This window comes from Brienomyrus brachyistius, chromosome 12, assembly GCF_023856365.1.
Source record: "Brienomyrus brachyistius isolate T26 chromosome 12, BBRACH_0.4, whole genome shotgun sequence".
Classification (NCBI taxonomy): Eukaryota; Metazoa; Chordata; class Actinopteri; order Osteoglossiformes; family Mormyridae; genus Brienomyrus; species Brienomyrus brachyistius.
The window spans coordinates 23,398,949-23,471,037 of NC_064544.1; the positions used below are offsets into that span (position 1 = coordinate 23,398,949).

Consider the following 72,089-nt stretch of genomic DNA (forward strand, 5'->3'; position numbering starts at 1 on the left):
TCTGTTTTATGTAAGGTTCTAAGTTATAGGTAATGCATAAAAAGGAGTAAAAGAAATAAATCCTACACAGATAATGAGATTACGAGTGTTATAAAGCATTGTAATACCTCCCTGACAGTGTATTTGACACCCCAGGCTATTTCCAGCCTGCCTGCTGTGATCAGACCCATTTTCTGCTTCTTCATCTCCCCGTTTGTATCAGTTTCTCTGTGTGGCGTTTCACCGGTGCTGAGATGTCTGCACAGTCTGTCAGCTCAGAAAGCTTATCTATATTTCTGCATTAGGTTGGCCTACAATGTGATCTGATCTTGGTTCATGTCCCAATAATAGATAAACACTCTATCCACACAAACAGCTATGCCTCTGTTGAACAACCGACTGTCAGGGTCAGCTCTTGTTCTCCAACTCTGTGTCCCTTCCCCGTTTGGCCAGCAGGTGTTGCTGGTCATCCCGTCCCTTGTGTTGTTAGTCTTTGTGTTTTCCCTTGCTCCCTGTCAGCCGCATGGCTCAGCTCATTGAGCATGGGGTTGTCTGTGAACCCCTCCATTGCGTGTTCGAATACTGCCCCCTCTGTTTTTGTATCTTGTTCCCTAGTGTTTCATTTATATGAGTTTTTCTAGTTCCTGTGTCTTGTGCTTGTGTTTCTACCTGTCTGTTATTCCCCAGTGTTAGATTCTGTTTTCTCTATTTCTTGGTTAGTTCTTAGTTTTAGTTCCTTGAGTTTATTATTAGTTTCACCTGTCACTTGTTTTCCCAGCCTTGTTGATAATCTCACCTGCCCCTTGTTAGTTTTGTTACCCGTCTGTATTTAAGTCCCTACCCCTTTTAGTTCATGAATGGTTCATTGTGATTGTTGAAGTTTGATATGTTGGACCCGCTTACCTGCCCCATTTTGTAATTTGTCTTTGTTTATCCCCATTTACTTTTGACCCCTTGTGGTCCTTTGTTTTGTCAGTGTTTCTTGTGTTTTTTAGTTCGGTTAATAAACCCTGTTTTGTCCTGTGAACCATAAGTGGGTCATCCACCTTTCTACCTGCCTTCACTATGCCACGCTTACGCACTAAGTATGCCAGGGTCCATAACACCGATACTGACACTGATTAGCTGTCTTCTGCAGAACAAGCATGAACCTGGGGGTTAATTCGTTTCAGTATAAGGGGGTAATTGGAGTCACATGTTCAAAGTAACGATGATAATTAGTCGTGTGTTTGAACGGTTGTTACAATCACAGTCTCTTCATGTGCCATGGCGGAAAAGAGATTTCTGGGGGAAAATTAGTTGCTAATGTCCTTCAAGCTGGAGAGAGACACAAAACCACTTAAAAAGCTTTTGGCTTCCACCGTCCATTGTCAGGCAGATAATGTAAAAACTGAGAGTAGTTCGACACCATAGGCCCTGATTCCACTAAAATAAATCTCAGAGGAGCATGTGTAATACTTCAGGACATCACATGAAACCCCAGAATCGTGAGCTCCCACAGTGTTAGACAGTGGTTAGTCCAAAATGGAATGAGAGTGGTGAACTTGGGAGAATAGCGAGTGTGAAATACTCCAGAAAGAGCACTGACCCCAAGATCAAGTTAGCCAAAGGGCACCTGGATTGATAGCCTGCAGCTGTGGAGGATGTATCACTTAATAAATACCTTCTGCGTTGAACCAGCACATCGAACATAATGCACCTGAGTGTGAGCAGAAGCTTTGGAATTCAAAATATCCAAATGTATCTGCCACAGAAGATATATAGTAGTATTGATATCTGGTTTTTGAAAGGGTGAGAACCTCAAAGTACATTCTTGTGTCATCATGGAAACACAACCATGGTGATTTATATGTAGTAACTTGTGCTGCCCCTGTGCGTTTCAGGTTACAGATACCTGTTTAAGATCACAGCCATTTCCTCTAGGGTCTGTCGCTGCCACATTTAAATTCGACGAACGAATCTATAGGACGTGTTAATAATTAATGGACCAATTATGTAGACAACATTAAAAGCTACAAGGAGAATAAGCAGAGATGAACAGTGGGGCAGCCATGGAGGGAAAAACAGAGATGATTTTTTAAGGAAACATAAGGTTAAGTAGATTCAAGGAAACACTCACACCGACTCTCCAGGGATTCCCTCTGCAAGCTTCACATGACAGTCACAGCTCCTTAACAGACAGAATGCCCAGTAGAAGGGAGAAAACCATGGAAATTTCACCTGCATTATTGATGGGAATATCCCCTTCAGGCCTGTGTTCTCCTTGTCACACACCTGAATACATGCTGGAATTATTATGCAGGTAAAGCAAAGGACACCATTGACTGAAGGCAATGCTGATTGAACTTGTCCAAAATGTTTTACAGGCAATTGAAACTCATTTCCTAAAACAATTTACTTTGCATCTATGGGGAACAAGCAGAAAAAATATTGAATTTGACTCGCTTGGAAAAGCCATATAGGGTTTCTCAGATTCTCTGAACATCCTGTGTATCATAAATATTATAAACATTATAATCTCTGCATAATGGCTTTGTATGACTATTTGCCATCTACTTTTAAATCTGTTCAATCAAAGACCAAATAATGTAGTTGCATCTCAGTATTACAACCAGCTATGAAACATAGTAGCTACGGAGCTGATTATCTGTATAAGGATTATCTGTTAAATGAGGGCGGCACCTAAGCTCCACAGGGTGGCAGACTTTTGGGAGCCGGAGTGAGCAGCCCTGATCTAAAGCTGTTTGGTTTGTTTGAAGTAATTCATGTGTATAATTAGGCATCTGGAACTGTAGAGTAATCATAGTAAACAAAACTATGGAAATAACAAAATGCCGGTATAATCCAATATGTGACCATTACCAAAACTGTAACCAAAACACACTACATGAAACAAAAAAACATGGAAACCATTAAAAAAGAAAAAGATTCACCTGCTTCCTGTTCAGATTATGTTACCAGGAAACGGTCCAGTACCAGGTTTTACACACACACTCAGAGATACTGGTTATCAAAGCTGTCATGTTACAGCCTCGTGTTATTGCTCAAGCCCGAAAAGACCTCCACAGGTCACTTTACAACAGGGGTGTGCCTAGCAGTGCTGAAACCAAACTGCTTTCTAAAGTCACTTTCTAACCTTGTCAAATAACGATGTCATACACCATTTATCATCATGCAGACACTAGCAAAAACCTGGTAAAGAACGATATAGTTGTGGTATACAGAACACCTAAGGACAATTTCAGGATAAATCTTCTGGACTAAACAGTATGCCCTGAAAGGATTTTTTGCAAGAGGAACTCCATTTCCATGGAAACACCAGTGTGCAGGACGTGTCCTTGTGATCTGCACAAGGAGTGTACAGGGCGTAAGCAGTACAGTAATCAGAGTCAAAAACATTTAGCTTGGACAACCAGGTCAACCATCAGTGAGAACAGAAGGTTCATTTGTAGTCCTCCTGGGAAGGAGGTCTTTTGGAATGGTAATAGAGATCATAAGGCATTTTTTTGTTGTAGTGACAAAAAATGCACAAGAGAGTTTTACAGTTCTGGGAATCACGGGGCATGTTTGTCTAACATCAGCTAGGGTCATGCGGAGTAAAAGCGAAGTGGAAATTTCTGACTAGTTGGTTATGAGTTCAGGTCCCATGCTACATCTGGATGATATATATATATATATATATATATATATATATATATATATATATATATATATATATATATATATATATATATATATATAGAATACAGTCAAACCTTGGATTGCGAGCAATTTGGTTTGCAAGTGCTTTGCAAGACGAGTAAAATTTTTTAATAAATTTTAACTTGATAAACGATCTAGGACTTGCAATATGAGTATTACATATACCCTTTGTCTGCCTAGCGTCACGTGATCACAACTGATTGATGGTTCTTCTCTCTCTCTGACTAGGTAATCCTCTCCCATGCTTGGTCTCGGTCTGTGTGCCTCACTCATATAGTCAAAATTTTGTAGAAAAGCTCAACCTGAATAAGGGTGTAGCAGTGCGACTGATGAATCTGTTTAACGACAATGCAGTGCCCACATTTCCGCGAAATCAAAAAAGAGGCAAGAGCAGCTGTCATTGGATAGGTTCCTTGTTAATGTCACGCGAAAAGAAAAAGATTCTAGTGAGCCAAAAGATAGCAGTGATGCCATTAGTTACAGTGAAAGTCGTCCTATAAAATAACCCTCCTGTTCTCCTCTCTCTCGTCTCCCTCACACCATCCATGATTCTTTTCAAAGGTAAAATGCAGGTTAATTTGTTTTATGTATTTTTACTTTATGTTTTGTATTAATCATTTTTATATAAATTTTTTTGGGTTGTGGGAAGAATCATGTGAGTTTCCATTATTTCTAATGGGAAAATTCGGTTTAACATACAAGTGCTTTGGATTACGAGCATGTTTGTGGAACAAATTATTATTGTTTTACTGTATATGCACAATACACCGTATGTATGGAATAAATTACAGACATCCTTAATCAAACGGCCTCAGTCACCACTGTCATCATGAGTTTTTTGTTAAATTTGTTCCTGAGAAAGAACCTAAGAAATTCCTAAGAAAAGTCTACGTCAGATTCAGGAGTTTTTAAACCACAGAACTGATCGGACTTGTGTTCTTATAATGATGAATCCCATTGTCCGTATAAATTGAAAGCGCGGGTCAGTTTTTCCTAAATAGCATAGGTAAACACACCAGCAATCCCCATAAAATGGCATGAGACTGCAGGGCGGTGTGCACAGCCAGAAATCCATCCATCTTCTGTACTGGCTTGTTCTAATCAGCGTCACAGGGGGTCTGCTAGCCCATTTCAGAGGCTAACCATGGAAAAACCCAGGTCGGGTTGCCAACCCATCACAGGGCTCACTCACACACCATTCACTCACACACCATTCACTCACACACCATTCACTCACACATCTATGGGCAATTTGGGAACTTCAATTAACCTCAGCATGTTTTTGGATTGCGGGGGGGGAACCGGAGTACCTTGGGAGAACTTGCAAACTCCACCCACACAAACACACACACACACACACACATACACACACATACAGACTAGAACTCCGGTCACAGAAGTATGAAGCAACAGTGCTAACCACAGCACCACCATGCCGCCTGCACACAGTAATCACAAACATAAATTAAGAAGAAAAGTTTATTATTAGTCAAGAATGATCCAAACAAAAATAAAGCATTGGACTCCAAAGCATAAGAAAAACGTCAGATGAACAGCAAACAAGCTGTCATATTTAGTAGCATCAGTAGAGGATATAAAATAACAAGGATTTTATGATGACAATTTGCATATAGTCCAGAATGTTATGAACATTGATCAGATGAATTGCAATTAATTGTAAAGTCCCTCTTTGTCATGAAAATCAACTTAATCCCAACATACCCATTTCCACTGCATTTCACCCCTGCCACGAAAGGACCTGCTGATATCATTTCAATGATTCTCTCAGTAACACGGGTGAGAGTGTTGACAAGGACAAGGCTGGAGATCACTCTGTCATGCTGACAATGAATGAATAGCAGACTGGATGCTTTAAAAGGAAGGTGGTGCTTGTAATCGTTGTTCTTCCTCTGTTACCCATGGTTACCTACAAGGAATCACGTGCAGTCATCATTGCTTTGCACAAAAGGGCTTCACAGGCAAAGATATTGCTGCTAGTAAAATTGCATGTAAATCAACCATTTTTCAGATCATCAAGAACTTCAAGGAGAGGTTCAATTATTGTGAAAAAGACTTCAGGGCACCCAAGAAGGTCCAGCAAGCACCAGGATCATCTCCGAAAGTTGATTCAGCTGTGGGATTGGAGCACCACCAGTGCAGAGCTCGCTCAGGAATGGCAGCAGGCAGGTGTGAGTGCATCTGCAGGCGCAGTGAAGCGAAGACTTTTGGATGATGGCCTGGTGTCAAGAAGGGCAGCAAAGCAGCCACTTCCATACAAGAAATCATCAGGGACAGACTGATATTCTGCAAAAGGTACAGAAGAAAAGGTGAGTGCTACCATTAGTCCTGTGTCATGCCAACAGTAAAACATCCTGAGACCATTCATGCGTGGGGTTGCTTCTCAGCCAAGGGAGTGGGCTCATTCACAATTTTGCCCAAGAACACAGCCTTGAATAAAGAATGATACCAAAACATCCTCCAAGCACAACTTCCAACCATCTAAGAACAGTTTGGTGACAATGCCTTTTCCAGCATGATGGAGGACATGCTATGAGGCAAAAGATCGACATTTTGGGTCCATGGTCAGGGACTTCAATTGCTTGTAATTATACTTCAGTATGCTATAGAAATATTTGACAAAAAGATCTACAAACACTGAAGCAGCAAACTTTATGAAAATCAATACATTCTCAAAACCTTTGGCCACGACTGAACATAGGAGACCATAAGAAGATTCTATTTTGTGGCTTCACAGCACTGAAGAAAACAATCAGAGTTTTGGGCCAATAAGGAAATGTAACAAGGCATTGGTTGATGAATGTATGCTGCTTAATTTGGAGTTTGCAACAGCCAGAGTAGCTGAGTGGGCAAACATAGTGATGGAAATTAATGAGCTTAGAGATCAATAATACATGTCTCTGCATGTGTGTATACAGTATGTATGTGGTGTGTGTGTGTAAGTGCATGTTTATACATTATGGATTACAACAATAATAAGAAGAATTATTATTATTATTGTTTTTTATTATTATTATGCACCCATCCCCACATCTGTGTTTTGTGTAATGTGCTGGGCAATTGATTACCATGGTTCTGATTTTTACTCTTGACAGTCAATGTTTTTGTCGTAATGTTCTGTTGGTTCAAAACTTAATAAAAAGTTAATCCCAAGAACAGTTGGTGAATGAGACCCAGTGATTTCAAGAGGTCATGCTTTCCACTTGAGCTCTCGGCCAGTCTTCTCCAGCACTGCTGGAATCGAGCGGCTCGGTGACCTGTGGAACTGGACAGCAGGTCTTATCAGATTATTCCTGATAGAGTATCTACCTGCCTTTCCATTGTTCTCAGGTGTAATGTTTAACTTTTAGCAAGGCCTGATTAATCATAACTGCTTTTAAATATCATCATTTTTTAATTTCAAATGAAGCCCCTAGAAATAATATTACTGTAAAAATCATTACAATGAAAAACTTTTATCTGTGTAGCTGGAACAAGGTCTGTCCTTCATATGAATTAATATGATAGCATTGCATCTGAGACCAAATCACTCTTAACAATCTGTGTATATGTATGTATATATTTGTGATTTGTGTGTGTGTGTGTGTGTGTGAGTGTGTCTTTTGTAAGGTCCTTTGCCATGAAAATGAACTTAATCCCAATAATATATATATATATATATATATATATATATATATATATATATATATAGTTGAAACCAGAAGTTTACATGCACTGCATAAAAAGACAGATAACTTGTATAGTTGTGTATAACTGTTTGCGCAGATGATCGTGGCACCTTCAGGCATCTGGAAATTGTACCCAAGGATGAGCCAGACTTGTGGAGGTCCACAATACTCTTCCTGATATCTTGGCTTCTTTCTTTTGGTTTTCCCATGATGGCACACAAGGAAGCAGTGTGTTTGAGGGGTGCCTTAAAATACATCCAGAGGTGTGCCTCCAATTAACTCAAGTGGTGTCAATTAACCTATCAGAAGCTTCCAAAGCCACGACATCATCATCTGGGCTTTCCCAAATTGGCATAGTAACATTAGTGTATGTAAACTTTTGACTTAAAAATGCTCTAAAACTAAAAAAGTAATAAATTCTCTAAAATTTTTCTCTCTCATTATTCTGATATTTAGCAAATATAAATTATTTTGGTAATCCTAACTGACCTAAAACAGGAAAAGTTTGCAGCGTTTGAAAAATAGTCAGAATGGCAAAGATTCAGCCAATCATCAAAGATGATCTAAAATCACCTACAAGTTCTGCTACAGTCAGGAGACGTTTGACCAAAACTAAGCTATCAGCAAGAAACCCCCATAAAGCATTACTCCTGAAAAAAACACATCTGCAGAATCAGTTAAATTTTGCCAAGGAACATGCTGATTGGCCCAAAGAGAAATGTTGTAACATTCCATGGAGCGCTGAGAGTAAAATTGTTCCTTTTGGGGCTACAGTGCATTGTAAATGTTGTGAAGCGTATAATGTGTGTGTGGTGGCACAAATATTATGAGGATGTTATTCATATTACGGTAGCCTATCCATCATGGATCAGTTTGAAAACATCAAAATACTTAAGGAGATCAAGTTGAAGAAATGGCCCTGAAATGTGTGTTTCAACAAGACAACGACCCCAAATACACGAGTAAGCGAGTAACATCTTGGTTCCAGACAAAAATGATGAGCTGTATCCCCTGACCTCAACCCCATTGAAAACTTGTGGGGTGTGATTAAAAATGTAGTTGCTGAAGCAAAACCCAAAAGCTCACAGGAACTGTGAAATATAAACAATATAAAGTACAACTGGGGCTGTAATACCTTTTCATAGGTGCCAGAAGTTGATTGACTCGATGAAACGCAGATGCGCAGCAGTTATCAAAAACAATGGTATGCAGCTAAACATTAATTCAGTCATTTAAAGTGAAGTTAAATCCTGAAGAATTTCTTCAAGTACTTGTCGCAGTTTGAAAAGAAAAATGTCAACACTGCAATTTTTTTAACAGATTAATTTTCTTTTTTTTGCTTCTGGTAAAAGAATAACACAGCCTTGATAAAAAATTGTTAAAGCTTTGATTTAGAAATTAATGTGTAATGTTTCCACTTCCGAAATATGGAAATAAAAGCTATTTAAAAAATTTGCGTTTCATTCACTTTTTAATGCACTTCTATTTTTTTTTAACTGTAGATCTTCATCCATATAATACTTTTGTGAAGCAATAATAAGATCCATCAAAATCTTTTTGTCTTTTCACATTCACAAGGTCAAACGTTCTCCACTTTCAGCCATCCCTTTGCTGCCTTTAAGTGATGTCGCTTCAATTTTTGGGTGACCCAAAATTAATTTCTTAAATAATCAGTTCCAGTTCTGCACCCATAAAGCCTTTGCAAAGTCTGAAAAAGATTGGTCAAATACCCTTTAAGTTATTGCCTTACCTACCAAAGCATCTGTCGCTAGAACCATATGTATTCTCCAAAGTCCAGGAAATACAATGAATGAACACCCTTTTGTTCCCTGCTCTAATACATATACATGCTGTTTTGTAAGTTGTAATTAGGAGCAACAGCAACTCAGCCAACAAAGTGGTAGGTCAGGTAAAATCACAGAGCGGGGACAACACATGCTGAGGGACACAGTGTGTAGAAGTCGGCAACTGTCTGCAGAGTCAATAGCTACAGACCTCAAAACTTTGTATGGCCTTCAGATTAGCTCAAGAACAGTGCATAGAGAACTTCATGGAATGGGTTTCCATGGCTGAGCAGCTGCATCCAAGCCTTACATCACCAAGTGCAATGCAAAGCGTCCGATGCAGTGGTGTAAAGCACGCCACCACTGGACTCTAGAGCAGTGGAGAAGTGTTCTCTGGAGTGACATATCACGCTTCTCTGTCTAGAAATCCGATGGACGTATCTGGGTTTGGTGGTTGTCAGGAGAACAGTACTTGCCTGACTGCATTGTGCCAAGTGTAAAGTTTGGTGGAGGGGGGAATATGGTGTGGGGTTGTTTTTCAGGGATTGGTCTTGGCCCCTTAATTCCAGTGAAAGGAACTCTTAATGCTGCAGCATTAGAAGCCATTTTGGACAATTTCATGCTCCCAAATTTGTGGGAACAGTGTGGGGACGACCCCTTCCTGTTCCAACATGACTACGCACCAGTGCACAAAGCAAGGTCCATAAGGACATGGATGAGCGAGTCTGGTGTGGAGGAACTTGACTGACCCTGATCTCATTCCAATAGAACACCTTTGGGATGCATTACGGTGGAGACTGCAAGCCAGCCTTCCCTTGCAACATCAGTGCCTGACCTCAGAAATGCTTTCTTGGAAGAATGGATAAAAATTCCCATAGACACACTTCTAAACCTTGTGGACAGCCTTCCCAGAAGAGTTGAAGCTGTTTTAGCTGCAAAGGCTGGGCCATCTCCTTATTAAAGCCTATGTATTACGAATGGGATGTCATTAAAGTTCATGTGTGTGTAAAGGCAGGGGTTCCAATACTTCTGGCAATATAGTGTGTGTGTGTGTGTGTGTGTGTGTATATTTATATATATACAGACGCTCCTCTATTTGCAAACATCATCAGTCACTCAACATCATTTTAAGGGTATACGCAAGTACAAAGAACTAGTATGCTGGGAGTACGCATGCTACGTTGCTGTCCCGCATCATTGAGGCCTAGGAGGACAGGCTGGAGCTGGAGGACGTGGAGCAACGGAGCTAACGAACTCATGGGGGCATCAGCGTGGAGGCTGAGGCAATGTCGTTGAGCAGGAGGACACCAAACAGTGCAATAGGGGAAGGAAGTACGGGTCTGGACTTTTTGAGTGACTGAGGGAAGGCACTGGGAGTAGCCAGGAGCACGCGGACACTGCCTGGGGGGACATAGGATGAGTACCATTTTTGGGGGCCACACAGGGTAGCTGTGGCTCAGAACTGTGATTTTTCTTAATTTCCTTTTTTTTTTTTAATTAAAAAATATTTATCCTTAGTGGGGCACAGGCTTATCTGATAATTCCTCCCTAAGGGGAAATACCTTTCCTGCTAGCGCCTTAAGGTCACCTAGTGTGCAGTGAGGTGTATACTAGTTGCTGTGGAGGAACTTGTTGCGGTAATGTGTACCTGTGTGGCAGTTGAAACTAAAGACACGTGTTTGTGCTTTTTCATGCCTGGTGGGTGAGAGGTTGTCTCCGGGAGGGAGGGGGGGGTGGCACCACATTAAACAAACAGTCTCAACACATCTGACTCACATCGTTCACTTTGCGAAACCACAGAGGAAGTACAGTACAGCACATTCCTATTCATCAGTAGTAAGACCTTAGTAAACTTACTAAAATGTTTTTATAGCAACTTACCTGCAAGAGGTTTGGAGCAAATTAAACTAGGACACAAATGACATTTGCCTGTACTTTTCCGTCTGCTCATGTCTGAGTGACAAGCGTGATGGTTAACATGAGAAGAGATCACAGGCAGTCATTTGTGGAGAAATAAGATGAGCTCAGGAAATGGCATGAGGGATGGGGGGGGGTGGTCCCAGGATCACAAACACCAGATTTATAAGCTACTCTGACATTCAAGCACATGTTTTTAATAAGACTTTACAGAGGAAAGAAAGAGGAATTTAATATGAGTTATTAAATAGATCTTACCATCCATTTGTTATTAAAATATTCAAAGGCATTCCCAGTTCATTTAACTGTGATTTTTCTGAGGGAGTCATTTCGAAACCTTGCCTAAAAGAACAAATATTAAAAGAAGTGTCTGAAAAGCCCTTTCTGTCTGCAGGTTACAAGCTACAGTGTTTTCATTCACAAACACAGGGTGGATTTCATTGTGAATTTTAGAGGTTTTTAAAATGCACATCAAGCTTCTTTACTTTGGTGTGAAATGATTCAAAATGAGAAACAGTAGTGAATGTTGCAGTCGCAGGTTTAATCGCTTGTCTCTGTAGCATGATACATATACAGGTACAGGAATTAGGAGAGAACAAATGTTTGTGTGCATCTAGCAATCCAGACCTAGGCTGCACACTGTCTCATTCTGCCCTTGGTTTCATAGCTCAGCGTTGTCACAGGTTACGGGCTGATCTGTGGCTCTGTGAGTTTGGATGCTCAGATCAGTTGAGTGCTGCCTAAAATCCCTTAGCCAGCAATCAAACATAGCACCTTTGGGCCCTTAAGTAAAGCCCTTAATCCTCAAACCTGCTCAAGGGGTGAAGGATTGGTGGCTGACTCTTACCTCTGTGTCGCATGGGAGAGAAAGATGGGACAGACAAAACAAAAGAACGTTTTGTATCTGTGCCTGTACCATGGTGAATAAAGTATTTTGTTAAAGATTCTCTTTCATCTTCTATATTTGTATATAGCAATATGAGTGAATTATCTCAAGTTGTGGCTGTTCAGGATCCAGTCCAGACTTGGAAGACTTCAGTCTGAAAATGCTCTATAATAATCTCTCAAATGGCTGAAGGGGACAATCTCTCTACTGCATGTGTTTATTCTCTGTTTTAACTGCAATGCTGCTATAACTACATCTAGGGTTTGTTCACCTTGGATGGAGATGAGGTGACTAGAACTGTTAATTCAGGGTTGCACCCTCCCTCCCCCCGGCTGGGGAGAGAGGGAGTGTTTATGATTACTGTTAATTAATTTAAAGGACTATTTGAAGTATAGGTGCAGGCAGAGTACGTTATGAAACAAACATGAACCCAGATGCATTTTTTAATATAGTATATTCTGCATTTTTAATACAGAATGAAAAAACATGCACACGAATGTGAAATTTTATACCACCCAGACTGAAATACATTGCAGCAATGCAGTTGCCCCCCTGGCCAAGAAATTCAAAACTCCTGTTTTCCAGGAATGGGCCAGAGCCTGATAGGATGCCATTGAAATCCTCTCCTCCAGTCCATCAGTGCTGCGAGGGTTTTATATGTGTCACACATGTCTTGGCCCCGTAGTTTAAGCCACAACCAACATGTTGCTTCAGGCTTAATATGTTTTTCAATCTTTTGAAGCCACTGCCTGTTGTTAGCTTGAGAACAACAGAAAAACAAGACAGGAAAGGAATTAATGAGCATAACTAAGCTGCTTTCCATTAAAAAGAAACATGGGAGAGTGAAGAGGTAAGATGCTTCTCTTTGTGAATACTGGCATTTACAAATGACCATTTGAAGAAATGGATTCTGGGTAAGCTGCAATGTGAAAAGGGACAACAAACTGCAAACAGGCCATGTCCACTAATCACTAGCAGCTCTCCAGTTCTCATCTTCTTACTCTCATCATCGCGCAGGAGGGGCTAGTCAGCCCTCATTTCCACAAAACGGCTCTGTCAATAATCAGGTCTTCACCATAATGGATTTTTGCAAAGTTCTCCTACCTGTGTGGTACATTTCTCTCAAAGGAAAATGACTGCTATGATCCTAGATCCATGCAAGATCTGCACCAATTTAATGGCAGAAAGACAGAGAAAGACTGCTTCTGCCAATCTGCTTCTTTTCTGAATGGTCATGAAACCTGGCAGGTTAATTACCAACAGCACAGACACTCATTTTCTTTTTGTAGCAGTGCCCATCTCTCCTCACAGCTGGCATGCCTTGCCAAGTCACGAGCCATTAATCTAACCTGCCCAGGATTGGAAGAGTGGTCATCCATCATTCGGCTCCTTCTCCCTAGTCACCGGTAGCGATAAACTCCTAATTGAACATGGTGACACCCAACCTCCAATATGATTTGGATGTTCCTGGAAATGAAAGGTGAGCTCAAAAGTGAGATCATTGCATCTCAGGGCTGTTCCAGATGACAGGGGGTCCCCGAAATAACTCAGTGATTAGGGTGGAGTACGTGTTATACACGTTAACATAGGTGCAGCAGGTTTACATATCATGTCACTCTCTTCTGCACCCTCTTCTTCCTTACCATCACTGATCTGTTGCAAACCACCTTTTTCCTCTCCTTTACTACCTTCTACTTGTTTGTCTCACTCATCCTAACTTGTCCTCCCTCATCATGCAATCCATTCTTCTGACACTCTGTGCTCTGTTCTGCTCAGTCTACAGCTGTCTCAAAATATTCAGCCTCCTGATGACTCCTGTCTGTAACTGAGATCTAAGCTGACAGCACACTCACTGAGAAAATCAGTCACCATACGCTTGCTATAGATAATTGTATTGAACACAAAAGTTACCCATATTTTTACATGACAATTCTCAACATTGTAGATCTTCCTACAAGTTTATCACTTCCTGTCATAGCAACTAGGTATGCACTAAGCCAGATTTACAACCATGGAAAATAAAAAAATACCACTCTATATTTTTAAACAAATCTGCATTTTTAAATCCTGGTTTAATCCTGGTTCTGCTGACAGAAGGCTGTGCTGAACAGCAGGTTGCTTCAAGGTTCAAAATTTCTAAGACAGCAGTGCAGAAGAATAAGGTGAAGTAGGAGATACAGGGAATGATCAGCCAGGTAAAGGGAGGAAGTGACACTCTAATGCCAGAGATGACTGTTAGTTTATGCAATAGTTTCTCACGAATCGTAGGATGATAACAAGTGACCTACGAAAGGAATGGAGAACATTAGTGGGAAACTGAAGTCCCATAAAGCAAGGTAGAAGCCCTTCATTAATGAGAAATGAGAACCCGGAAATTAGCAGGCTGCACTTTGCAAAATAAATTTATATATACACACACACACACACACACACACACACACACACACACACACACACACACACACACGGTAATCACATAACTGATTGGGACTGGGAAAAACATACCTAACGCAGACTTAAGTACATTCGACTAATGACAACAATCACAAACAGCTGGTAAACCACATGGGGTTAACGAGGGGGCGTGGCACACAGAAGGGGCAGAGGATTGGGGCTGTGTATATATGTATATATATATCCATCTATCCATCCATTTTCCAAACCGCTTATCCTATTGGGTCGCGGGGGGTCCGGAGCCTATCCCGGAAACAATGGGCACGAGGCAGGGAACAACCCAGGATGGGGGGCCAGCCCATCGCAGGGCACACTCACACACCATTCACTCACGCATGCACACCTACGGGCAATGTAGCGACTCCAATTAGCCTTAGCATGTTTTTGGACTGTGGGGGGAAACCGGAGTACCCGGAGGAAACCCCACGACGACATGGGGAGAACATGCAAACTCCACACACATGTGACCCAGGCGGAGACTCGAACCCGGGTCCCAGAGGTGTGAGGCAACAGTGCTAACCACTGCACCACCATGCCGCCCCTATATATATATATATATAAGAAAGAGAAAAAAAAGAAAAAAAAAAAAAAAAAAAAAAAAAAAAAAAAAAAAGAAAAAAAAATAATAAAAAAAAAAAAATATATATATATATATATATATATATATATATATATATATATATATATATTTTTTTTTTTTTTTTTTTTTTTTTTTTTTTTTCTTTTTTTTCCCACAAACAGAAACCCTAAAATTGAGAAATGAGTGAAACAAAAATTGTGCTGTGGTCTCTTAATTTTTTCCAGGGCTGTATACGCAGTAGAAAAGACTCCATGCATACTAATGACCATATTATTATTTGATAGTTTTTAAGCAAGTTTTAAAAATGAAAATATTCAGAGAGCTGGGAAACTGGCTGAATGATGATGACTGCTGGACAGTCCTGAGGAGAGAGAGCAGAGATGGTGCCATCCTCATAATCAGTAGAACACAGTTTCGTGTTCTTGTTTTTTATTTACAATTACCACAATGTGCTGGGTAGGGTAACATTGTCCATTTAATTCACAGGCCTCTACTGTGGCCAGTATTCTGTGTTTGTTAGGGAAATGTCTATCTGCCCCCCCCCCCCCCCCCCCCCCCCAATAAGGCCAGCACCGTTTCCAGATTTTGTTGAACATTCAGCTTTGAAGAAAATAAATGCTGGCAGAGAGAGCTCTTATCTCAGAGCAATGCAGCCTTATCTTGCTGGCTAAACCATGTTCCCTGGAAAGTCCTTGCAGCCGTATCCTTCTGGAGATCAGAGTGGTGAGAATAAGCAATGTCATGTTTAAGCTGTGTGCAAACAGCCTGACCTACCACCCGCCTGGAAGAAAATCACCAGCGGGCGAGGGGGGGGTCACAGTTAGAGATTTTGCTGGAACGATTTAAAAGTGACGTGATCATCTGATGGCATATTAATGTCGTTTTTTCCATCTTCAATACAGCACAGAATGTCACGCACAAATGAGGCCAGACAGATAAAGCACACAACATCCAGTAAGGCAGGTTTAACAGCGCTAAACTGAGACGATCACGCTTCACTGTCACCTGTCACCTTCATGCAGACTAGTCAACAGGAAGCTGAGCTCTGCAGTCGTCCAAATTCCAAGTATAATTAGGTCTCTGGTCAAAGAGCACTGTAGGGACACAAAACACTCAATTACATGAAGAATTATTTAGAATTCGAATTAGAATTCAAATTAGAATTAGAATTAGAATTGGATGATTCCTTAGCTATGCTTTGAGGTACATGAGCATATTAAGGGAAGAAAAATAAACTAGATTAAGTTAAATACGTTTTTTAAAAAAACAAGAATGTAAAGTATTATCAAATATGTAAATGGAAATGACAGTAAGAATGTAAGCAACGTAGTTCAAGCCCCTGAACTAAAGGTGCAAAATGTACAACTGAAAGAAGCGTATATCAATAGATAAATATATAGCATAAATACATAAATACATGCCGTAACCCTACTCGAATTAAGTGCGCTTTAGGATACTGCCATCTAGTGGTTATTTTAAATACTGCCGTGGGCTAATGGTAAAGTAATGTTATCGAATACTGCATTAGGTTAATATTACTGCGATGTCGTTTAAAGTACTGCAGTTGGTTAGTGTTATATTAAATGCTGCAGTTTCTGCTAGCAAAAAAAAAACCTAAGGAGACTAAATTAAATTAAAATAAATTTGCTAGTTAACATCAGTACAATAAGGACCTTCATAGCTTGAGCGTTTGGTCTCCTTGTTTTCGTGACCCTACACAAGGGGCTCACAGAACATAAGAAAACCCATCATCACTGTTAAAACCTGTCTGTGCACTGAGGACTGTCAAAGATAGAGGGCAACGTTTCCCTCTAGGGCTCAGCTTTCAAACTATAACAATCCAAACTGCCTGAGAGAATAAACATTTAAGGGTTCGAGAGTCAAGCTTTATTGTCGTTTGTAAACATCACCATAGCGCACAACATAAAGGAACAAATTGTGTTTCCTCAGGTCCCGGTGCACAGTACGAGAATATAAAAAAGACATAACAAGTAAGTTAGGAGAATGGAATTAAAAATAATAAGCATATGTAAAAAATACAGCAAATAGAAAATATAAATAAAATGTGGACTGGAAAGTGACAGTGTGGTCTGTACAGTACACTATAAACCCTAGAAACTTGAGTTTACTCAAAGTTATTGACTTCAAATTCACTGTAAAATATAGTAAGTTGACTTAGAAAAAGTGAGGAAACTGCCACAAAATTTCTAAGTAACTAGTTACTGTAAACTGATTAAAACTTGAAACTGTTACTACATTATACTTCCTGTTTGTTAGCATTAACTCAAAATTGCTGATTCACGGAACTCAGCTTTTCAAGTTCTTTGAACTTGAATGTTTTATTGAACACACTGAAAGATTTAAGTGGATTAGATTTAGCTTAAGTTGCTGTATTTTTTTTTTCAAGTGAAATAAACTACAGTATCCCTGAATGAACTTAATCATTTAAGCTTATTATACCGATTAATTTTAGTTCAGTTCAATCATACTTCCCAATGTCAGGAGCCAGTTAATACATGTAATTAATTTTGAAGTATTTCTCCAGTAATACGTAATATACATTTAATGTCCAGACAAAGCATTTCAATTTAAAATACTGCATCACATGTTTTGAATTTATGGTGCAGTCGCCTTACTACCTGGATCAGGTCTCCGCCTGGGTCACATGTGTGTGGAGTTTGCATGTTCTCCCCATGTTTAAATACACGAACTCGTGGCCATAGGTGGAAATTAGCGGGAGAACATTTCAAGCTGGATTTAAGGAAGCACTTCTTTACACAGCGTGTAGTCAGAGTATGGAATAGCCTTCCTGATAATGTAGTGCAAGCTGAATCCTTGGGTTCCTTTAAATCAGAGCTAGATAAGATTTTAACGACTCTGAGCTATTAGTTTAGTTCTCCCCAAGCGAGCTTGATGGGCCGAATGGCCTCCTCTCGTTTGTATAGTTCTTATGTTCTTATGTTCTTATGTCATGGGGGGTTTCCTCTGGGTACTCTAGTATCCCCCCACAGTCCAAAAACATGCTGAGGCTAATTGGAGTTGTCAAATTACCCATAGGTTTGCATGTGTGAGTGAATGGTGTGTGAGTTGGTGCTCCATCCTGGTTTGTTCTCTGCCTTGTGCCTGTAGTTACCTGGATAGGCTCCGGACCGCCCACGACAAGCAGCTTCAGAAAATGGATGGACGGGTGTTTTGAATTTACCTAAACACAACACAAAAAGCCTCAAAATTTTCACTTAGAGTAACAAGTTTAATTGTCCATCAATGTATGCACCATAAGCAACGAATGCATGGTGTTTATACTGATCTACACATATCAGTGCTAAATAGAGCACTTGTGATTTTACATTACAGAGAAGCAGAGAAACCTTGCAGAAAGACCTTTGTATTTTTATGTAGGGGTGTATTTGGTGATTTAAGGCCATTTGGATGACCAGTCCTGGCCTTGGATGAATGGTGAGATATGTGGTAACGTACTGGATGCATATTTGCACAGCATGACATGGTGTTACCTTGATTTAACAATGTTTTTTCACAGTCACTTTGGTACATTTCTTAGATCATAAATGAAATTCTCATAACTACTTGTACAAGCCCCACCTCATCAAGTCACTCATGCACATCATAAATGCAAAGTCTCATTCATTTGGTCAAATTGCAAATGCTTTGGCACAGTCATGCACATGATTACGTACAATCATCTGCTGATTCCTACATTATCAATCGGTTATGTCATGTTGGTCAAAATGTATGATACTGGTAACTCTCTTGAATATCTTACCCTCAAAACATCTAGGCATTAGTTCATTGTATAAGTCATTGCATGCAAACAATGCCATAAGGATGCATGAAATCGGGGCAGCAGTGCTCGCAGATCAGGGCATATTTAGGAGCATCAACAACCTGAGCCTGACCACCACTGACTACGTCCTAAGAAGCAACCATATGGCCATGAAGCAGCCCTACAGAGTCCATTTCAAAGGAACTCTGATGTCGTGAAGGAGGCCAGATGCCAATATGTGGAGGTAAGGAAACATTACTATACTGTAATGCCTGGTCATTTCATGCAGTTAGAGTCAATTTGAGTCACTTTTCATTGTAATTTTGCCTTTTTCTACTTAGAGAATAATGGAGCTTGAAGCTGAGGAGGCACATCATGTCCTCATTTATGTTGATGAAGCTGCTTCAATCTCTGTAAAGTGAGGAGACGTGGAGGGAACCTCACTGGGTACAGGGCCGCTTGCACAGTTCCAGGACAGAGGGGCGCCAACATAACCATGTGTGCTGCCATCTCCAATGATGGTATAATGTGGCGTTCCACCACTCTCGCCTTGTCAGTGGTTTGCAATGCACCCTCATATGATGTTGCAGTTCCTCCCAGCAAATTCCCCATTTTTGAATCCCATAGAGGAGTTCTTCAGTGCTTGGAGGTAGAAGGTGTATGATCACCATCCCTATGAGCAGATGCCCTTCCTGAATGTAATGACTGCTGCTGCCCAAGAAATAGGTGCAGAGGAATGTCAAGGTTAGATGAGACATGCAAGAAGATTTTTCCCTTGGTGCATTGCAAGAGAGAATATTGAATGTGATGTGGATGAAGCCATGTGGCCCCATCATCAAGACAGAAGAGTATCAATAGTGGTTATTTCTTATACTGTAATAGATTTTATTTTTATTTTCTTAATTTCTTATACTCTGATAGATGTTATTTTGATTTACATATATTTTCTGTAATATTTACAGTATTTCAGTTTTCAGCCACAGCATATCATGCAATCAATAAAATTTGCATCAAAGCATTTCTGATTTTGGATCCAATTCTTTGCAAGAAGCTAAATTTGACACAGCATGTAGAAAGATAACAGATGGCACTGGCATAAAAGCTGTGTAAAAGGCTACAATGCCCAGCAATGGTGCACTGATTCGCACTGAGTGCTGTATTTTGTATTTTGTTGTCCATTGTGTAATTATTGATTGGAAGAGCTCATACACTTGTTTGCAAGTTGTATTGTTTGAAGGTAAAATTTGCTTTTGTTTCATATTTTAAATGTTTTGGCATGGTTAGAGCCTTTTGCAAACAAAATGTGTCACTTTGACCACAAGTGCCACTGTTTAGACCTGTGTGTCACCTGTTTTGAAAATGTGGAGATTGAGTTGACTGCTGCATGAAAGCAATCAAGAAAAACTATAGTTTACATCGGAAAATACTGAGAGTACACTGTTCTATTGACAACATGGCTAAGCATTTTAACCATCTTGTTTGTGAAAACTTCACTGACATAAATATTTACTTTTGAGGGACAAACTAAGGATTTGAGAAAGTTCCAGGCTTTTGGAAGTAATCAGTCCATCATGTGGTGTTGTTTGTATGAATTGTTTTGAGAAATGCACTTACCGTTTTGCAAATGTTAAGGATGATTCAAGAAATTCACCAAAGCAACTGACGTTGAATGGGGCCAGAGTACAAAAACCTTAGATATAACTACATTTGCTGCTGACTTCATTCAGAGGAATGGATTTTTATGGGATCTGCTCTTGTGTGCTGAGCAGTAGCAGTCTTTGGCCTCCCTGTGGGGCGGCCTGCGTGGGGCCTTCTGAAGCTGCCTGGATGGGACAGTAGGGGCACACTCTTTGGATACAAAGGAAAGGAAAAAGGCAAGGATGGAGATACAGAGGCAGAGAGAGGCATGGGTGTCGACAGACCAAGGCGGGGCTGTGGATAAGGAGGCAGGGATGGAAGCAGGCCATAACTACAGGTGTTTCACTTCTGAAGAATAGTTTCTTTCTGTATATAATGAGGCAGCATGAGGTGGTAGAGCTGATCCAAGGCAGGTGGCACTGTACGTCAGCATGCTCATTTATCATCATAGCAATATAACAATCCTTCAGCATGAAGTAGGACTCTAGGATGAAGCTTTTAATTCAGATGATTTCTATATCAAGCCTTCATCATTGGCTCCCCAAACTCACGCCTCCTTTCACGCCCATTGCCAGTCAACTTTATCAAAACCCAATCAACAATGCAACTTGCAAGCACAGGTGGAAATACACAATGAGCATAAAGCTGTGAAGGAGCCAAGTACAAGCACTGATTGGCTGAGCTTGCAGTAAGTATCTAGGTAATAAGTACTAACTTCCTGTCAGTACAGATGCTCAGGTTCTGAGTGCCACACAACACGTGTACAAGTGCACAAGTGTCAAGATGCAGATTTCACTCAAGCATCACCGGCATCTGTTAAGCTTTAAAAAACAGTAGATAAAGTCAGACTTTCGTTACAGCTGGAAAGCATCCAGTGAGAAAAAAAAGAGTATGTCAGACATTTTTGACATCACAAAAGATTGAGTAGAAATACTGCAGTAGAGACAAGCCGGGTCTCGTAAGTGCTGAGCATGAAACACAGAGGGCCACCATGCCCAGCACTATCTCCGTTTGTTTATACCAGGCCACCATTGCCAGTCCATGATGTCACCATGCAATGAAGATTAGCAGCTCGCGTTACAGGGGAGCAGAGCTGAGCAGAGCTTTAAGGCCGCCTTCCCGGGAAGCAGCATGATGTGAGGTGGGGCTTAGATTTCACAACCGACACATGTAATCGCACTGGGGGGGGGCTCTGCGATGCCGCTCCCACACACACAGACACACAGAAACAGTAAGCGTGTTGTGTGTGTGTCTGTGTGGTAAGCAGGTGGGTGGCATTTGCCCCATGCTCAGTCCACAGTTCAGCAGCTATGACCTGACCCACAGAACAGCCCCTCCCCCCACTAGGCCAGTAATACAAGGGGCAGGTAGGTGTTACAAAGTATTTATAATGATGTTGCAGCATAATTAACATAGATATTTGACTTAGTAAAACGAAATCACCACTAGATGGCACTCTGCTCAAAACAATTTTATTGCGCAAGCCTGGCCCTGAAATCCATTTGATTATAGTGAAGATCAATGTAGCTATGTTTATGATTATCTACCTCTTTTAAATGATACAAGACCTGCACGGATCATTCTTCTGAAACAACTCTGGTGGCTTTAAGAGGTTCACCAAAAGTCTGACAGAGGTGAAAGGTCACAGGCTGCTGGAGGCCCAATGAATGAGCACTCCTGTTTGTGTGGCTGTGTGTATATGCCCTGTCTTTAGGCCCTTTAGGTCATGGTTCCATTCAGCCGCATTAAAGAAGCCATGGGGATCACTGACTGTCTCTGATTAGTCACTCATCTCCTCATATGAACTCAGCGGCTGTTTGCTGTCAGTATTCTCCGGGTCTGTAATCCTCATTAGCCTTTCACACATCTAACCAACCACAGATGGTCTTGCAGATATTACTACCAGGATTATCAATATAACCTTCATATGTGTTGTCCCCCATTACAGCCCAAATTTACTTATTGACTATTGTTAACAAATTTGAGCTCCCTGGCTCTATACTCTTACACTTTCCACATTTGATCTCTCCTCACGCCCCCTTCATTGTCTGCAGCCAATCAGGATTATCCATGTGTGAAGCCTTGACTCACCGCTTCGTGTGGGAGAGGGGAAGGTCTGTGAGGCTGATTCTCTCCTGCCATCCACTGCACCTGTTATCAGGTGAGGATCATCTCCATCCAGGAGAGTGACTAATCGCTCCAGGTCATATCTTGCAAACTATTCTTTTCTTTGTGCTGCCATCTCCTCTTTGAGAACAAGCAGAGTCTAGCCTGGAATCCCAGAATGCCTCAGTCCGGCTTCTGAAGTGGGCAACTATAAATTATCCCTTTGTCTCGTCAGAGGGAAGCTTCTCTATGAGTCTTCATCCCACATCCCCACACGTTTCCTGACCAACTGTGTCAATCCCCTCGATTCCTTCCTGCTCTGCTATTTCCTGCCTTGGCCGTTAAACACACACCACAGACATTAGTAATGCCCGCATAGACACACAGACTTAAGACATAGCCAAGTTAAAACACAGGCTATGCCCCATAGTTTCCCTTTTTAACTGGTTAACAAACATATGCATCACTCTAAAGTGACAATAACTTTTATATGTAGGGTTTACCAAGAAATTCAACACAAGATACATGTAGTTTTTCGAGTGACTTTTTGTACAGTAAGCAGGACAATAGAATATACTGCCAAATCTCATGCTGACTGTCGTCAACGTTTTGAGCCTGACTTTTAGACCCTGTGTATTCCTTCATTCACCCATGTGGCATTACGCAGCGAGGCTGAACTGCCCAGGAATGTTCCGGCAGGGAACTTGGCAGTGCCCGGAGCTGTGACATATTCATCAATGGCTTCTTAGCGTCCCCCCCCCCATCGCTTTGAGAGAAGCTCATAAATCCCTCATCGTCTCAGCTGGCACTGCTAGCTTCCCGGTGGGTCTTAACTTAGCTTTGGACATGCAGAGCGCTGTTTCGCTAACGCTAACCGATGGAGGTTTGCAAAAGAGTCATGGTGCCAGCTAGCAGCTGCATGTGGAAGCGAACCGAAAATGTTAGCCGCCGTATTGCGTACTGTTGTTTGAATTTATCTCATTAATGTTGCATCTGAACATGTGCATAACCTCTACCAACACAAAGTCAATAAAAAGCACGTTTGAGGTGGTCATATATTTCAAACAACGTCTGAACAAACTGAAATCAAAAACACTGGAGTGAAAAATCAGTGGCATCCCGGAAATGGCACCCTCTTCATTGTCTATCATGCCGCAACCCTAGAGGGCAGAATTTTTCGATGCAGCAGATCCACATACAGCACGCAAATAAATGCAGTGTGGCCTGGACTGGAGTCATTTTAATGGAAGTTGCTCTCTTCTGTAACAGCCACTATTGGTGTAATACAAGCAGTGGCACAGCATGCCGGTAACTGCATAATTAGTCCTGCTGACCAACCCCAATGTGTCACACTTGTGTCAGCGAATCATGGACAATGCGTGGGATCAGAACAAAGGAAAAAGTCCTCAGGGAGTCTGCGCAGACAGTGCGGCGAAACAGTGATCACGATTATGATTATGGCTCAGATGACATCGTATTGCTAAAACAGCATGGATTCCATTGATCTTGTTTGAAATATATGGCCTCTTCTAGTGACAACACGGCTTATCATATCATGCACAGCTAGGCAGTTAAGGTAAATCCACATGTGTTTTTTATCAATGTTGGAATTCAAAATAAGACTATGAGGCTAGACGTCCACACATGGCTGACAGACAGCAGAGGATGCAGCAGCATGAGCCAGTCGCCAGTGAGCTTCTCATGCAGTCATTTCCACAGCACACTCTCTGGCATCATTCTTGTAGAGTTCCTGGCTTCTAATGGCTCTTCCCTGTCATTCAAAGCCAGACCTTGAAAAAAACTCACTTCTGGGAAGCGAGGAAGCTCGTGAACAGTGTTCCAAGCCGACTGGAGTGCGGGCGTCTCCTGCAAAACTGCTGCCAGCAGCTGGTGTGGTGGTCTCACGCCGTACTGAGCGATTCTCCGCAGGACGTCGCGGAGTGTGGTGACGTCTTGGCAGTGACAGTGTTTATGGACCTCAGCATCGGCTCGGGGTTGGACCGAGGCTGCACTTCCTGCTCTGCTTCTCTCTTCTCAACCAGCGCCAGCTGTAACTTCAGCCGTTGCCCTCACCGAAGACACAGGGCCCACAAACATGCCATAAGGGACCCCGCTGCTGAGGGGAGACGCGCCCCAGCATCCTCAGATGCAGCCCCCTTACTCCTGTGATTTTTCAGTTGCGTCAAAAGGAGCACGTCATTACGAAAACGACCGATGAGCTTCTCCATGCTTGATTTAACTACTTGTGTCCTCAATAGCAGTTGGACGATTCAAATCCATCACCTGTAGGCATAAGAAAGGGTGCAAGAAAGAAAAATGCATTTTAAATCAAATATTTCCTTTCTTGGCACTTCCCAGAGAGAGCAAACAAACATGATCAAAAGAATGAATATTTTCCTCAGATATAATAAATATCATAAGTACAATATAATCAATCCATCTGGAAGTGCTAGATGAAATTATACAGATGATATATCATTCCAAAAGCAGCGTGGTTCCACTGAGAATTCTGAACTGGGTGACATATGAATATGCAGCTTTTCCTTTTCATAAATCCACACTCACACAAAACAAGGGCTGCAGAAATAAGCCCCCAGCGTCCCGGCTGTCAGGGGGTCCCCATCCTCCAGCACGTTACACACCAAGCCAGATGATCTCAGGGGACTCCCCAATTTGTCACCGAGCCCAGTAACAAGGTGTTTACCCGTGCGGCCGGTGCATGGTGACGTGATGGACAACGCTCTGGCTAATCTCAGCATCTCGGACAAATTACAGCACTGTTAGGAAGCCCAGAACCTGCTGCTTTTTACCCTTTGAGGAATTACTGCCCTTCATTAATCTGTTCTCATCTTGGAATAACTTTCCACTGCTGATCCCCACGACGGAGACCAGCTAAAAATAACGGAGCCATTTGCGGTCAGCCTTCATCTGAAACACATTTACGGGGTCAGCTCCCCGAACGTATGCAAAGGCACCCCACACCCAAAGCAAAAGGATAAATAACATGAACAAATTGTTTGGAATACTTGCTGACCACAGCGGTCAAAACTACTAATCGTAACATTCCTGCTTTGCTCAGATGATGGAAACTTTTTTTAATCTTCATGTTTTCTAGAAATTTCTCAGATTATTTTTCACTATGATGATTGTATTACTATTATTATTGTTATTATTATTAATGTACCACTTCACAATGAGTACCCTTATAAAGAGTTTATGAATGGTTTATAATCAGGTTATTAATCAGGTTGTAACACTAATCATTAACAGACATTATTTTTTTATTAATAAGTTACTACCAAAAGGGAGCTTTAGTGTAAGGTGGTACCATTATTATTAGCAGTAGTATTAGGGGTAATTCATGGTATCAGTTTTATTACTATTTTTGTTGCCTTCATGCTGTATAAAATGATACAGCGAAGCACTAAATTAGCAGACGTACCTTAAACTGTGCTGTGTTGTCCATGGTGAGATAAAGGGAGTGTGAAAACACACAGGGTATGACTAACCTGAGCTGTCAGTCACTGACTGGTTTAATCCAGTGGGAACTGAGAAAGTGACCAATGGGAAGCGGGTTAAATCAGTTAGCGGTTGACAGTGTACAATAATCCTGCAGTAGTAGGTTTCCTCCCCTCACGGGAAATGAGCCACATAGATAAACAAAGTTACAGTGGTCTGACTGGCAAGTACAGACCCTTTTCATTTCTATCTCAGGAGACAGACAGCCATCAGACATCGATGCGAGATTCAAAGCTATGGATTTAATCAGCAATGTGTCCAAAGATTTGACGTGAAATCAGTCTAGAGCATATGAGGGCAGATTGAGTTTAAATGAAATAACAATTTGAAGGCCTTTAAACTAACTACATGTGGACTAACGTAGAGACCTTGGTAGCTTTACTTCTCAGATCAAAGTCCGTCAGCATCTCAGACAGGCTGGCAGGAGGGCTGCGGTTTAGGAGTAACGAGGGCCGGCTGTAGGTTTCCGTATGGGGCTCGCCCATGTAACGGGGTTGGGGGAGACAGTGACAGGCCACATCACATGACAACCGCCTGCCGTCGGATGTAGGCATCCTGTGGAGGAGCAAGGGGAAAATGGGAATCCCGCTCCGCACTCTTCCAACCCCTTACAGCAGCCGCGTGGGAAGCCGGCCCGGAAAGAGTACATAAACCCCCCCAGAGCAGAAATCCAAAACAATGACATTCCCCATTATGTATGTTTAGTCTGGCCAATTATCTGCTTCTTCTCATCACTTGACCTTGAAGCCAAGGGGCCCATCTGGATGTTTGGGGGGGAAGAGATGGGGTTTATCAGGCTCCAGTAGACTCAACCAGTTAAGACCCTCTATCCCAACGACATTCAGCAATACCCATCTGAATAGCTGCACCAGGAACCAGAGTAGGAAGCAGAATGAATGAACGGACAGATAGACATCAATCCATCCAGGTAGCAGATGAAGGCTGTATCCCAGCCCCAGGCAGCAGAGTGCTCCGAAGTTCAGCTGCAGTCCCTGTAACGATATCCTGTTCTATGACTGTGCGTCTGAAGGCTTCTCAAACCTGAAGCCTTTCCCTCAGTTTCTCCCCATGTGTGTTCAGAGGCAGTTCACCCACAGCGTCCCTTCTTCCAGCAAATGTCTCCATCCAGTTTTACTTTATCAGCAGCTTGCTAAGTCAGTGCCCCCTCTGAAGATGTCACCTGTAGGAACGACCAGCCCCGGACAGTGTTGTTTGGGCCTTTTCACAAACAGTATACTTCCTCATCCTAGAACTTTTCCTGCTGATTGCTGCTTGAAACAGAATGAGTTTCAATTACCCAGGTGACAGTGTATGTATAGAGATTGTAGAGAAATTATAGAATAATGCTTCTGACTGAAATTTTCTAACACTGCATAGATATCAATTCCATTTAGATTAAACTTTTATGATCTTACCTCAGGCACTAAGGATTTAAATATGGGGCCCAGAGAGAATAATTACTCAGAGACAAACAGCATCAGACTACTGAATTTTGATATACTGTCTGAATTGTATAGTTGCTCCAAAAAGCAGACATCACCCGTAATATAACAGTACTGATGATTATTCCAACAGTATGGCTGATTAGCCAGAATGCAGCACATGTTGTGACAGGGTATGACAAAGGTGAGACAATCCATGTAACAGCTCTCAGCGAAGAGGTTTATTTAACAAAACAGGACATAAAGGGACAACCAGAAAACAAACAGACCACAAGGAGTCAAAACTAAATTATAGCAGGGAACAACACTGGGAACAACAATACCAAGGGTAGACAGAAACACAGGAAGCTACAGCAACTCACACAAGGCAACGACAACTAATAATCATACGGCAAGACATGGAAACAGCCACTATAAATGACTGAGAAACAGAACAAGAGCAAGCACTTAAATACACAACTAACAAGAGACGATGCAGGACAGGTGAGAACCATATCCAAATCAATCAATCACTAAGGAATCGGGGCAACAAGGAACAGGTGTGGTATACTACAATTAACAGGCACTAGAGACTAGGAAACGTTAACAAACACTGAGGGTTGTCTACAAAAGGAGAGACTAGGAACACAAGTAAATCAGAACGCAAGGCATGCGCAGGGTAACCATAAAACAAGAACAAAAAGTAAAGACATATATAAACAATACTACACAGCAGGGGATAAAATAAAACCAATACTAAACAAAGGTATGAACTTATCATGGAAGGGCTACCTGTTTCCAAGCCATACACTCAACAAGCAATGGCACACAGCAGCCCTAGGGCAACAGCCAACAGGATGGCCACCGAGAACTGCTAGCCAACCAGGGAAAAGGCAAATGGATACAGCCAGACAGGCACTGACCCTGACAGCACAGTTATCAGAACATGCCTTATTAGAGGCCTTGCTTGGCACTTCTCTGTCTGTATGCATTCCTCTGCAGATGAGCGGACAGCCAATCACATGGCTCCGTGTGCACCTCCAATCCCAGACGTGTCGGCCCTTTAAAAACAGTTTGTGGCCATTGTGCAGCTGTGAATAGGCACTTATTGTTCTCGACAGAGACGTCTCCAGCTCCTTCACACGTTTCAGAGCTTTTCCAGAGACTGTTTATGTGTTGAGGGCAGCTCGGCGTGGAGCTTAGAGCCTAATGGACTGTATAAGAGGGGTCTGCAGTCGCTCAGCTTGCATTCAGCTGTACAAACACAGGGCGCCATCGCTCTCTCTCCACTCCACCTCGCCCGCTCTTTCTCTCGCTCCCTCTCTCCCACTGTCTCTTTTGCCCACCTTTCCCCCCCAGCACCCATCCTACCCCGTACCAAGAGGACTCTTCCCCCGGCTGCCGACGCCCCCCACCTCAGTGCCTTCTCTCCTCCATTTCTCACTCTCTCTCTCTCTCTCTCTCACATTCACCCAGCCGACACTCCCCAGGACAGCTTCCCTAAACATAGCTCAGACCCTCAGAGTACGCACTGTATCACATCCAACCTGTTTATTTTCATATCCTCCCCATGCAGCCTAAAGAAAATAATACAGGGGCACCTAGAAGAGACAACAGCTACAGAAAGCACTTTTCCGCACAGTCACACTGCTTTGTGATGGAAATATTTACGCTGCCGAGAGACCTCAGAGGCCGATGGGGCTGCTGTGTGCATGACAGGCGGCTTGTTTGTTTAAACTCCAATGCTGTACAGGAATATCAAGTAAGAAAAAAACGAAAGATAGACACGTTCCCCCCTTATTTTAAAGCTGCTACAAGCATCACGTTATGGGCAGGGATACGAAGTCCCATAACAAACATATTTCAGACTTTTCAACACTTACTCCCCAGAGAGTGATAGACACGGTCCATGTACCGTCAATGTGGACCACACACACACACACACCCACACACAGGCGCACACACACACATACATACACACACACAGGCACACACAAGTTGGTCTTCCTATCTAAATGGGGACCGTCCATTCATTTCTATGGGAAAAACCCTACTCCCAGTCATGACCCTTTTAACCCCTACGCAGCCGTAACCTTAACCATAAGTAACCAACTAAAATATAAGACTTTTGGCACTTTTACTTTTTTGATTGCATTCACAGATTTTTATAAAATTCAGGTTATCCAAATGGGGGACCTGAAGAAGTGTCCCCAAAAGTAAGAATCTTTAGGTTATACTGCACTCTGGGGACATTTTGGTCCCCAAATGTGATCTATGCAAACCCTCACACACACGCATACACACACAAACACAAACATACACACACATATACTAATACTTATATCTTTGTGGAGGCTGTCCATTCATTTCTATGGGCAAAACTCTCATCTCAGGAATGACAACCTTTACCCTCTACGCAGCCCAAATCATAACCATGAGTAACCAAACAAAATACAGACTTATAGTTTGATCGCAGTCACAGATTTTTATAAAACTGAATTTCCCCTTGTGGGGACCAAAAAAATGGTCCCCATAACGTCAAAATAACAGGTTTTTATCACACTGTGCGCACATTTAGTCCCCACAATGTAATGTATATCTGACCCACACACACACACACACACACACACACACACACATCAAAGGTCTTCTAATTGCTGTATTATTATTCCCTACTTACATAGTTCATTATTGCTAAAAATACCAGGCCTGGATATTTGCTGTGATGATTCTGTATTTATTTTCTTTATCTTGTTCTAATGTCATGGACTGCATTCAATAGCCAGTCTCTGTATTATACTAATGAACTAGAAAATTTGTGGATCGTAAGATGTTCTTTGCATTATTAAGCAGATTCACAAATACGGAGGCAAAAGACCGCAGCTTTATATGAGAGATTGCCCAGTTTGTTTCTGTTGGGGGAGGGGGGGGCTGCAGGCTCGTTCTCCCCCACAAACAAAGCGTGAAATGATGGATCCTGATTTTGCTCCTTGGTAACAGCTGGTGGACACACGCAGCCTGGACCATCACGCCCCCCAGAGGCTGCGGCTAACCTCTCGTACAAGCACCTGAAAAAACACATTTACTTCGTTCAGCAGCGTCCAAGAAGAAACGCATTCGGGTTAAATATAGATGTAATATTGCTCTTGTCCCATGGACTCCAAATAAATTAAAGATGTCATTCTTGGAGGAAGGATACCAGTTTTAAATGATATGTTGTGTCCGTTATGATAATGAGTCTTCTTTGATTACGAATCGCCTTTTAAAATGTTACAGGCCCTAATGATCAGAGCACGGCGCCTCAACCAAACTGCAAGGCAAGCAGAACAGTTGCACTCAAGCGCTGCTTGGGTAACTGGGAAAGACCGCCCCTCTTTCCCCAACTCTGGGGTTAAGACTACTGTGTAGTGAAAATCTGCTGCTGGTTGCATAAATAAAAGCTCAATGTCCAGGGCATAAGCACATATTACCATGCAGATACGGAAAAGCACACAGGGGACTGACTGCGCCCACTTCTTGCTGGGGTGATGCTGGGGCATGGGGTCCTGGGGTATATTTTAAATTATTAGTCAGTTAAATTAAGGGCTTTTAAATACTCATTTCGGGAGACTTAAAAAATAACAACTGCAGCACATATTTAAAGAGAAATATTGTTCTTAATTGGTATTTCTTGGTTCTTGTCAGGGTTAGCCAGTGCAGTACAACATGGGACTGACATCATTTCCAGCTCTGCTCACACCTTCATGCAAAGGCCACTGTAGGTGTGAGAATGAGGGGGGGGGGCTCTGCTACCCAAAATTAAGGAGCCAGCCTCAAGCAATAGGGATCCCTGCCCACTGTAGGCCAGACACTTTGGGGGGGGGGGGCATCCAGCCTGACATGGAACAAGCAGAGGTGGTTCTGAGTCCAAATGACAAGCAGCTTACACCGCTCCATGTGCACATACAACCCAGCTAAAGACAGACACTGCCAAAGCATCTTTAAGGTAAACAAGCAGGCGTATGGAAGGGCACCCCTAAAGGGGCTTCGCAAGGTCCTTCAGCCAATAACGGCATGCAACCACTGTCAACAGCCTTTGCGGACGTTTCCGGCACAAACTGCGCAGATGATGTTGTTTTTCCAGGTTTTCACCCTTGTATAACTCACTGTGCTGAGTCTGTGTTGGCCACAAATGCAAGAAAATGTGGATGGTGACCGAAGCTCGGAGTAGACAGCACTAGTCGACGACAGATTCACGAGCTAATAATGATGCACAGAAAAGAAAAACAGTTTTGAACTTTTATTCCCATTAATCTACACCGTGCCACTCGTTTTACAGTAAAGCCATTTAAAAGCTATTCTACTTCCAATATGGAGCTAAACTAATATAATTTACAAAGAAATACTAGCCTGTGGTTAAACTTTCCATTTTGCTGACCGTAATTTTTTTGGTATTTCAGATGGCTTCATTTTATTTTATTTTATACTTTTTATTTTTATTTTATGGTATCATGAAACGTTTAGTCAGTGCTGCATATGAAACTGCGGGAATTAATTTGACTTTAAAGGTGATGATGATCGTAAAATAGGAATGTAGAAATTAAAACAAATACTTTTAGTTGCGTGGCATGTTCGGTAATGTAATCAAAATGAAAATGCACCAAGGTAGCCGATATATATACCTCATTAATCATGAAATGCTGTCTGACTCAGATAAGAGTTTCACCTATAACAATTCAAGAATCTTATATATAATATTTAATATTACTATAATCCTACTGTACACACACAACAGTTCATATATGGTTAATTCCATGTGTGTAAACATCCTGCTTGATGCTATATTTAACCTCAGGATTAGACAGCAATGACTTTGCATCATCTAGTGGCTGATTGGTCATGTTCTGGCGGCGGAGCAGTGAGGCAGGCGGACAGGACGGGATTCTGAGGTCTGCTGGGCTGCAGGCGGCCGGCCCGTGTGCAAAAACGCCACGCCAGAGGGAGTCTTTACTGCACCTCCGCAGATCGCAAAGCACCCTTTAGCTAACAGGATCCTGTGTGTTAACTGTGTCTGAAATATTTACACAAGCACCACACAGCTAATGTTACTGGGCACAGAAAGTAGTTAAATTCGAAGAAGAAAAATGCTAATTCATCCATTTTTAAAAGTCAAAAGGGCAGCCGTTTGATTCTGCTTCCTGGTAGAAACAAACTCCTACAGTCAAGCAGACTTCAGTGATATTTTGTCCTTGAGCACCTCCGACATCTTCTGGACATCAGGAAACAATATCTGTTTGTGTGTGTGTGTGTGTGTGTGTGTGTGTGTGTGTGTGTGTGTGTGTGTGTGTGTGTGTGTGTGTAACCAGAGAAGCCATGTAAAAAGAGCACATAAAATGTCAAACGCCCAGTCAATGAACTGGCTCCCCAGGTATGTCAGTTGCAAGAGGCAGGATGTGAGGGTCAGCCAACCCCCCCCCCCCCACCCCAAAACCAGCAACTATAGCAACCACATCACCAGATGACACTTGACCCAGCCGTGGCATTTCTGCGGTGTGGAAAGCCTGGTGCAACGTTGCAGTGACGTAGAAAATAACATTATGCGCTTTGGTTCCGTTTATCTACACGGATGCCCCGCTAATGCTTTCCTGTCAAAGATACAATTTACCGCAAGGGGGTAAAAAATGTATTAAAGATTCAGAGTACATCGCAGGACTGAATAGTAAACTTACACCGAGGATATGCAATTATGTTAATCACTCGAGCCGTCATATGAACAAAATTTAAATGTCACATATCTCTTTAGAAGTGCCAAGATTTTGCATAATTCATCACAGTCCTTGACACACACCGTCACACTCTGACCTTGTGCTCCAGCAGAGGGCACCCTACTTCTGTTTTTCATTAAGGTAATGGTCTTTTTAGTAAACTACCAGTAAGCCACGTATTAAATCAAAACATCTACAAAATCAAAACAACTACAGAAACCTACAGTCAAACAACTTATTTCTATAATTAAATGTATTTCCGTAATTATAATACCTTTGGAATACATATAAACTTCATGTAGGCTGCATACGTCTAATCAATTCAAGAAAAATGAGACGTGATGAAACAATGCAAAATATCTTACAAATGTATTCTAATTACAGAAATAGTGTTCATTATAGAAATAAGTTGTTTGTCAGATTTTTCATATAACTGATAGCTTGCTCTTCAAAGCTCTTTCATGGTGGTTGGATTCGGGGCATGTCACAGAAACACACCCGCTCTCTGAGCTCATTCTTGGTAGACTGACCCCGATGCGGGTTTTAGTGTCTGGAAACCCACTTCGGCATTGGGGTCCCAGAAAAACACAGTGAGGGATGCTGGTGAAAGGGCTACCTTATAGGAGCCTACCTGTTATAGGGACAGGCTACACTGCTTCACCCTTTTGTGTGAATATTTACAATTAGAAATAATTCCATTGTGGAAAGCATGGCCGCTTCCCTGCAGGGTGACGGTGGCTGGATGGGGTAGGTCGCGCTCCGATACTCACTGGGGTGAAGTGGTCCGTTACTTTTGGGACTTTTGGGCTCGTCCAGCTGTTCGCTCCTCTAATCCTAAACAGATGTCTTCATGTTTGATCACAAGGCTGCAGCAGTGACATGATGATGAGGGTCAAAGAGATGAGGCGTTTTGAGAGGACCCTCTTTTTTGTCAGTCTCGGCAATTCAAATACACCGCCGTCATCAGATATGCAGGGCATGAGAAATTCACGTGTGAGGAATTAATATGAACCACATGCTGTCTTCTGTCTATGTAGGCATAGTAACATTGCCATCTATCTATCTATCTATCTATCTATCTATCTATCTATCTATCTATCTATCTATCTATCTATCTATCCTATTTGGTTCATATTTTGCAGATGGATTTCTTTTGAAAGTCTGTCATAATAATAGCCGACTCTCTCTAAAAATGTCGGTGGCTTGTTTACCATGCTGGGGGCTTTCGAATATTGATCAATATGTTTTATGTTTTTTTCTTGTCAAGCCGAAACTAAATATTGTGCGTGTTGCTGGCATGAATCTCTTGTGCGTGATGTCGCTACAGTATTAGGTTAGCAAACTATGAACACGGAATATCTACTACGTCTTGCCAGATATGTTAAACGCTATCCGTTTTTGTTCATTCTGCCATTACTCTGTGTGACAGATTTCTGTCCGGCGACCTGTATATATATTTGCACGGAAAGATTAGTGGACAAATTGTAACCCCCCTCCCCCTTAATTTTATCGACCGACTTAAGAAAAAAAAACTTGGGCTTTCGTGTTTGCAATGGCAGAGCCGCCTAAGAAAATATTTGTTGCACTTCGACTGTTTATCATACTAAAAATATTTCTTCTGTTTTATGTCAAACCTCCTACTCTGAGGCACGTTTGACATAAATTGAAACTTTATGCTGCCTTTGCTTGATTAATAAACAGGGCGACTGTGTTCAAACACATAATCCATGCAAGTGCCGTTTAAAGAAAAAAGAAAAAAGGCTCCCTAAGTGGAGAATCGGCAGTCACAGGGGGGTAGTGCATTTCAGCCATGCTTATGCAGTCCGCTTACTTTGGAGCTACTACACCAGCAGATATAATGAAACAGTCAGTGACTTACCCGCCTCTCCCACTCCTCTTACCGGCAAGCCAGGCTCCCTTTGCCAGCCCTTAAACTCCAGAACCACAGCGCAACACTCTCCCATCACACCATAACCTGAGCAATTCATTCTATAAACTTCTGTCTTTTTTTTAATATCCCACAGTTGAAACAAATAAATCAGAGACTAAGTGCACTTTGAATAAAAAACAGCAGGTATGGGATTCATATCATTTAAACCATCACTGAAATGGGAAATCAAAGGTGGCAGACCCTGTTAGAATTATTTTTCTTTCGTCTGGCAAACATCTGGATTTCTCAACATCAGACCCCTCATCAACTTTAAAGGGTTTATTTCTTCCCAAACTGCGTTACACCCGAAATGCAGTCCGCCGCAGATTGTCGCGCATGCGCCGTATGCCACGCGTTTCTGTCGCCGCTCTGTCGGCGTCAAGCGCGCTGCGGGGTGCGAAGTGCGCGGTCCCCGGGCGGCCTCAGATAAACAAGTTCCCCGTTATGTCATAAGTGCCAGGGACGCGCTTCGCGTGCGCGCCGCCAGGCTGCGGCGCTGTCAAAAGCAGCCACTTTTCAGAGAGCGCTGAGGCTTAACAGGACGGACCCGTTTCAGATCGTATTTCTGAGTAATTATGGGTCTTTTGGAAATTTCTTCTCCCAAAAGTGCCGGTTGTATTGAAAGTAGGCTATTTTGTGAGAGCAGGTAATGAGTCGTTCTGAGGGTTTTTAACTTTATGTAAAGATCAGTTCAGAGACACGTGATAGGTGGGTCTCTAGAGACAGAAATAATTTACTTTTGCACAAAGAAGGTAACAAAATGGGACAGTAATTACAATAACAGTAATAAGAATACTAAGCGAAACAAACCCAAATCCAGCTTTTGCCTTATGGAAAGTAATGGAAAATGAGCAATGTGACTGCAATGAATTATCAAGCAATATGTACCAACAACAAAATATTAGTTTAAATACTACTTTGAGCAGCTGTAGACAGCCAACAGTGTATGCCTCGAACACGACTATAAGTTCTGCATACAGACGTCTATGAGGGGGACAGTGGTTCATGCCTCCAGGGTTCGAACCTAGCTTTCCCCAGTTGGAACTCCTGCTGTGTAGCTGTTGGGATTCCCTTCCATAACCCAAAGACTCAGACTAATCGGCATTTCTAAATTGCCTGTGGTGTTGGTGCCCATCTAATGGTGACCCTGCCTTGTACCCTTCGGAGAGATTTTCTGTGACTGTACTGGATAAAGGGTTGATCCCACGAATGGACGTGTCTTAGATCTACCTCCGTGTTACGCATCAGTGTAAACCTATTCTGACATAGATTTTCTAAAGTATTTGTATTGTATGACAACAAAGCATATTTCACACCCCACGTACCCAAAGGCAGTTAGATCAATTTTGTGAATGGAAGACGAGCAGACGGATTTGCATGGACAGGGTGTGGCTGGTTGTGTTCCGTTCATTCAGTTACGATGCTGTCGGCTTCCTGCTTGTAAAGTGCACCATGACACAGTCAGAGAAGACTGAAGATCCAGGCAGGTGTAAGTCAGAGCGTAATAACTGCTCTCATAAGCAGAACTCTCCTCAGGCTTGTGTCACCCATCCCAGTAAACCCAGAGCTTGCTGCAAACAGCTCCCATCTCCCATGTAAGTAGTATATGTATATATATGTATACAGCATGTATGTTGTATATGTATATATATGTGTATATATATATTTTATTTTTTTCCCTCTTTAAAGTATCTTCTAAAAGCTGCAAATTTCCAGCCTCTAATGACTGGATTCCTCAGTTTTAGCTTGAATATCATGTTTTTCATGTCTTACAGCTAGTCTGCATCCATCAAAATAAACAGGTAAATAATTTCCACACTTCTTAATGTAGCCTGGAACATGTGGCTATATCAGTCCCTTTGTAAATGACCCCTCCTGGCACTAGCAGGAGAATGAAATTCATAATAATAATGGATGGATGTCACAATGCCTTCAAAAATCATCTGGTGATTCAATCTGTCACATAATTTTTATAAAGTTAAGATTATAAAGCAAAATTTATTAATCTTTCAGACAGTAATGCTGCATATGGATTTCTAAATAAACCGGAACATCTTCACTATAAATGTGAGCTATAGGTGCTTCAAGCTTCAACGTCAATTGCCAGGGGAATGCTTGGGCGCTAACTGCTTACTCTACACAGACAAGCCCTTGACAGGACCACCTATAGACAAGGTGTTTATTGTCAGAGGGTGTGTTTGGGGCAGATGAGCTACTCCCGCCGATAGCTGGGGTTGCTGTTGGGGCTACGGCGCAGGGAGCTGAGGAAGGGCCACATTTTGGGACGGCTTCCGACTGCTGTCTCCCCCCGAGGTGTCGGTGTTATGACATGTGTACTCCTCTTCTGTTTTCTCTCACAACAAGTGCACTTCATCTTTCCGGGTGGTCAGACTCATAAAACAGGGCTTGATTTACATGCTGGGTTCACAACGGCCACCTTCCCTCTTCCTGTTTCACTTACCGGCCACTTCCTGTGGGTTCGTATCGGCTGACTAGGGTGATAAATAAACGCAGGGAGGATTAGAAGGGTTAAGCTTCACATTCGAAAGGCAGTCATTATTTATGAAGAATATGAGAAGTTTTGCTAAGCAACCATTCCTGACACGACAGCAGTTTAGAAAAGGTGTTTATGGGTGACTGACAGCCTTATAAACGTACTGACGGTGTATGAATGCTGTTTGTTTATATCTATATTTTACACTCACTGGAAAGCAATTGAAATCTCTTTGCTATTTTTATGTGAAGTAGCTCAGATTCAGCCTGGACCTTCACCAAAAAAAGACGAGTGACGTAAGAATAGTTGCTTGTGGCACTCTTTAGCATGCAGTGTGTGCATGTCCAGCATGTCCAGCGAGGGAGGTCTCATCCTGTAGCAGAATGCTGAGGATGAAGAGGCTAATTAGGCACAGAGATGTTTCTAATGGGTTCTCTCAAGACACCAGGGAGTAATAAGCACACCTGACAAAATAGGGCATCTGCCAATCTTACCAATCCCCCACCCCCCCTCCATGGCAAACACATTCTGCCTCGTTACTCGGCCATGTCCACTCAGCTTCCTGTATGAGGTGGGGTACTGGGGCGGGGGGTGGGGGGGCTCTAGTCATTAGTCTCCACATGGATATAGATGTTTTTTTTCTTAATTTGGCTGTAATAGACAAAACTGTATCAAAAAATCAACTTGTCAGAAGGACAAATATATTTTAGCATCTCTTGCTCGTAAACCCATATGTCAGATGAATCTTGCTTTCTCGAGGTGTCATCATTTACTTATGTTCAGAATACCTGTATTAACTTTTGTCAAAAATTCTATTTCGTTAGTTATCTGTAACTTTTATCAAAGCAATTTTTTTTTTCCTATGTGTTTTCCTATGTTCCTGTGTGTACAGAAGAGTAAAACACACAGAGCCAGCCAACCTTCCGGGAACCTTACGAATTACCCATCATGAAATCTGTTGCTCCTCTCTTTATACATACTTGTTTTCCTCTAGTCATTACTGGACTCCAGTGACCATTTGTAGTGTGAAAATCATTTATTAAAAATAACCAATGACAAATAGGGAAATGAGCCTCAGTAAGTCTAGTTGCCACTGTGGCCTCAGCACCTGGATGGAATTAAATACAGCAGTATCTCACGCTCTAGGAGTTAAAGGCTTCCGGACAACTTTGACAAAGAAAGTGACACTCATCTGTAATAATGGGGAATGTTCCATTCTCACTCTGGGCACCATGCAGCACTTTCTGGGATTGTCACAGTCTGTGAGAGTGACAATCCCACTCTATTGTGGTATCCTGTCTGCACACTGCCCCTATCTGACCAACATTCCGACTTATAGTGTACACACCACTACCCTCTGCTTCCTAGATCATCAGAGGAAGCACTATGAGAGTGAGGGAACCATCTCTGGGCATCCGGTCATTAGATTAAAGATACGTTTTATTTTCATTTTTTGTGTAGCTGGTAGAAGAAAATGTGCTGTTTGCAGTTTGGTGTGTGTGGGTTTCTGTATTTGTGAGGGGATTAATGAATGAATACGAACAACATAATAATAGAAAAATAATAGGATTAAAAATAATAATAATAATAATCATCAATAAACATCAATGTAGTGGTTTAGAGCAGTTGTTTCTCAGCCCAGTCCTCAGGGACCCCCCAGACAGTCTACATTTTGCTCCTTCCCTGCTCCCAGCCGGTCTGAACCACACAATGAAGGACACCGAATATCTGGTACAGGTGTGTTGGAAGCTAGGAAGGAGTAAAAATCTGGGGCACCCTCAAGGACTGGATTGAGAAACACCGGACAAGTGGATGGATAGATTATTATTATTATTATTATTATTATTATTATTATTATTATTGACGTCCAACTTCCAGCAACATACCATTAAGAAGCTTGCTGGGATCATAATTAAAAGCTGAATATTTTTTTTTTACATTCCGTAATTTGAATGTCTATATGCAGTAAGGAGAAAAACAATAAGGCATTTGTTTTAATAGTAACTGAGATGGTATCTTCTGGCAGAGTCTGTTGCTGTGTTTGTAGAGTTCACTCTGGGTTGGCATCCACAGCCTCCAGAATATTTGATGAGTGTTATGTTGATTTTGGATTCACTTTCTACCATCCTACCATCAGTTTCCTTCATTTAGGGCTTCATTTTGCACTTCAAAGTTTTGAGGCTCAGTGCTAATTCCTAAGACAGAGTACAATTAACTCTTTTGGGGGCAGTGTGTGGCTCTGCAGGATAAGTCTCTCTACTTGTGATTGGAAGGTTTCTGGTTTGAGCCCCAGCCTGGGAAGAATAGTGAGGCCACGGGCCCTGGAGCAAGGCCCTTAACTCCCAGCTCCATGGGTGCCACTGCAGATGGCTGCCCTTCACTGTCAAGCCTGCTCTCACCTGTTTGTGTGTCTAGCAGAGTAGGGTAGACAGAAAGAGAATTTCCCCCCAAGGATCATTGAAGTAGTATTACTACTATGATTACAGCTGAAGCAGTTATGTAAAGCCCCATGAACCCACCCCACCTCAAAAAAAAACCCTGTTCTTCAGGTGGCTGTGAACAGGCTGTAGCCTAAACAGGGTTTTGAGGGTCCCCAGGGTGGCCTCGGCTTTGGGGTTCCACTAGAGGTGAGCTCCCCTGACTTGGTGAAGAGAGGTGAGAGGTGCAGCCACAGTACTAAAACCATGAATGAACCTAGGGTAGAAATTGGAGAAGTCCAAGAAGCACTGCAGATCCTTCACTGTCTGGGGCTGGGGCAATTTCACACAGCTCTCACCTTCTCTTCATCCATTCCCACGCCCCCAGGTTGGATGTGATACCCCAGGAACTTTATGGTCGGGACGTGGAACTCCTTTCTCCTTTGACATAGAGGTGGTTATCTCGGAGGTATTATAGCGTTTGTTGGATATGTCCCACGTGGACATCATACGAGGGGGAATAGATTAAGATGTCATTTACATACACAATGGCAAATCGATGGAGCATGTCAGACAGCACCTGGCACATGAAGTTCTAAAAGATAGAAGGGCTGCTGACCAACCCGTACAGCATTACCAGATATTCATATTGTCCCGATGTCTTCCACTTGTCGCCCTCTCGGATGCACACCAGGTTGTACGCACTTCATAAGTCCTGCTTGGTGAAGATCTTGGCTTCACGAAGTTGCTCCAGGGCCTAGGGAATCTGGGGCAAGGGTTCCCGATGTTTCCGAGGGATGATGCGGTGGTAACCCAAATGTCTGGACTTTACGAAAGACATGGGTGAAGTCCACATATTCTCGCGGAATCTGGGCATGTCCTTCCGGCAGTGGACTCTCTACAGACAACACTCGACATGGTAATGAGATACAACTGGTGTGACATGACAGGGCCCACGTTAGGATTTCCCCCTTCACCCAGTCTATATGTGGGTTATGCTGTTGTAATCAAGGGTGGCCGAGGATGAGTCTGTCTTTGACAGAGGATAAGACCAGGAATCTCCTCCACATTGGTGATTCCCACCTGTATCCAAAGGGGGCAGGTGCGGTGGAGTACCTCACCAGCAGCCGGGGGGGGGGAGCCAGAAAATGCCAAAAGTACAGTACTTTAATGACAGAAAGAGTATTTTCTACTGAATCCAAAAAATGGCTGTACTAAATTATAAGCCTGGATGATGTGTGATATTAATACCAACATCTCATGTTATGCACCTGCAATTCTTACATTGCTAGTCAGGTAGATTATAGACTAGGCTTTCTCTTAATCATTTTTATCCTTGCTGTCGCGAAACAGAAGACAGTAGAAGGCACAGGGCTCTGAAACCATAAAAGTTTATTGAAACACAGGCACCCAGGAACAGAAGAGGTGGGCTGAAGCGGAGTCAGGGTCACGCAGCAAAAGGTCTTGAAAGCCAGGGAACTCAGTCCGATGAAGAGGGCACATGGCAGAGGGTTACACACGGCAGGGATCCAAGGACGAGGGGCAGAGATGGTAGCACAACACGGAGGTTGGATAAGGGCTGCATGGAGGACAGAGAAGAACTTGCTTGGTAAGTCGGATTGGAACATCAATACCTCGTGTTGGAGTAGTGCAGGGCTAGCTCTTTTATGTCTACTTCCGTAGGTCTTGTCGATCTCCATTGATTAGCCAGGGAGTTTGTGTGAGGGTTGTGACTGGGGCATGACACTTGCTGTTTAAATAACTACTAGACCAGTTTGAGAGAAATTTCTGAGGTCCTTTTCACTTTATAAATACCCCAATATTTTTTACAACAAAATCGATATATTTACAATAAAATCACATTGCTAGGACTGATGTAACAGGGCGAGCAAGCGGGGAATGAGAAATCAGGGTGGGGTACTCGGAAATCCAAAAGGCAGGGTGTTTATTACAAGAACGGCACAAAGACACGGTATAGACGTCAATGACAGACCTGGTTACAGAGATTTAGACGCGGACTTAAACAGACAGGACTGGATGAGTAAAACAGGAAACAGTTGGTAACAGGTGGGATGCACACAGGGTAGATGAGAGGGCGTAGTCCACATGAGGGCGGTACGAGCAGGTCATGGCAAGGACAGCACGCTATATGCTTTTTATACTGTTTGCAAGCTGTCCTAGTATATTAAACAAAATACTTTCTTTTCATGCTATCCAGATCTTTTGGTTTTATTTGTTCTTCTTTTTAGGACTTTAGGACTTTATTGACTTTATTGATCCCACAGTGGGGAAATTTGCGTGTTAACGCAGCTCCAGACAGCCAGCAAGAGAGAGTTTACAAGAGTAAAGAATATAAAAAGAATATAAAAAATACAAGTAAGAATACAAAAATAAAAATAATATAAAAAGATAGAGCACTAATACAATAGTAGTAATAATGCCTATGTGCACCCATACACTGTATGAACAATACTTCTGACAAGATCACATTATTTTATTTTATTACTTCATTTATCATTGTTTTCTGAGTTAACTTTTTTAAGATTCTGGTTGTAATGTATTTAAAGGCAGCCATCGCCATTTGCATAATTTGCATAATTATTCTGTGAAGGGGAACGGGGCATGGTGCAGGCAGGAGAAGGAGGTGACAATCCACCGGCGGCTCTGAGAGATAGAGAAGGTTTATTACAGAAAATAAATACAATACACTGGGTAAAACTGCAAACAAAAGGACCACGAGGGGTCAAAAAGCAAAATGGGGACAAGTTATACATAATCACAAACACAGGCATCTAGCAAAAATCAAAACAGAACACAAACCAAAAACTAGGAACAAGAAAACTAGAAAATAAACACTGGGGAACAAAATCCAATAATTACAAATAAGGAGGAAGCTGGTCTCAAACTCATGGCCGAATGACTTATAGGCACACGCTCAGCCCATAGAGCCATGCAGCAGTCTGTGGAGTGAGGGAAACGCACTAAGGGCTTAAAGGACACAAGGAGGACAGGATGGCCAGCAATACCTGCTGGCCAATTTGGGGTACTGGCCGAGCAGCTGCATGCAGGCCTCACGCCACCAAGCTCAATGCCAAGCATCAGATGGAGTGGTGTAAAGCACGCCACCCCTGGACTCTGATGCAGTGGAAAGGTGTTCTGTGGAGTGAATAATCATGCTTCTCTCTCTGGCAGTCTGATGGATGTGTTTGGTGGATGCCAGGAGAAGGTTGCCTGCCTGACCGCGTTGTGCCGATAAACTTGATAAACTTGTTGAAAGCCTTCCCAGAAGAGTGGCAGCTGTTATACCTTCAAAGGGGGGGGGGGGGGGGGGCAACTCCATATTGATGCCCATGGATTTATAATGGGATGTCAAAAGTTCCTGTAGGTGTGCTGGCCAGGTATTCCAGTACTTTGTCCATATAGTGTAATTACAGGGCAACTTTACTGGAGACTTCTACAAACCAGACTTGAACCAAACTTCTACAGACCAGTATTTGAAGCACTGGAAGGTTCATCTGAGGGCCCACAAACCCACATCCCATCTCCTCCAACCCCACTTTCAGAATTCATTCCAGAATCCTGCAGATCTCTAACTTCTTTAATTTGTTCTTCCACTACATGACTCCTCTCTTCCAGGATCTGCCTCCTCTTTTTGCACTTACACTTTCTGAAGTTTCATGCAGCAATGGGTCGGCCACACCCACCCATTCAAGCATCTGCCGCTTGGAAAGTCTTTATCTACGACGATCATTAATATTACGTATCTTGACTGATTTATCATGTCCATCAATTGCTTCCAACTTAAAAAGGAGGATGGACATTTGCCTTTCAGCCATGCATACCAACGTGTTCTTTGCTTGAAATCCAAGGTTCCAAATTAGCTCATACATACAGGGAAAGATGAGAGTAACAGATTTATTGGTTGAAGTTCTTTGATTTCTTCTAAATTCTTTCCAGCAATAGCCTCCACTAGCTCTTGCAATCTTCACTCTCCACACTATGCCATTGACATGTCTGTAAGATGTAGTTGAAGAGCTAAAGCACTTGAAACATTGAAATCCAGATCTATGGCCAATCTCGCCTACCGACCACATTCCAGACAGTAGAAAGAGAAACTGGTGGCTTTATTTTTGACTGCAACTATATAAATACATATATCCAATGTGCCGACTCCATTGAAATTTCGGTCTTGGCTCCAGAGTTCTGAAAACATGTCCAGGAGCATCCTCTTAAGCCGATTTTAATGTTGAAAGCTCTGGTTTATTTACTGAGTGAGGTCTGGCAAAGTTTATCCAGTGATCATTTGAGTCCCTCACTATTCATACTATCCAGTACCGTGCGGAGACATTCCTCATGCTCCCCAAAGGTATTTGCAAAGAGTCATCCATATACACTAAGTCCTCTAATAATATTACCAGCTGATTTTTTTCCATAACTTAAGGTTGCAGGAGCTCCTGATATGCCCTGAGGCATTTATTTGAACTTTAAGAACCCAAAAATATAAACAAAGTCTGTCATCACTTCATTAGCTTCGCAGTAGTCCATGCTAATTTTTTTCTCACTACTTAAATCATAGTCACATGGCCGTGGGGCCTTCAGCAAGGCCTTTAACCCCCAGTTCCTTGGGTGCTGCAAGGTGGCTGCCCTTTGCTGTGAATCCCAAGCTTGCTCTGCTATACTATAGTAGTTATACGGGCTCTATGATTCAGGAATAAAGCCAGCATGCTTTCCAGACACAGTCTTATATCTTCAGTGTTGGCTGGGAAATCCAGAGAGGTCTGTCCCAGAAGGTCTTGTCCACAGTGAACCAGATGTTGTGCTGTGCACTATTAAAGGAACTCACATCAAACTCAAGACATGAGAAAACAGTTCTCCAGTCTAGGCTAGTTTCTACTCCTCTCTGATACTAGGGAGTTATAAAACTTGAATGAATCCAGTACCACCTGACTTTCACACATGCTCTCACTGTGGGAAATAACATTGGGGACAACTTCCACTGGAAACTGTGAGCCATAGGAAGGTCCCATTTCAGTGTGATAGGGTTGAGCGGATACATTTCTGAGAGTGATTTTTCTTAGGTGTACAGCAGTAGTTGCCTGCATTTCTTGACTCACCAGTAAGCCCTCTGGGAAACACGACTCTTAAGGGTAATCTACTAACAGTACTTTAGTGATGGCTTCCTGGGACATTCAAGGATTTCTGTAACTTTAGCCATCTCACCCAGGGACAGCATTAAATTTTTGACGTGTGGTAATAACATAGTACCTTGAATATTCGCTCTGACCAGCTGTCATCACAGTGACCTTTTCATGCACGTCTTTCATTTCAGGATGAACCACTAAGGTGCTCAGAAAATCATTCCCTACTCTCTTCTTACATGCTTGAATCGGCTTTTTCATCACTGATGTATTTATTCCAATTACTATGTACGCATGATGGGGTCTAGACACATCAGTACAAGTATATCAGTGGTCGCTGTTATCCAGTTACAGATCCTGAAAACTCAAACTTCAGGGGCAAGCATCCATCCAAGCTCAGGCTCCATATCCACAAATTTTAAATGCTTCAGGTACTTTTCACAAAAGGATACTACAGAGTAATTAGTGATCCATTAACAAGTAAAGCTTTAGCATACTGTAAATACCATCCATCCATCTTCCAAACTACTTATCCTACTGGGTTGTGGGGGGTCTGGAGCCTATCCTGGAAGCAATGGGCACGAGGCAGGGAACAACCCAGGACGGGGGGGCCAGCCCATCGCAGGGCACACTCACACACCATTCACTCACACATGCTTACCTACGGGCAATTTAGCAACTCCAATTACCCTCAGCATGTTTTTGGACTGTGGGGGGGGGAAACCAGAGTACCCAGAGGAAACCCCACGACGACATGGGGAGAACATGCAAACCCCACACACATGTAACCCAGGCGGAGACTCGAACCCGGGACCCAGTGGTGTGAGACAACCACTGCACCACCATGCTGCCCCCACTGTAAAAACCCTCCATCTGAATAGGAAGGATACAGCTAGACCCTGTTAGCCCAGATGAGAGCATCATTTTCACTGTCTTTCCCAGCACCCATTCCTCTACTGAGCCGTTGTGTAGTTTCCCACAGGCCCTCTCATTTTGATAAGGGACTGGTTCACATTTCATAAACTTTTCTTCACTCCCACAGTTTATATTGCACTACCCGCTGTTAATTTCATAGTATCTGAGCACCGCCATCCTTCTTGAAAATGCATTCCCTGTTCAGCCATCACCTCATACTCTTCCTTATTGCTGGGTGTTGGTATCGTTCCTAAGAATTTGCGCAGCTTTCTGTACTTCTGGGCTTCAGCCGGTGTGGTATTGTGACATTTGTAAACTAGTGGATTAACTGCACCAACTAGCTCAGCGTTGAGTATGAGGGACAGGCAGACTGTAGGCCCTCTTTCCACCTTTTCGCAGAAAAGACAGCTGCTTACTGTGAAATGCATCAGCCTCTATTGCATTCGGATGAGTGGGACTCGACACCCACTCTGTGTGTGGGCCGTGAGCCTGCTTCATCAAGTATTCCAACGACAGTGGGAGAGTAATTTCAGAAACCTTCCTAGAAGTTTCAACTAAGACATAGTGCTGCTGGCCTGTTGCATCACGGTGTCGACCACACACTGCTGCCTTACCAATTCCCTTGACACTATCTAACACTTTGCACACAATGGGCTCTATGCCGTCAACCAGCACATTACCTAACACAATGGCATTCTCAAGTGCAAAACTTATTACCCCAAGCTATGATCTCATTGACATCTACGTTGCTCACCTGACACTTAGACTGAGTAAGTGTTTTAATGAAAGAATACAGATAAATTTAATTGAACCAACAAAGCACTTATAAATTTAAGGTCACTTTGTGAATAATAGCACTGATTTCTTGCTATTGCTTGTTACTCAGTATGCATAGATCGAATGCACATATCAAGCATAAAATAGTAGAAAATTATAAGTAAGAAAATACACAGGGGGTTATATCACAGTTCCAGTTTCACAAGCAACACAAAAGATGGAGACACAATGGGGGAAAAGCAGAATTCTGTAACTGAGAAGCATTTAGTGATAAGTCCGGTCATGTGCAATGAATCCGGCAGCTGAACGATATAGAGATGCCCAGCGACTATGGCCTGCAGAGAGCCTCCTGAAAGCAAGCTGGTCATCCAGCATGGACTTCTTGGTCCTTGATGTTTAGCAGAGGTAGCAGTTCATACTCTCACTGGTTTCAGGCGACCAAGGAAGGCAGGGAAAGCATGCAGCTATCTAATTTCCACAAAAATATGAAAAAACGGAATATTTTTCCCTGCACTGAGTATCTATTTTTCCTTTTTCACCAGTCAAAGAAGTCTCTTTTATTTGGCCAGCTGAGCATTATTGCCCTGTGACTGGGAGAAAAACCCATCCATCAAACCTTTTAACCCATTAGATTCAAATACTCATCATTAAATATAACTCAATATAATACATTTCATTTATTTAGCAGTTTTATCCAAGGTGACACACATTTTTATTTATTTTTATTTTTTTGAGAAAATGGGGTCAGTCGGTCCCCTGAACAACTGGTGGTTAAGGGCCTTGCTCAGGGGCCTAATGGTGACATCACTCAGCTGCCCTGGTGATTTGAACCAGCAACCTTCTGATCACAGACGCAGAATCATAACCTCCCCCCAATAAAGACCAAACAATAGTATACCTATCTGTTTCAGGGGAACTACCTATTTCTTCATTATGAGTCTCTCATGATGAGTAACTTTGCCAGAACAATCACTTTCATGGCCTAAACCACAATTCCCGGCAGCCTCCGCAGAGTCTTCATCGGCAGGAATACTCCAGACAGCTGGAAACACTAACAGAAAGATATTCCTGGAACTTTCCAGAGTTCCTGACCTCAGACCGTCACAGGGTGGCCCTTCTTACAGACGATTGCCCGGGCAACAAGCAACACAGGACGTCTACAATACGGGAGGCAGCATTCTTGCCATGCAGACAGTAGGATGAAGTCTGAAGTCATCATTTCATTGACAGTTCGCCCCTCTGTTCCCCTAATTATTATCCTTGATATCTCTGTATCGGCAGAGAACTTTCAGCGTGAAAAAAAGTGCAGCTTTTACCAAGGCCTGTTAGAGACTTGGCATGGCACGAGAGTTTATTTATACGCCGCATGTGCTGGGCCCAGCGCGCAGCGGGGTGCATTTCTTCCTGTCAAAGACCTTCTTTTCAGGCCTTGCTTTCCGTCTTTACTTCAGTTTCTTTCCATATCTATACAGGGTCCGTGATGGCACTCAGAGCAGGGCGGATTTTTTTTCACGATTTCTTTGCGTTAAATTTGGAGATTGAAATGTCAGAGATGGTTCGTAACCTTTTTTTACGGCATGTGGGTGGGTGTTTTTTTGACCCTACACAGATGGCTGTACAGAAATCCTCTCTGCTTTTCGAAGAGCCTGTATCTGAAACCTGTCGACTGTGAAAAGCCCTAAAACCATCAAAGTATGAATCATGTCCAACACTGGCTGTTTATTTTTAAGAAGAACCCTTAAACTATTTTGTTGCAGAAATAATTTCAAGGTACACTTTTATAAGGTTATAATCTTTTTTCAGTAGAATAATAATTTATTACATTTCGGTTTATTCTGGTGTGTGTGTGTGTGTGTGTGTGTGTGTGTGTGTGTGTGTGTGTGTGTGTGCACGGTGCCCTCTCTGTGTGGTGTTTTGCCACATCTGTGTGTTTTTTTTTAGTTTTTTTTTTTTTCAGAGTCTGCAATCCAGGAAGTGTAGAAAGATGAAGCCTTGGTTTCTGTGGGCCTGATGTCTTTCATCTCCATGCGACAGGCAGAATTATTCCGTATTATTTCAAAACTGAATCCAAATAGGTGGTAAAGTAAGTAGGAACTCCAGGAATCCCCCCCACCCCTGCCCCCGAAGGAAGCAGCAGTTGGGGGGCTTTGGGCACCTCTTACAGTGCATCAGAACAGGCCTTCTATGTGGATAGTGAAGATATTATCGATTGTTCTTTGAGAGCAATATATGTATATATATACATTTTAAAGCGCAAACCAGGAAATCATTCATTTTGGTGTTTTCATTCATGCCAACCCCAGGAACACAGGAAATGGGAGAGAAGCAGGCTTTCCCTGGTAGGGGCCGTGATGAATGAAGCACTATGTGGAAGGAGCCAGCTCGCCGTTTTAGAGCCCCAGAAAATCTAACCAAAAGCCTTTTTATAAGCCAATAAATTAAATGGTTGGGTGGGCGGGGTAGGTTGGTGTTTTTAGATGCCATTTTTTTTCATTTTATTAGGCTCAGTCAAGCGAAAAGAGGTTGATTATATAGCATGTGTTGGCTCTGAGAATGGGGGGGTCGTGTCACGGCAGGGACCGGGGGAGTGGTCCTAGGTGTCACCTCTGTCTCTTGCGGCACCGTTCCTCACGATGGGGGCTTTCTGTACGCAGCTGGCTTCTGTGTACTACTTTTTAAAAAGGTTGTGGAGGTGTGTGGTTAGTTTGACGACATGGTTACAAGGTGATTCTAAGGTAAGAAATAGTGAGATTTAAACCTGAAAAATCTCACAAAAACATCAGAGAATGGAAGCAATAGCATGGTTCCTGCAGTCGACTTGGTAAATGTAGACGTGCCGTCTGAAGGCTTCGCTATTCCGGTTTGCGAGGCTAATGTGCAGCACGGCCGGCTGTCGATGAACCCGCTTGGGGACGATTCTGCTGGGCTGCTGCCGTGTTTTTCTTAGTGAGGCCCTGTCTACCCGCTGCGTCCCTGTCATTCACCAGCCCGTGCCTCTCACGCGCCTTGGTGGTCCTTCACAGCACATCCCCGTCCCCCCCCCACCCCGGGGTCTGGCCCCATCTTCCCACTCATCTGCCACATTCTTAATTGCGCGTAGAGCTTGTGTTACCCCTTTCCAGCTGATCCAACATGCGCACGCTGACCCTCCTCATGGCAGGGCGTGGCTTGCAGACACTTTCTCGATATGGTGGTGGGAGGAGTCCAAACATTTCTGATAACACAACCTGTCCACTGACCTCAAGCCGGAATGGTAACCTCCGTAACCATAATGTACATTAAAAAAAACAGTTTTTTATGTTTACGACAAACAAGGATGATTTATGTCATTCTCCAGCTGTGAATTTCATCGAAACAATACTTTTGCATACGTGCCTAAATTCTTGTCCTGCGCAACCTGTGTGGCCTATATTGCATAATAAAGCATGAAAAATGTAAAAGAAGAGACAATGGAGCAGAACAATAGAATAAGGTGCTTCGACATTCACCACCCAGGTTTCAATCTCCATTAAATTTGTCTGTATGCCCCATTTAAAGTAGTACCTATGGTCAAAGGAAACAACCATGATCCTTAATGCCGGCTTTTCCCATATTTGGCCACATGTCTCCAGAATCCACTTGTCATGACAACAGTGAGGTCACCAGAAATCACAAAGCTTAGGGCTAACGGCGCTAATGCATGTCAATCACACAACAGACCATGCAGTAAATATCTCCTGCTGAGAGGAGCCGCTTTTATAATCCAAGCATGAGCGGATGCCTGCACAGGCCACCTGGGTGCAGAGTTAGGTTTCCTGTAGTGCTCTTCGGAGAGTGTTTCTGTGTTTCTGGTATTCTTAATATCCTTGGGTTGGATTGGAGCGAAATCAAACCGTGTGTGAGCTTTAGAACTAATAATTTTGTTTAACCGAAAGAGCATGTTTCCTTTTCTCAAGGGTTGCTTGCCTTCGATTTTTATTTCTGTCTTCTAATTTCACATTAAATCCAAAAGGAAAACAGTAAGGCATGTTTCAGGGAACTCTAATTGGGCTATATGTGTTTGTGAACCCCCATCCCCCCAATCACAAAGCAGACTTGTGGTTAGTGAGCATTTTGTGCATCTCCCAGTATGCACTGCAGGTCTCCAGCACCTTCCGTAGACACCAGCGGTGCTGTGCGCGTGCTGATGCTCGTGCATGGACACGCAATTATTTATATCTCATTTTAACCATGATTTATAGTGTTTGTTCACTGTTTAAGTTTTTGTGGTTTGGGGGGGGGGGGCATTTTAGAGTCGAGACGTTTTTATGCACGGGCCTGACATGGGATGGAAAGTTTAACAGGCCAGCGCGGCTGCACTGCACACAGTGCTTTTCATGCCTCGCGTCTCTCTACCCCTGTGGTCAAGTGCCTCGCAGTTATTATGGCTTATTTGTTCAAGTGCTGAGGAAATATTAAATATCACAAGTTCTCTGCAGAGACTGGCCAGTAATTATCAACAGATGGTTGCCAGGCTGGGGCGAGGCCTGCGCGTGCACACGGCTGTGTGTGAGTGTGTGTGTGTGTGAGAGAGAGAGAGAGAGAGAGAGAGCGTGTGCGGGCCGCGTGCGTGTGTATGCAGGAGGGTGGCCTGAGGGAGCAAGGGATCGAGAAAGAAGGGAGATGTGGGGAAAAAAAGTGAGAAGAGAGCTACACAGGAAAGGAGAGGAGAGTGGGGGTGGGTGGGGGGGGTTACTCTGTGTTTTCTGAGGCTGCCCCAGGCGGCCTGTTGTTCACAGCTCTGCTTAGGATCAGTTTGAAGTTAACTGCCCAATTTTTTCCACTTTGGACGTTATCTTAACCTTTCTTATGTATCTTAAATGACTAATGTGAAACGTCTGTGGGTGACAAACTGTGGAAGCCCAATACAAAATTCTAGATTTTTGTATTTGCATAAATGCTGAGGATATGGGGAGGTGTTGGTGTTGGTGTCGATCGATGCTGGGGGTCAGTATGTGAGACAGGAAGGTGGGATGAGCCGCGTTCCTATGAGCTGCAGAAAACACTGACCGCTCTGTCGCCTGCTCCACGTGTGCGATCGTCCACATGCACATTAGCCACTTAGAGGAAACACGAGATGTACAGAGCTCGCCACGCCGCGCCAATTACGCCGGGTGGTGACGCCCCTCTTCTCACTGCCTGGTCCGCAGCAGCCCACACTCCTGCCATCAGGGCTGCCCAAGGAGCCTCCAGGCCCCACTGCGTCCACTCAATTAAGCGTATCCGAATTATCTTTAAAAATGTGTGACACTGAGGGGGTGGAGTCTAAGGGTGCAGTGTGACACGTCATGAAAGCAAGAATGTAAATACAATAGAAAACAAAACTGTTATGTTAAAACATATATTATATAAGCATATTATGCATCACTGAAATGTGGACTTATATAAAATATCTTCTTTTTTTTTTTATTAGCATTAGTAGCTAATATTTAAGGTCCATTCTTAGGGGTCTACTTTCATCTGAAACCAAGGAGAAAATTGAAATCTGGCCGGAGGTCAAAAAGACATTAGAATGCGTTTGAGTGCTGACACTGTAAAATATCAAGAAGTCAGTGTTACACAAAATAACTTTAGTGAGAAATCTGCTGCTTGATTATACTGCTTTTGCGGTTGGATGCTTAGGTTTTACGTGCTTTCCCTGTGGAAAATTAAATAGCATTTTAATATTGTTTCCATTTGCAAGGTCAAATCAGATCTTCTCCCTTGAAGAAACCCTGTGTCCGTGTTCAGCAGCCATTTGGACCCGTTTGTTTCCATGGAGACACATGCTCCATCATGAGGGTATCTGACTGCTGCCCCCCTCCCCCAGAATCAGAAACATCCTCCTTCCGATAACAATCCATGGAAACAGAGCCCAGAGTAGCCCTTGCTTTCATAGCTGGAGAGAATAACGTCTACTGACTGACAGCAGTGTCTAGATAACAACCCCCCCCAACCCCCCAGTGGGCCGTTACCCTCCCCTGCTGCAGAGCATGCTGGGTGGCGAGAGAACTTCAATGGGGCCACGACAAGATCCTCCTCTCTCCCAGGTCGTCTTTGAGTGACGCTCCACTGTTTTCTCTCCCTCAAAACTACCCTCCGCTCTGGGATTATGCACCTTTACCTCTCAGATTTGGAAACGGCCCATAAACTTCATGTATGACACCCCCCAGATCCTCGAACGGGTGTGGAACCTGAGCCCAGGCCTGAATCTGTGTATTTTCAAACAGTCTCTTCGGCTAGCCAAAACCATGGACAAAAAATGCAAGCATAAACAAAGGAGGAACAATGACCTTTGACCCCTTTCTATACACATGCTTCTGCTGAAATACCAGTTATATTTGCGGTTGAGGTCATTTCCTTCACAGAATGGGAGAGTGTTGAGCGTGTTGTAAAGGTGCACAATCACAAGTTGTGTTCATCGTGTGTGCGTGATTAGGTACGTGAAACACCTCTGTGTACGTGTGAGCGTGCTGCCGTGGCAACTGCACGGGGTCTGTGAGGTTGCTGCCCGCAGATCCCAGCCGTCCACGGCTGGCGAATCATGTTTCTCCATCAGGCCATGGTTACATGAAACCGCGTTTTGTTTGGCTGCCGCCCGGCTGCACCGTCACCATGCCAGAGGATGCTTTGCTGCCCCCAAGAAGCTCAGCTTATGGTATCTCACTCACCACACGGTTTGGCCAGTCTGGATTTCTGCTTTCCGTTTTTATATGTAAAATGAGAATTTAAATAAAGTTTTTATGACGCGCATGCCTTCACGGACTTGCACAATTGTAATTGCTCAGGCCTTGTTGCCACGTTCATTAGAGTCGGCTGACTGGCACTGAGATACGTGACATTGAACACAAATGTACTGCCTTCTCCTAAGAAGGGTGGGTTTAAATTTATAAGGACATGCAGGGAAAGACATATTACTGTTTGTGCTGTCAAGACCACGGCCACCTCCCAGTAGTGTGTTAGTTTGAAGCTAACTTCTCATGGTATAGTGTTAAACAGAAGCCTTCATTCTTTGACATGATGTCAGACTGAAGCTCGGTACCCCAAGTAGAGTGTTAGGTTGAAGCCCCTTTTAGTGTAATAGTGTTAGACTGAAGCCTAGATCCCCTATAGCTACCGCTATAAGATACAATAAAATATCCGCCACACTCAGGCTACTGTGTCTGCATTGCTCACAGCTAGAGACTTCTAGTCAGTCATAGGTACAAATCGTTTATGCTGCAGAATCTGCCAGAGCAACAGTAATGGGCAGATGGGGGAAAGTAAGGCCTGCTGCCATGCAGCCGCCGGGTATTTATATTTTTCGAGTTAGCAGAGTTAGTTTAATCACTGAGGGACTGAAAACTTTCCTCTCCATTCAATAAAAAGGCATTAAGTGCTGCAGGTGGCACAGCGGCTGAAGACAGGCTGCTGTAGCCAGCAAAAATATCTGCAGGGACCATGCAGTTGTACCCATGAGCGACCACTTCAATTAAAAGAAAAAAAAGAAAGAAAAAACATCCAGCACTGGGAGAATTTTAGCTGCCTTGGATACAAGCACAGGCCAGGTGACCAAAGTAAACAGGGTAAAACTGCAAACAAGATATTGCAAAATATATTATATGTCATAAAACAGGTTCAGGAGGGGGTAAGTAAATTGCTCGGATTGGGGATCATTTTTGTTCCTGCACAGAGGGTCGGGCCGATCGGGCTGCGAGCAAGGGGGGCTCTTAGAGAGGTATTTAAATGGCCGCCTCAAGCAATGCGCTTACTCAATGACCTCTTTATTTGTTAAAATAGATTATTTTAAATAAATTACAGAGCACTTTGGCTGAACAAACAGAGCGCCGGACCCTGTGGCCGGCGCCACATACTTAATGCAGCCACAGAAATCCTAAATGACTGGTGTGCTGTGCAATCGCCTTTGATTTCCCTGATAGGGACTGATTCTTCAGGCTGGTGGATGCCGTGGGTGGGGGCAGCGAGAAGCCCAAAAGGCAACACCAGTGGGGGGGCGGGCCCATTTGATGTGGGGCATGCACACTCCTGATACCTCTGACATGGGGAACAGTGGCCAGTTAGAGGAAGGGTGGGCCAACCTGGAGCCCCGCCCCTTCCTTTGCACTTGTACCACCTTTCAAAACTCTCTATGAACTTCATATTTATACACTATATTTTTTAGAAATGCGTTAATATTCTATCCTAAATTTGCTTAGAACAAATGAAATTATTTGAATAATGAATAATTGACAAAGTGATAAATGTTTAGCAATGCTAAGGCAATATTTTATAAATGACTTTCCTGTTCGTATTTCTTCAGTCCCCGGAGATTTCACCGTGGTTCTCAGCAGGGACAGGCTCTTTGAATTAGGGGGCTTCACATGCCTTTCCATGAAGGAGAGAACAGATGCCAACAAACTATGTCCTTGCTTTCCTTCTAGATCTAGACCTTGCCAGATGAGAGATATGTAGTGCTAACTTAATGTGGCAGAACCCGCTAGGTCTAGGTTACTGTGACCCAGCTGGAGGTCCACGGTTCTGCAATAACAGAAAATTCTGGTTGGGTCCTGGCAGCCACGCTGAATGGCATGGCACAGGGGCAGAAGATCCAGTTTCAGCATCCAGTCATCCACAGACTTCTGCCTGACATTCCAGTGCCTATGGATTTTCCAGCAAATGCACAGGTATCCCCCACCCCCCACAAAAAAAGGTGACAGCTGATATGACCAGGGACCAAAGTCGAAAGTATTTGTTAAATAACTGCGTCATTTGAATTTTTTTCATACATGGAAAAAGACCCTGCTGTGATTTTTATTACAGGCTGTCTCCACAGACCATGTGTCAGGTAGGCAGAGCAGGGGTACATTTCTTTATAATTTAATCATATGAGTAAGAAGTTCCCCTGTTTCCAGCTAGGACGTTTATGATTTGGCTATAAAAAATGCGAGTTCTGGTCTTTGTTCTTCACCAGTCTTTGGCTGGTCATCGCTGAGCTAGGAGCTGTTCTCTCCATCTAGGGAACACCGTCTTGTTTTCATTGCCTCGTGCTGAAACCCTTCAAACGTCACTAAAGACACGTCCTCCCAGGGCCTGAAATGTCCCAAGGGGCTACAGAGTGGTGTGTGGTCACCATGACGATTCCCCACAGCTATGACATTCAAACAATCCTTCGCTAGCTGTATTATCATATACAATACCCTCTACGACAATTATCATCTATAATAATGACTTCATGAAACTGTATGCTGAAGTGTTCTGGAGGAAACGTAAGGAGGAAAGAGTGACTTTCTTGCAACACTTTTTGGAAAGAGGGATTTCTTACACATTGTTGCCTCCACTGCAGCACCTACTGAAAGACTGTACCACGAGTAACACGTGTCAAGAGTAAAGGCAAAGCATTTACAGTACTTAAAGTATTTTGGAAAGGAGTTGTTTGTTATAACCCCTAGTACTCCAGTCTAAAACACGGCCATTGCTGCTATTGTTAATGACAGCTTCTGTCCCTAGATGTGTGTGAAAGAACTGTGAGTCCATCATCCTTACATTCGGGGATCATGATGATTTGAGTCTATCTGTGAACAATTAGCATAACTGACCCTAAGAGGCAAAGCTTGGACACAGAGAAACCAAACTCTCGAATGTCACAGCGCGTGGAAATACAGCTTCGGGCAGCACATGTTCTTAGGTTCAGCTCGATCCGCTTCTTGACGTGTCCAAGCTACAGAAGGAGGGAATCTGAACTGAGGCTAAGGGGAGGCTGGGCTTCTACCGGACATGCAATGTCACATGGCCTAATCGCAAAGAAATTTTGCGAGCTCAAAATTTCAAATATATTCATAAAATAAGCAGATGAGAACTTGGCCATTTAAGTTTTTTTAATTGTTTTTTTTTCTACTCCAACCGCCTTTGGCGCACTAGTGGCATCTCAGAAGCTCATGATGCTGACTGGTTTATTTTTTGAGCGTCTGCTAGTTACTTGTCTGTTCCTTTGCCCAGTCTAATCCTTAGCTATTGGCTTTGAATGGGACGAGAACTAGGCTCATATCTGCCCCTACAACACATTGCACAGCGCTGTCACAGGGTATCCCAGCCTCTGTGCTTGGTTGCAGGCCCCTAAACAGAGTCACAGTGAGTGTGTCAGTATACCCCAGGGACGGATTACGGACCGGGGCAGCGGGGCCGCTGCCCAGGGGCCCTTGGGGTGCAGGGGGCCAGTGGGGCCCCTAGCCCAAAACAATTTGCAACGCTTATTAACAATGCATTTTCGTTTGTCTATTTTAGAGGGCCTACATTCTTTGATCCTCTGCCTACAAGGGCCCCTGACCCTATGGAGGGCATTTGGCTGCCAAAGGCCCTTGAATTGTGGTGGTTGTGCTGCTGGTGGTGGTGGGGGGGGCCCTCGCGAATGTTTTGCCCAGGGGCCCACACAACTCATAATCTGTCCCTGGTATACCCTGTTACCGGACGTCTCGAGTGAGCTGTCACAGGGTATCCCAGCCTCTGTGCTCGGTCACAGGCCCCTATACAGAGTCACAGTGAGTATGTCAGTATACCCTGTTACCGGACGTCTCGAGTGAGCTGTCACAGGGTATCCCAGCCTCTGTGCTCGGTCACAGGCCCCTATACAGAGTCACAGTGAGTGTGTCAGTATACCCTGTTACCGGATGTCTCGAGTGAGCTGTCACAGGGTATCCCAGCCTCTGTGCTCGGTCACAGGCCCCTATACAGCGTCACAGTGAGTATGTCAGTATACCCTGTTACCGGACGTCTCGAGTGAGCTGTCACAGGGTATCCCAGCCTCTGTGCTCAGTCACAGGCCCCTAAACAGAGTCACAGTGAGTGTGTCAGTATACCCTGTTACCGGATGTCTCGAGTGAGCTGTCACAGGGTATCCCAGCCTCTGTGCTCAGTCACAGGCCCCTAAACAGATTCACAGTAAGTGTGTCAGTATACCCTGTTACTGGACGTCTCGAGTGAGCTGTCACAGGGTATCCCAGCCTCTGTGCTCAGTCACAGGCCCTGAAGCAGCCAGAATGTTGATTTAAGGCTCTAATTTAACCAGCATGTGTCCCCAGAGTGTTGAGTTTATTTGTGTGATTTTTTGTCTGACACCCACTTACCCCGTTCTCTTCCAGTTCTCGTTCCTCCCCTCACGAACACACTCCAGCCCTCGTACATGGGGACTGAGCTTCAAGGACTGCAGGGATTAGCCGGTCAAGCCAAAAAGCTTGAGAATGTTGTAAAAGCAAAAAATAAAGTTTATAGTCAGATACAGTTAAAGAGAAATATTTCTTTTGCAGTGATGTGGAGGGTGTTGGTTTTCTATAATATTAATGTAGCTGCTGCCTTACATCTGTGAATGGATGTTCCCTATGCTTTGTGTGCCCTTTGCTACCTGATACAGGTTCCGAGGCCCTGAGCACCAAAATAAACGGCTAGAAGATGTGTAGATGGATGGATGTTTAATCTTATATAAAGTGTATCGGTCTAATTTCTTATCTGGCTCAGATGTATTGTTAGACAGCACGTATCGATTGAAGGAAGGGGAGATTTGACAAGCTGCGATCAGTAAGAGTGGCCATGTAGAAGCAGCACAGACCAAGGATGATGTCTAAGAGTCTTATGCTGCTGTTCCTGCCCGCATTCAGGTGGTGACTGAAGAAACGCTGGAGTCCTGACAGAGATATAAACAGATGGGGCAGATTCGGCCCACATTAATGAAACGATCAGCCTTAGCGGCCAGCAAGTGGCCTCGCCCGCCCCCTCCCCTGGCTAGAATGAGGGCTCTTGTTCCTGCCCTGCGATATTCCGAAGGTCATGTGAGGCAGTCTGAAATTTATGTAAATGTAAAAGCCCGCCTTTCTGAGGAAAACTGTTTCTCGCCTGAAAGCGTAACGGGGCCGCCCGCAGAGAAATCTCGCGCTTGAACTCACGCCGCCGGGACGGACTGATCATGGTGGGGCCCACAGGGTGGGGCGTGACAGGGGAGGGGGAGACAGATGAAGGAAGAGAAGAGCAGATAGCGGGAAGCTCGGGGTGAACGTCTCTGTCAGCGCACAGGGCTTCTCATCCGCCTGGCCTAAATCGCGGCTCAGATCAGCACAAAGGCTGAGGCGATGAAAGAGGAGAGAAGGCAGGGAAACGGGCCACGTCGTGACAGCACCCTGAGCCGGCTTTCATCAACCTCTTTATCCAAGTGCTTTCACTCCCTACCAGCGCTGGGGAAACCGTCTTTTGCCGCCTGTTTGGTGTGATTCCTCTCCCTGACCTGCACTTTGAGGCTGTATTCTATTAGTGGTTTTTTAAAGCAGGTAGAACCCCCCCCCCTGCCCCCACCCCCAGCCCTTTTCTTCTTGATGTGCCTGTTGCCATTAGAAACAGGTAAAGGCAGCACAGAATGGCTCCTATTCTTCAGCTGACCTGTGGAGCCCCCCCCCCCCAGCCCCTTGCACATCTGGCTGAGCTGCAGGATGGTGGTGACCTGCCTGTCGAGGACACATATGGGAATGAGGGAAAGTGGACCTGCTCCAGACTATTAGAGAAATTGCTTTATTATACGGCACAAAAACAAAGAGATAATAATAGTTTGTAATATTTATATATATGGTGTTTTAAACATGTCTTAATAAAACAATGGCTGTAAAGCTGCATTTCCTCTCCTGCTTGTGAGTGAACCCACTGCAGAGTCCACAGGGACCAGTCACCGCAGGCTGGCAGAACCAGGCAAACCCAAAAGAACAAACTACACTAATTTCCACCTTTGAGCAAGTTCTCAAATCATGCCTAATAAGCACATGTCACAGGCGGGGTGAGTGCCGTTCTGACCCTGCGCTCCCAGCAGCGGAAAGGAAGCCTCTTAATAACTGCCAGTCCACCGAATTATAATCGAACACTACACCGAATCCTGAGCTCAATTTGGCTTCTGAAGAAAAATAGCAGAATGTGTGGGAATGTGACATTCTAGCAATGGTCTGACTGCCCAGCAGACAAATGTCTTATTTTCTACTCTGACATGTAACATTTATTAACGGGGTAGTAAGTTACCACTGATTATTTAACTGTCAGATTTCACAAACCTGAGAGGCTGACTAGGCAGCTCTCACCGAAGAGGAAAAGCCGTTGGAAAAACAACAGCAAAAGTCACTGGGCAGACAACTTACAAAAATACCCTTAAACGAAGTATCATTTTCCTTTCAAGCCAAGATGGACTATTCTTTAGAGACCGTCATACGGTCCTGACTGGGTATTTAAGTAATAATAGACAGAATGAATAAGTCAGGAGGCCTACAGGATGACCTCATTTGTGTGAATACGTCCCGGGTAGTTCTTGACAGGAAATGTCTCATCCTTTCCTCCCAAAATACTAAACTGGGAGCTCCTCACACACTGAGACCATATCTAAGAAGCTTTGCATGTAATTAGTTTAGTCCAGATAAAAGTCATTTCGTCTGCGTTTCTATATAACGCATGGTGTAGAGACAGCCTTTTAACGTTCTGCCAGCTTGCGGAACTCCTAAACACAACTTCAGTAAAAAACTGCACTGAGGAAATCAAGGTAAAAATAATTGCAAAAAATTTATTACATTTCTAGAAGTTTGTTAGAGAATAAAATATCTGTGTGGTTACAGTCTGCCTTCAAGTGTCTTTTAGGGACACAACAGCCTGCCCCATCATAACCAGGCAGGATTAGTCCCTAGGCTGCATGAAAATCAAATTACATGAGGTGCTGGGTAATATTTCTGTTTTATACACCTTACCATTACAGAATAAACAACCATGACATGATCACTTACGTACATTCCCCGGTGAGAGTATAGCATTCATAGGCCGTGCTTACAGTGAGTCACCAGCAGGGGGTGCATCGTCCCCATGGGCAGGCTGGGTCTCTGACGCAGTGCGCAAATACCCTTACATCCCGCACCCATTCACCCTGCCTCCATTTTCCCCAAACATTCCTAGTCCGCGTACCAAACCCACATCGTGAAACAACATCACCGAACCCCCCACCCCACACACACACACATGCACAAACAGTGTGTGATGTTAACCCCGCATGTGTGCGAAGCCTGCAGGAGAGCTAAACATCCCCCTTTCATTCTGCCTGGGGGGCTGCATGGGACTGCTCCCGTTCACGCTCAAATACTCACGCAGAACCCAAAGGAAAATCATCCTACAGTCTGCACTTCACATATTCCTATGCTGATCACCACTCTGCACCGCTTCTATAACCGGACTTACAGCAGAACGTTTTATAACTAAAAATTAAATTTATTGAACGTCTATTAAAAATTCTAAACTCTCTGTGCAGGCATCTGATGCAGGCTGTCCTCCATGTCGGAGGAGAATTAATGCAGAATAGTTAGTTTATCGTTCCGCATTTTCGCTCTGCATGCATTACGAATGCTTGTGTGTTTTGAGGAGCCTCTGACGTCTCGACACCGACAGGGAAATGCTGGGCTCTGAATCTCTGAATAAAAACCCGGGATTCAAACCATCTAATGTTTCAAAAATGACTAACTGTAGCGGGTCCGTAATTGGCACCAAGGGCCCAGGGGGGCACGACCCCTGTCAGATCAGTCCGAGTGATGGCCAGGCAGGGTGTTTCGGCAGGGCCAGGCCACGGGTAATTAGCCCTGTTAACTATTTCCTGGTTTTAAGAACTTAAAGAGCGGGTCACAATCAGCTGCACAATGGCGGTTCAGAGAGCGCCCCCCGCGGACGGCCTTGCCTATTGGTAACGTTTAAGTGAGATCACTGAGGGTGAAAACGGAACCACATGGAGCAGCGTGGATGGCACCCCTCTCCTCACTGAGCCTGATGGCATGGCCAGAGTGATAAAAATATATTTAAAGTGGCTTAAACATCCGAGAAGATCTTAAGGATGATACCCCAAGTCATAATATCCCTTTCTGACCATGACAATGCTCTTTAATATAATAACTGATAAGACATCAAGCTCTCTTATAAGAGGAAACATCCCACGCTGACTGACAGCTCTCTCGCTGTTATGAGAGCCTTTGGCGGTACTGTAGGGCCATGCGACTTCACAGCAGCCGCCTCTTAAAGGTGTATTATCTCGCTGTTGACGGTAACGGCTGTATCAATAAGCCACGTGGATAGAGTTGGATGATGATGGCACCCTGCCCCCCCCTGCCGCCCCCCCCCCCACAAGGCTCATTAGCACCTCTAAACCCTATGCTGGGATTACAGAACACTGCAGGGTACAGCAGTGGTCTTGTATTCCGTCCTGCTGCAGGTGATACCATCAGCAAGCGAAACACAGGCCAGCTACAGGCCGTACAAAACTGCCCCATGATACAACAATTATGGCCGTTTACGCCGTAATGACTCGTAATTGTAATTGTACGACAGCCACCCTAATTGCTTAATAGGATGATTGTGTATCGACCAATAGCATAATTCGTGACAGAATCATAGAACAAAAACTCACAGTGAAGCCTCCAAAATCAATAACAGATTGAACGCAGCTCGGCATGGTCTTCAATGGGAACACATGAGCTACAGACAGGTCGCTCCTGATCAGTGGCAACGTTTTAATACGCTGTGATGGCTGACGTGCCTTCATCTCTGTAGCAGAGTGGCTGCAGACGTGCTACTCTGTGCGGAGCAATAGTCGGTCAGACAAGCTCACTGGAGACCAGTTCAAAGGTTGGAGGTGAACTCGCACTAAGAAGGAATGTCCTATTTATGAAAATGAACCTTGTAGCGGGAGGGGGGGTGTGGCAGGACTCCCTACTTGTTCGTCTAGTTACCTTGTCTAATACGCATACATATGTGCATGTGAGTGTGTCTGAGGAAACTGTGCACATAATGCATGATATATCACAGCAATAAATGTGCACTTGCATTGGGGGAAGCCTGAAAGCCTGGACAGAAGACAGGGAGTTGGAGAAATGCCATCAATATCAACTTCATATCAAACAATAATAATAATAATAATAATAATAATAATAATAATAATAATAATAATAATAATAATAATAATAATAATAATAATAATAATAATAATAATATGGGGGCGGCATGGTGGTGCAGTGGTTAGCACTGTTGCCTCACACATCTGGGACCCGGGTTCGAGTCTCCGCCTGGGTCACATGTGTGTGGAGTTTGCATGTTCTCCCCATGTCGTCGTGGGGTTTCCTCCGGGTACTCCGGTTTCCCCCCACAGTCCAAAAACATGCTGAGGCTAATTGGAGTTACTAAATTGCCCATAGGTGTGCATGTGTGAGTGAAAGGTGTGTGAGTGTGCCCTGCGATGGGCTGGCCCCCCATCCTGGGTTGTTCTCTGCCTCGTTGCCCATTGCTTCCAGGATAGGCTTCGGACCCCCCTGCAACCCAGTAGGATAAGTAGTTTCGAAAATGGATGGATGGATACATTATTACACACTAGATTGTTTTCTATTACTAATACAAATTCAACGCAAGCAAAAACAGTGAAAGTAAGAAGTTCACAATATCTGTACCTTTGAGGACCTGGGATAATTAAATAATAAGATAATTTTAGAAAAGAATGAGCCATTGTTATATCCATGCAGAAGCACACTGGCAAGCTGGCACTTTACGTGGCTCTGGGGTATGTTTCAGCATGAAAGCCCAAGTCCCCCAGTCTGGTTATATACCTACATGTCTGCAAGTCTGGACACCTAAAAGTGACAGTCACCCTGAACAGCAATACTCTGCTTTTTACTAATCTCTGCATCTTCCTTCACGCCCCTTAGATGAACAAAAGCCAGTGTTTCCCAACCTGGTCCTCGGGAACCCCCAGACTGTCCAAAATGTCTGACCAGGAACTGGGAGAGAGCAAAAACGGGAGGCCACCTGGGAGTCACTGAGGTCCGGGTCGGGAAACTGCTACAAGCCACTGGATTCACTCCAGATATTAGCCTAGGAATTAAGGGATTGGTGGCCAGCAAACAGCTGACAAACCCAAAAGAAGCTCTCAGCATTGTCCTCTGTTTACTTGTTTGAATCCATGACCATGTGACGGTTAAGTGGTGAACCACCCTGGCCCAAGTAAGCAGCCAGTAACCAGCAGATAACAAGCTTTCCAGACAAAAGAGGCTGTCTGCGGCACTTAACAGCTGACACACCTTCTTTGCGTTGACCTCTGACCCCTGACCCCCCTGAGTGACATCTCCCGGATAGCCTTTTCTTTGCAATCTCTTTTCTCTTCTTCTCTGTGGCTGGTGTGCACTGCTCAAAGAGACAGGGTGAAAGGTATCCGGGGGGGAGCCGGGGCCGAGCACAGGTGTTCATGCCTGTCACCTCTCAAGTTCAAAAGCCATTGAGTCCCCGACTACCAGGGAACAATCGAACAAAGAGAGTTGCGGAGAGAGAGAGAGAGCTCGCCTTTGGCTGGGAGCTGTCAGCTCAGGAACGCAGGAAGAGGCAGTCTCTCAGCCAGGAGGGCCAGGAACAGAGTGCTACCTTAGTCACCCTGCTATATCACCCTCTCACGCACACACAAGATTCAGAGGCACAGCATAACACACTAATTACCACAATGATATAAATGTCTCACGCACAAACACAGATACAATTTGTTGTCCATAACACTCACATTCTGAAATCCCTCCCTTACAGGCACACCAGGTTGTATCTTCGTGGGGAATTCCCATTGACTCGTACCGACAATGAATTAATCCCTAACCCTCCCCAACAGAACTCAAAACAAACCAAACGATTAGGCTGTTTCAGGCTTTGGATAAATGACAGGAAGATAGATGGATGGATGTCTAAGGCTCTTTGAAAAAAACAGGTGAAAATGTGTTTGCTTTGCAAGAACATCCCAGTCATGTTTGTTTTCCTGAGTTTTTGCTTTTTTTTTGGGGGGGGGGGGCTTTTCCTCAAAAGGACTGGCAAAATGCAGGACATGCACACTGACATGTGGATTGGAGGGGGGGGGGGGCACGGAAGTATTTACAAAGACACACTCGCACCAATGCACACTGCAGCTGGCTAACAACACACAGGCATCCCGAAGGAAGCACCTCACGCGCATGGCTCGCCGGAGGTACCCAGAGGCTGCAGTGCGGATAAACTGCAGAAGAACCGGCAGGCAGGGATCCAGCCCTGGTGAGGGGGCAGACACAGAAACACAAACAGGGAAAAAAGAGGGCATGCATGTGCTGATTTTAAGAACGGCCCTGTGTCTCCATGCCTGAATCTGCCCCTTCTCCCTCATACCACCTCTGTAGCTTTACGGCTTCAGAACCCGGGAACCAGTCCAAGGATCACTAGTAACATTGGTGTCAGTAATTTAATGCGCAGGTGTGAACGGATTCTCAAACATGTCGGGGAGGCCCCGGTGCTCTAGCGCTGAGTAAACACCAGCAGGGACATGGGGTGCAGGGGGAGGGGTCCTGACCTCGCACCGGGCTCCAGCCATGACTCACTCCCAAGCGACGATGGCCCAGACCCTCGCGTCCGCTTCCTCCGAGAAGAAAATAATCCGCGGTGCAGATAAGTGGCCATGAGCGCGGTGTGCCGGCAGGTCTCAGCCGCCGCGGTAACCACAGTGTTCCGATCATCCTGCCAAGTTTATCGTTTTCTTCATGGTCCCGGAAAGAGCAATTTACTTCCTACCAGGAAGCTACTGCATTGAAAGACTTCTTTTAATGCTTAAAACATCATATATATATATATATATATATATATATATATATATATATATATATATATATATAACAAAAAACATTTTCTTTATATATATTTTAATTAAAGGTTAGGCCATCAGGACAGCTAAAAGAGCAGGAAGTGCATCAGGGCCCGGTTCTGATTTTATAAAAGACCCCTGGAACTGGAGCAGAACTGGAGTGATACACCTCAATCTGATCTCGGGGGTCAGGGGGAGGATGAACAGATGGCTGCAGAGGTGGGAACATGCCTGCAGGATTAAGGATCGCAAAAGAAAAGATGACTGCTTGTTTTGATGTCTTCTCCCAGCCCGCCACAAAGCACTGGGTCCGACTGGACTTCATTTGGGAGAGAAGCTACGTTGATTCCCCATAGCAAGCAGGCCAGGTCCATACAGCATTCTCAGAAGGAGCTTGCATATCACTGGCAGAGTTTAATAAATTACTTGTTGATTGTGCACAATAAAACGTTTACCTTACATTTTTCATTAAGTGTTTAATTATTCAAGGGCAGCAAAGTCTCTTTTTTTTATGTTGACTTAATTGCCGTATTCCGTATGTTTGCTCATCTGACAGGTGTTGGGCAGCGGTTATGAAATTCATATGCATAGAACATAGGAGAAGGCTAGGCTGAGGCACGCCTCAGCTAACAGTGTAATGCTAAAGGTGTGTCCACTGCACCAGCTGGCACCAGCCAGGGACATTCAGTGCACTCTTAAGCCACACTGCAAAGGGGACTACGATTGCTCTTTGTTAACTGTGCATGCCAAGAATTCCAGGGTAGGGACCTGAAAGGATGACACACTATTGAGGTCCGGTTTGTTTTCATACCACCGGCTGTGAGCCGAGGGGCGGGACTGCAAACCCCCCAAGAACTGTGGCCTGTACTACGAAGCGGGGTTACTGCCTTATTGGGGTAAGTTGTCGGATTTAAGGTACCACAGTTTAAATGGACTTCATATTGGTTCGCTTACATTTTGCCCAGACTTCCTTAAATCCGGCAAGTTATCCCGATAAGCCAGTAACCCCGCTTTGTAGTACAGGCCACTGGAGTACTAGGTTGTCTTGCACCAAGAGCCGCACCAACCCGGGTCACAACCGGCCATTAAACTCATAGGGTTGGGGAATATAAACATTGTACACGCTTATCGTGATATAAAATGTAAACAATGATAAATTGGAAAACTTTGATAAACTATCAATAAGGACTATTGCTTGGTAGCAAACATCAGTCTATCATATCACAGAAATTAATGCAATTTCAACCAATTGTACGGTAGTTTTACGAATGAACAACTTGTGCGCAACAAACGCACTGCAAGGTTGATTGAGTTAGCGAAGCCACTCAATTTGGTAATATCATGGAAGAGAGAAGCACTCCTTCACAGGAAACTTCAGGTGTCGGTGGAGAAAGCGACAGCTCAGCAGCCAGAACATCTTTTTAAAAAGGAGATATTGTGGATAAACATGGTAAAATCTGTTGGTATTGCGGCAGTTCTTTGGCTAATTAAAGTCCAACATATAACAAAATAAAACTGGATATACTGTGAACTCATTTCACCTCACGAAAGCATTACCACCCAGTGGAACATACAGAATGCAAGCACTTACAGGCACAGGGACCAACAATGTCAATCCTGCCCTGAACAACACCAAGAGGATTATTATGACACTTCAGAAGCATGTGGACACATTTCCTGCAATTTGAACCTCCAGCATTATGGTCACAAAGTGTCTTAAGCTACCTAATTCAAAAAACGTCTTCCAAAGAGTTGTGTCAGTGTTTTTGATTCTCTCTATGAACTGTTGGCAATAGTTTTATACAAGAAACCTAATGATTCTATCATATGTTACGCAGTATCTTCAACTGAGGTAAGTTGTTTTTTAAGGGGACTTAAACCAGCCCAGAAACATTTGCTATACAAACTTGTTTGTTCGCATTTTTCTATATTCTAATTTTCAGTCATGATAAACATTTGAGCCCAAGGCTTTCAGGTGATCGTGCGTCCAGAACCCAATCTGCCCTTCCTGGACACCATGGACAAAGTGTGAAGCTCTGGGTGTTCCCCATAGCAAGCTTAGGGAGGCAAACCTTTGCTGTAAATATTTATTAACTTGACTCTCTCATCAAATATTAAGGTCATGTTGATCAGCACAGCTTGACGAACTCACTGGCCAAAGGAGCATCATCGGCCAGGTTTGACAGTGGGAGGAGGCAGCACAGGCATGCTGGGAAATCTGACACAGCAAGCAGTCCCCATGTAGGCGGGAAACCTGGAGATTCAAGATTGAAGATGTTTGGTTGCCTGTGTACAAACATTACTTTAGAAGAGCACATCCAGTTAAAGGAACAACATTATATAATAAATGAAAAATAAATGGACAAAAAACTATTATACATGTAATATCACAGTGAAGGCCTATATACATTACACTACTCTAATACAATTAGAGTGCAGTAATATGGCTGCAGTTCAGCTCAGCTCAGCTTAGGAAACTGCTCTTGAATATGACAGGTTGCTTTGGTCAAAAGGGTGATATGGATTAAACCCCAGAAGCTGGTAGGTTTCAGTTCCAGATTGGTTATGAAGAGGAACTGGTAACAAGCCTTGGCAACAAGAAGGATGTGGAAAGAAGCAGTGGTTTATTACTCATTCAATCATTGAAGTTTGAGTTGCAAATCTCACTCTGTCACGCGACAGGACAGCGGGCTTTTAGACACAGGTTCTAGGTCTACCTCACTGGCCTCTCACGCTGCTCACAGCACTTGTCTCCTGCATGCCCTCACATGCCTTCGGTGACAAGCTCCGAAGCCCTCAGTCCAACAGAAACACGTCACACGGCCCATCTTCCTGTGTCAGCTCAGCCTTGTCACCTGCTCCAGTTGCTGAAGCCTCAAGCTGGATTGGGTTTTCAGTCCAGCAAAGTGGTAGTCCTTATCAAGCAAAAAGAGGTCCGTATCCTAAGACCATCACACTTTGCAGGACAGGGAAGCAGGCATAAGCCAGCTGCATCTGGACCACCCCTATTCAGTGGTTTGTGGTTCCTTCCCTTTTTTACATTCCAGATCATCATTAGATACTGTGGTTTGCAAAGTTCATAAAGCCATTTTAATGAATATTGCATGTCACTAAATTCCCCTCGCCGCTTGGTTTAATTTCCGCGCATTAGGACACGATATGGAAAACGTAGCCAAAAATGCAAGTGGCGCTACATCCTGTCAGGCACACAAAGGGGAAAAAGTGTATGTTTTTTCATCGTGTATTACAATGATAATGTTTCAGGTGACATTCTCCGCTGTCACACCCGAGACGGGTGACTTTTGTGGAAGAAGATTACTCATAATGGAGTGCCCTTTGTTACCGCTCACCAATATGAATAGTCAAGCAGCTGGCAACAAAAAAAAGAAAGAAAAGGACAGCATCGCCCGACAAAAGAATGGGTCACATTATCAAATTAAATAAATAAAAAAACAGCGACATCTCCAAGAGTCCCAAAACTTCGGCAGCGTAAGACAATCCGCGAAAGGCCATGAATAAGTAATCGGGTTTCCAAAATTGACTCAATTATTGACGAGATAATTGGGCCTGCTTAATTGCTTGTGGAACATGAAAGATTCACAGGGCTTCTTAAGTGCGCCGTAGCCCAGTGCTGCCTCTTATAATGACGGCAGATGGCCGTTTGTTAGATTGAGTGTCGCGCGAGGCTTTCTTATACTCACACTTCCCCGTGCGATGAGATCACGTTAGCCACACTGGGCACAATGGCGCTGTGGCTTTATGCACTGCGACAGGTGACGTCTTTTTGAATTATTGAGGTGCCTGGTAATCCCCCCGCCTCCCCCCCCGCCCGCCCGCCCTTATCCCAGTTCCCCCTCTCATTTCTGTCTTTTCACTTTTCTTAGCTGCTCAACTTATGTTTCTCATGCAGTGTCATTCATGCTTGTGCAGTGAATTACTGACGTTTTATTGCCACACAGTTGGCCATTGCACTGCACAGTTATGGGACGGATGCCACTACCACAGTGGTTCTCAACCTTTTGTGCACCGCGACCCAATTTTTACCATGGCAGCACAGTCGTGACCCTCTATCAAGTATAGGTCAAAATAAATGCTACGCTCAAGCATACAGTGCACTCTGCGATTCACGCCAATCAATGCCTATCACACAAATCTGATTGGATGTGCCAGTGAATTTTAAATTCAGCATCTGTGGTTTGGCTTCTTGGATTGGTTGAGTTTTCACTAGTTTTGCGTTAAGCATTTGCAGACCCAAGACACATTTATATAGATTAATTCTAGGATTGGGGCTGGGAAATCTGATCGTGGATCAGCCTCCTCTCATTTGTAAATTTCTTATATTCTTGAGGGTTTTAAAATGCTTACATTTCCAGCTCTACCTCATGACCCTTTCATAACTTGATGCGACCCAAATTTGGATCGCGATCCATCGGTTGAGAATTGCTGCTCTACGCTCATGTTTGCCGTGTGTAAACCGTGTGATTTGCTGCATCTCACCAAACACAGAGCACTATAAATCTGTGTAAATTTGTTTTTCCTCACATACCGAGAGTACATGGTACTTTAATTACGATTCTTCCAGTTACACTGGATTAAAGTAAAAGAAAGTTAAGGTCACACTTTCTACTTACTTTAAGGTGTGTTAAAATATATGAAATGCATGACAATATGTAAATGTTAGAATAATACCTATGAATGTATTGTGCACAAAAAAAAAAACATTTCAATAAAATGGTCACATCAGCATAAGTCTGGAAAGACCTAAGACAGAATAAAACTTCATTCATCTTGAAGAAAATTCTAACAATTAACGATATATTAATAATACAAATAAATACTGTAGATGATCACAACATCAAAACTGTGTGCCACTTCTTCCATTAAAATCCAAATGCATTAAAACACAAATGCAGATTATTCAGCATCAATGAATTTAAGGCAAATTATCAAAGAGCTCCACTAGGTTACGTGATCCACCTAAGGAATCATCAAGTCAAGCATGTAGTTCTCCTGTCTTATGCCATTCCTTAAGTGTGTCTTCACAGGAACAGGAGCGGAGAGCTGTGCTTTGTCAGGCTGACTTCATGTTCGCCTACTCTACCCATGCACACAAATGAGCCCTAAATTGCCCAATGACATCACCTACTGGGAACCGTGAAGGTTAGCCCTGTTAACAAGCACGAGCAGCCAAAATAACTAGCTAGTTTCCACCACCCGTGACACTGGCGTTCGTACCAAAATGAAGAAAACCGAGGCCAGGCTTATGGTCATTAATATTCCCTCCTTCACCCCATTGTAACAATGTCCTCGGGGAGAAACCCCCCCCTCCCCCCCCATCTCATTTTATTCATGAACATTAACGAAAGGTTAATTCCCTCACGAGTGCAAGACACACCAAGAGGGAAAGCATTTATTATTTTCAACATTTGTCGTCTTTAATAAGCTCTTAATCACTAACGGCACCTTTAGCTCTGAAAAACATTATTTCAGAAATATCCTCAAAACCAGAAAGCCTTGTGAAAATTAATCACACTAATGACATGCTTGTGCACATACAATATCTTTGTTAGCTGACTGATTTGAGTGTTTCTCCTCCTAATGACCGAATAATTTGAACGTTACTTATTTCAGCTCCTTAGTCGCATATTGAGATATTTGTGGAAGGAAACACCTGTTCATTACCTTAATGAACTCACAAAATAAGTCCTTTTTTGAGGGGTCTTACTACATTGAAAATAAACCTCTCTATCAGCTTATTCAACTGCTTGAAGATATACAAACATTTAATAAGACTTTTTTTATAGTTCCAGCATCTCTGCCCTCTCAGACATTGCTGGAGAGGAGGTCTGTTAACCAGAAACTACTCCACCATCTGCTGCTGGTGTCACTCTCTTCTTCTTCTTCCTTTGAAAATGGAATTTAAACATAATAAGCATATAACAGTCTTTTTATAACCCTGTTTCCAAAGAAGTTCTAAATAACCTAAATAAGATGTAAATAAAAACAGAATTCAATGATTTGCAAATGATATAAACCTATATTTAATTGAAAATTTAACAAAGAAAACATATCAAAGGTTGAGACAGAGAAATGCTGTTTTATGACAAATATGTGCTTAATTTGATGGCAGCAACACGTTTCAAAAAAGTTAGTACTGGGGAGTGTTTACCACTGTGTTGCATCACCTCTTCTTTTAACAACACTCTTTTAACAAAAATGTTTGGGAACTGAGGAGACCAGATGCTGTTTTTTTTTATTATTATTATTTTATCCATTTTTTACAGTTAGGTATTTTAAGAACCTCCCTAGATTATAGAGCAAGCTTTCCTGGAATTTGGAGCGAATTTCAGATTCCGCATCCTTGGTGCAGGTGCCCTTCTGGTCCATTTTCATTATAAACCCAAATCCTGCTGCCCCTAATCATATAAAAGTTAAAATGTTTGGGGTCACTTGTGCTTGTTTTAAATGAAAACATACATGAAATGAGTTTGAATAGGAAATATAGCTAAATAAATAGGAAACAGTCATTGATAAAGTTAGAAATGACCGTTTTCAGAATTCAAATAATT

The 72,089-nt window shown here is 43.4% G+C and overlaps 1 long non-coding RNA gene across 1 annotated transcript; it reads right to left on the reverse strand.

Moving 5' to 3' along the window:
- Window positions 1–23,362: 23,362 nt before the first annotated feature.
- On the reverse strand, window positions 23,363–35,322 carry LOC125704805 (uncharacterized). The gene is made up of 3 exons (XR_007381252.1): window positions 35,077–35,322; window positions 33,968–34,063; window positions 23,363–24,796 (listed from the first exon to the last, which is right to left on the reverse strand). It is a non-coding gene; the product is annotated as an uncharacterized LOC125704805 (long non-coding RNA).
- Window positions 35,323–72,089: the final 36,767 nt, after the last annotated feature.